Raw genomic sequence first — 72,089 nt, 5'->3', positions numbered from 1 at the left:
CTCATATATAGAGCTCCATCTCAGCTTGCTTAACCTTATCCTGAATATTACCAAACACATATGCATTCCACCATTTCAGGTGATCTTTCAGTCTTTGCAATTTAAACTGCAATCTCTTCAATCCTACACAGGAACATGGCAAAAACCAGTTCAATCTCACCGTGAGCTCAAAATTTGGATGATTTATCCACATCCTCTGGAATCTGAAAGAAGAAACTGATGGAGAAATACTAGGGAAAGAAATCAGCAGCGGGCAGTGGTCAGAAGTTGCTCTATTAAGATGTTCAATTCTAACACCATAATCTTTGACATTCCATGAAGAAGAAATGAGAACTCTGTCGAGCCTTTTCCAAATCCTAAGATTAGTCCAAGTAAATTTATCACCCACAAAACCTGTGTCTATTAAACCAGCCAACATTACAAAATCATTAAACTCCTTAACAGCCCCAGGGTTATTCAGTATCCCAGCAGAATGCTCATCAGAACTCAAAATCACATTAAAATCACCTCCTACCATCCAAACCTCCTCCATTACCGGTGTGACTTCCAACAGCTTCTCCCACAATGTCCTTCTTTCAATATAACTACATTTAGCATAAACAATCGTCACAAAGATATTAACAGGGAAGAGAAAAGAATTAAGATTTAGGTGTAAAAATTGTTCATTATCCTCCAAAATGGTACAACCAATACTATCATCATAAAAGAACCAGATCTTGCCATTGCAATTTGATAATCCAGAATTCATTCCAAGGTTTCTAACCATCAAACCTTCATCAAAAGAGATAAACGGTTCTAGAATACTAATGAAATTCAAATGATACAATTTCTTCAAATATTTCAGCCTATTCATAGATGTTAGATTACCAATCCCCCTTATGTTCCATATTAAACCTGACATCAATTAATAGAAGAAAATGAAGCTTTGTTGGATTTACTTCTCATAACCCTTTTACTAGGAATCTGTCCAGTATCAATACCGGTTTTCTTATTATGGTCACTGAGAACAAGATTCAGAGACGCCACCCTTTGCAACCCAGATGATTCAACGACCTCCATTTCCTCAATCTCCCTGAAAGATTTAGAAGCCCCACTCCCTTCTGATTGTTCCATCAAACCTGCCTCCAAAAGCATATCATGTCCTGTAACACATCCCCAAACCTTCTCCTCTGGGGGACAAATCCAACCACATTATCTTTGGCTCCACCCTGCACCATCTCAGAATTTAAAACCCCTTCTGACACTAGACTATCAGCGGAAATACCAACATCACACAAATTTCCATGACCATCCACTAAATCGGTAACCTCCCGATTTCCACCATCAACCAGTTCCTTGTCTTCCTGATCAGTTAATATCTGAAATCTATTTTTAGTAGAAAAACTCTTCATAACCTCTGAACCTTGATTAATGGATTTACCTTTTTTTTAACCCATTGTCTCTCTATCCTTTGATCTTGAGAATTCCCTTCATCTAAATTATTCCGGATGTCATCTGAAACCTCAACTCTCCCAGAGTTATCCTTTCTGGCCATCCTTGTCTTTAACCCAACATCACCCACAGAATTCACCTTTGAAGCAGATTTCCAATTTGGTTTAGCCTTATTCCCATTAACATAACAATCCTCCATACCATGACCCAGATGAAAACAATAAATACAATACTTGGGTTGCTTTTCAAAAACTACCTTTTGAATCCTTCTTGTTGTTCCAATCCCGATCCAAAATTCATCCACCTTAGGCTTAAGAAGATCTATCTCCACACAAACTCGTGCAACTGATAACCGCGAGCCATCCACAGTTGCTTCGTCTACCTTCAATGGTCTTCCAAAGACACTAGCCGCAACAAACAAACCACATTTGCTGAACATTTGTATAGGCAAGTCAGGAAACTGGATCCAAACCGGAACCACCGAAGATTCGACCTCATAAGAGAAATTTGGGGACCATTTGAATATACACAGAGGAACTCCACTGATGAACCAAATTCCCCTCATCCACACTCTAGCCATGTCCTCCCCGGAGGTTAGATGAATGAAGATATACCCAGATCGGAGAAAACAGATATTGTATAAACTCGCTAGAGCTAACTTAGAAAATGCCTGCAGAATCACCCCTTGTTGAGGACGTGCACTTGAAAATTTCCCAATCAAAGCAAACCGGTATGGGTTCGCCATCTCAGAAACTTCTTCCTCAGTATAGAAGATACCAGGTTTGTTGTTAAAAACCGTCGCCCTCTTAAAATTATCTCCGACCTCAGCGAAGGTCTTCTTCTCTGACCACAGAGACGACGGGATAAGAACTTCCGCAAATGTTCTTTTAACTGGGCCTATTTCTTTTAACTAATCTTTCTTGATTGTCTCTATCAGATTCATATTCATATTCAATAGTGAGCAGATATTGCTGCTAAGAATTGGGATCAAACTTTCTTCCACTCTTATCTGTGAACCTACAAGCTAATAATGTAGCTTCTGGTTAAATATATGAACAGAGACTATATATATGAAGCGCATGTGCATCTTCTTTTAAATTTTGATAAACTTAATCACTCCGGTTGATTTATCTTAGTACTAATTCGAACAAATCTATAAGGATTTCCAACAATGTATTTGCTCTTACAAACTTCTAAATTTTGTTCAATGCTAAACATTCAACTTGTGATGATTATTGAGATGATACATGCATATGATTTTTCTTGAGTACTTGTACTTTACCACATTTACAAGCTATTCAACTGCAGTGACAATTTCTATCGATTTTTTAGCATTTTTTTGAATTGTGTCTCATATCTACCCAATCATAGAATATAATCAGTGAAACTTCAGTAGTAATAAGTAGTGTTAACTATTGGTTTTTAATCATTTATAATAATGATACTAATTATGATGTGGGACCATTGTAGGGGCCGTTAATTTTATTATTTCAGTAGTAGTTTTTGCCACTTTGCTCTTGCTGAATCTTGCTCCATATGGCATGAGACTGTTGTAGGACCGATTCCATATTTTTTATAAAAGAAGAAGTTTATTTTGCTACCTCTTTACTTTCTCGGTTTGATTATTTTTACAGGTTAGTGTTCTTCCAACAAGACCAACATCAGTTGTTTCTTTTAATTTCAGCCAACAGCTGCCAATGACAGTAGCCTCATTTCGGTGCCACTAACCGCAGCTTCAGTTCCTTAGAAGATATATTTTATGTTAATTGATTTGTAGTTAGGATGCATAAATAATTAGATAGCAATGGGCCTCCTTTAGGAATGAGAAATACTAAGAAGCAGCGAGATAACTAAGAATAATAGCCCAAATTTTTTTGCATTTGAACCAAATATTAAATATTTTTCTTCTATAAATTATATTTGCATCTAAATCCAATATTGATTATTTAAAATAATTCGGTTCAATTTTAATTTTTAAATTTTAATTCGGTTAAATCGAATAAATCGTTCTTACACCAACAAGTTACACAGTCGTGTCATGTGGAGACAAGGTCGGGTGCATGATTAGCCATATAAAATTCGGTTAAAAATTCAATTGCAACCAAGTTCCCAAAGACATCCAGGAGAATCCACTCCATTGATGACGATTGTTCTATCTCCTCACACCACTTTGTCAGTTTGTCAGCTGTAAGAAATATCAACATACCCCCCTTAGCTTATTCAGCTCGAAGTAATGGAGTTAAGTCACTCCGAGAGTACATTCAACTCTTCACCTGGGCAGCATTATAAGTATCTTCAGTGATACTTGAGGTACTAATCAGTGCTTTCTACCAAAGTTTTCAAGATGAAGATTTCTTTTGATGTTTGATAAAGAAGCCCGATCGACTATGATAAGCTCCTTGGGACCAAAAAAATACATCAATGTGGGTCAGAAAAATATCTAATGAATTATGAGTTCAATAGATCATGTTTAAAAGAAAAATGAGTATTTCCTACTTATTATCAAACAATCACTTAATAGTTTTCATTTCCCATATTTCATGGAAGACCCTCCTCACTCCATGACTTTGAAGACATTGCATTTAGTTAGGTGTGGTGTTTAATTTGATGGCAAACAGTGTTAGAAGTTGAATTAAACCGGAATACATAAAACATAGTAAATGTTTAATGTACATGAACCAAGATGATATATAAATCCTAAATTCATTTCAACAAGGTCATACATTGACCCCGAATGCCCTACACAGTTGACTCCACAACCATCTGTAAACAGGTAAATTAGGAAATCGACCAAGCCATTGCATGGGAGGGAATTTTTCCTTGGCTTCGTCAAGAATCAACACTTACCGATTTATGCAAATCTACCATGTGATAACGAACTCAGCCATGCCCTGGAGGCATGAATCTTGAATTCATGTACCTACGTAGAATAAATGTATGTATCTAATTAATGAAGTATGAGCTAGAGATCTTTTTAGTTGGCCCCAGGTATTCAGCTTACGTCAACTAATCCTGGGATGACCAACTGGTCCCATAGAAGTTTTCCATTAGCCATTAAGGTAAATCGGAAAGTGTTTGCAACATACGACCCATCAACTAAACATTATTAAGCCAACCATCCATTAAAAAAAATCATCCATTAATTCACCGAAACTAATTGTGGTCTAGAGATTTTTATCGAGTAATATAAATAGTCATGTAATGTAAAGTTACAAGATAGGTCATTTTTTATAATACAAGTTTTTATAATACAACTCTTCTCTTCCTACAAAACTTTTGAGAGCCTACCACCTTTTAACAAAGTGGTATCAGAGTACATCAAAATCCTTTTCTTTCCAATAATTAATATTTTAAAAAATTAAATTAATTCAATTCTATCAATTATTTTAATTGATCTGAAATTTTGCTCCACTTAAGTGTTTCCATGAAAAGTATTATGGATATTCCAGTGTTAATGTCTTGGTAGATCAGTATATTTTGATGATTGATCAAATGAATCTAAGTTAGGTCTTGTTGATATTTATGACATGTGTATTTAAATTGGCAGGGACTCATCCCTACGGGATAGACATATGTTCATTGTATGGGGTGTCACCGCCAAGAGATCTGGAGATCAATTCCTAACAACGAAATGTTTGTCAGGTTCCTACCCTCCCCCATGCAATGGTCACTATTCAAAGGCAAAGTTAGCCATGATTTACCTTTTACAAATGAATATGGGACCGGTCGTATGGGGCGTCCAAAGTCAGCGTATGACCTTTTGCCACCAAGTGTGCAAAGACTTAGGAGAATACACATGTACTCGATAATTCAAGATTCGATGGAGAATGGAGAGTGGTATGAGACACCTGAGGGGCTAGAAAGGATAAGGAGTATTGGAGACAAAATACTTGGTGTGGATGACACAAACGAGCGAGAAGAATGGCACAAAAAGAAAGTCGAAGGGCTTGATATATTTGAGGTATGAGGAGCTTGGCAAAATAGAACTTCGGTGGAATGAGAAGGATACACGGGGAGTGAGAAGGACTCGGTACATCTAAGGGACGAGAAGTCGGGAAGAAGTCTATGTAAGGTAAGCTAGTGAGTTGAGCGAATTTTACTTAGAACGAGGGTAGACACTGAATGTAGGCGGACACGAGCACAATCAACTTGAGTAAAAGTTTCGGATGATCGAAACTGAGTTTCGAGTGACTAGAAGTCCGGAAATCCAATATGATCTAGTTGATCGTTGTACAGTAATATCCACTTATCTATTGAATAGGTTCTCATGGGATAAGACTCTTTTGAGGTGATCGAAAATCAAGATAAGGCAACTAGAAATCCATGTGGAGTGAGATCCAATGTGTACTGATTTGACTAAAATCGATCGAAAATCAAGATCAGAAGATCCAAAAGTCACATAGGATGTGTCCAAAGTAAAGATCTAAGTTGACCAGGTTCCAAGAGACCGGAAGGGTCATCGGCCGATCGGAAGGCATATTGCGTCAGCAACAACAATGAAATATGACCTATTCGTGGATGAGGCTGATATGTCATGTTGTTGTAGATTGAATATGAATTTTTGATCGACCGAACATGCCACTTCAGCACGTTGACCAGATCAAGATAAAAGTTATAAAAGGAGACCAGAACTCATGATTAAAGTACTACACTAGAAATTAATTGTGCTATGTTATTTTACTCTCCTCCTTGTGTTCTATTGACCTGTTTATAAGAGATTTCTTCGCCTGTCACCTTTATCAAAGTGGAGACAATTGTAGAAAATAAAAATATAAACTTAATAATGGAACAAGCACTTCCGAATCCTTGGGACACCTATGAACCCACCGGAGAACTCAAGGGGAAATTGATTCCAAGAGTTTTGGCGATCATGTTGCTCGTAGCAAGCACCCTGAGTAGGGGTGTCAAAAATGAATCCGATTCGATGACCTAATCTGAGTCGACCCGAAAAAAATCAGGTTCGGGTTGGACATTTTCGGGTTCGGGTCGTGTTCGGGTTGGAGGGTTGGAGAGTAAAAAAATTTCGGATTGGGTCGGGTTGGGTTCGGGTTGACCGGAGTTGACTTAAATATAGGGTTTTGTGGGTTTTTTTGGGGTTAAATCAAATTTTATTTTAAAAATTTAGATATTTTTATATATATTAATATCATTTTTGTATGATAATGATGGAGTATTGAGATAAAAATGAAGAATTATAGGGAAAATAGCCCAAAAAAGTCGTTTTGAATTGGATTTTCGAGTTATATGGATCGGGTTCGGATTGATCGGGTTGGTCGGGTTCGGGTTTAGGTTGAGGTGTTTTGGGTTGAACTCGGGTTCGGGTCAGGTTCGGGTTGGGTTAAAAAAAAAACTCAACCTGACTCAACCCGACCCGACCCGACCCGACCTACCCGAATTGATACCCCTACCCCTAATGCTGAGCTCGAGGAGAAGCTTAAAAAGTCTGAGAAAAAAGGCGCATCTTCATCAGCAAGAATTTTCATTCTTCGGCAAGTTTTAGACTTTCTTGTGAATCTATAATTTTCATCCTTTGGCGAGTTTCTGACTTTCTTATGCTCTTCTCCAAGTTCTTGTATTGTTCCATTGTTTGTGGAGACAATGACCGAGCTCCACAGACAGAAAGTGTGAACTTCCTCCTGGTTCGGTCCATATAGAACAACTCTCCATAAAGGCTGACAGGAAGTTCATGTACCTGCACTAAGCACAAAAGACATTTGGAACTAGTGAAGATATCACACATTTGAAGGGATGAAACACCTAAAAACAAATGCTGCTATACTTAATTACCATTTTACAGCAACTTAGCTTAAATTATCATATCTTGAGATTTGTTTTATTATCGGCATACACTGTTGGAATTAACATGATCACTTTGTTTACGTGTGATATTAGCATTGTCATTATCATATTGACGAAAGTATCAGCAGAGGAAGCAGGGTTCAGACCTGGAGCTGGTTTATAATGTATTCTTCGTGGGATTTAAGAAAGAAGATACCACGATTAACAAATTTCAATGTTGTCAAAAATAAATAATAATAAATCGATTTGCTATTTAATTAGTGCCTCTATTAAAAATTTAACAAATTTAATCAATTTATTATTCGCTATATTATTTTATTTTTAAAAGCCTAAGCAATTAACATTATATTCATGAATAAATTTAGTGTTTAATTTCAAGGCAATTGCCCAAAGGGCGCACCTAACATTATATGCAAAAATAAAGTAATTCAAACTCTAAGAAGTAAGAACTACTAATCCAGTGTACACATACTACACTAACAATTCACAAGAGACAACTTCGATTGCTCTGTCTTTTTTTTCTTTTGTTCTCATTCCTTTTAAGGATAAAGTAGACTTTATCGAACATCATCGATATTTTTAAACCTCAAATTCTATAGATCTTAAGGATAAAGGAAGATCCATGTTGCATAAAGACTGTCTGTGCAAAACAAATTTTCTGAGGAAAAGTTCTACGAGAAAATCTGTATTTAGTGCACTAGAGCAGAAAAGTTCTAAAAGTCCTCTAGCTGCCTTGTGCACTCTGCACATGATCAGCAATAAGGAGGAGAGTAGACGACGAGGTGGAGGGGCTATCATGGAAGTCATTTTCCCCGTAATACTCCCAATTGCCATCGTGCCAAGAGAACTTCACCGTTAGCAAACCGGCCCTAAACCTCCAAATCAGTAAGAACTAGATAATAATATAGAATTAAGTCCATATGAGTGGAATAAATCCAATTGAGTTTACATGGGTGGACTTAATCTTTACACTTGATTAAGACACACACAACTAATTACCATTAAAGTAACTAAACTTAATTAAGTGATTTAATGCTTCTATGCATATAAAAAGAGTTTGGATTAAATGGATATGAATTTAATGTGTAGATCCAATAAACCAGTTCATTAATATTGATAGGCTATTAATAATAGATGGACTTTTATGATGGATAGTCCCCATAGGTTTGGACCAAATATATAAAAGAAGAGATTGGTTCAATTAGGGTATACTAAACCTAAATCTCTTCCTCTTGCTTCTTCTCCCCCATTGAGAAGGAACATGGTGTGCGCCAACTGAATCCTGTGCAAATCATCCGCTGCATTCGCCGGATCTCCGGTGACAAGTCAGAAGCAATAGCTTTGCGATGGATTCAGGTCAGCTTGTGCTAGCTATTGTTTCAGTTTTCTATTGTGCTTTAGGAGATATATTGATAATAACTAAATCCTATTGTATATATATTCTTTAGTTCTTTCATGATGTATAGTAACTCTAACAATTGGTATCAGAATTTAGGATTAGCTTATCATCAGTTTTTAAGGCGTAAGGATTATTTTTAAACGTTTTGGCACATATACATCAACTTTTGCATTTGATTCCATATAGATGAGCGAAATTGATGTATATTCATTGAATGTAGTATTAATAGATTAAGATTTAACCTATGAATCAAGTTTTTGCATTATCCACGAAGGACACGATTGGCGGCGTGATTTTAGGGCTGAAAATTACGTTCAGAAATCATATTCGTCTGATATCAATTGATTGGGAAGTTTCTCAATCGATTGAGAGTTGCGAATTCGCGAATAGAGTCTTCCTGAATCAATCAGCCAATTGATTGGTGTTTACCAATCGATTGGCGTAAGGTTTAATCGATTGGGATGCTCAAGTTTACGAACAGAGGGGTCCGAAATCGATCAGTTGATCTATTGGTGTTTACCAATCGATCAACATGAGGAGTTAATCGATTGGGATTGCCTTATCGTGATAATAGTCCAATGGTAGACTCCCGAATTGATCAGCTGATCGATTGGTGTTCACCAATCGACCAGTCAATCGATTGCAGGTTGTAAAGAAGTCAATAGAGAGCTTTTGAATCGATTGGCTAATCGATTAGGGTTCACTAATCGATCGGCTAATCGATTGAAGTTCGTAAGGAAATCAACAAAGAGCTTTTGAATCGATCGGCTAATCGATTGGGGTTCACCAATCGATTGACATTCGCTGGGTTGTCCACAGAAGGTTACTGAATCGATTAACTAATCAATTGGCATTCATCAATTGATCAGCTGATCAATTGGGATGGATGAACGAGCGAACAGGGGCCTTCTGGATCGATCAACGGATCAATTCATGTGTGTTCAGTTGATTGGCACGTGTGTAAATTGATTCACATCCATTTTTGATCGATTAATAAGGGTGTCAACCGATTGATATCTAATACCAAGCGATTGCTATCTAATACCAATCGATTGATAACTGAATTTAGCTCAGTTTTCAGCAGTTTCTTCCTGGGTTCTTCTTCGCTCTTGCTACTTAGTCAAACCTATACTATCATCAAAGCGAGAACTATTGGGGAGGCTAGGAGTATAAGGGTAGAGGGATGTATGTCCATGCTAAGGGTGATCGACCAAAAAGAAAATCATTCTTATGTCAGATATATGTTTAAGGAAGCTCACAAATTAAGTTAAACTTCTTAATTATGCACACGGTGTGTCGGCCCAAAGGAAGGAACACTATGTGGCTAATTAAAAGTATTGTGAATAATGCTAGAAAACATAAGCTAACTAAGGATGTTTATGAATAAAGTAGCATGCACATAATGCATCAGCCCAAAGGAAGGCAAGTTATATAGCAAATGAAGGTGATCATGAGTTATTTAGAGATTACCAATGGCAAGTTACAATTTAGTCTAAGGACTTAATATAATGATTGCACTAGAAATCTCTATTAATGCTCATATAGTTGCATATTTTGTTTGTTGCATTTTTTTATTGCACAACTACAAATATACATGCCTTATTTGTTAAATTGAGCTATATTCTTTACTTTTATTTATGTAGTACTCTCAATGTCTATTAATTTGAACAACATCCCCATGCTTACTAGCATAAACTTTGGACAATGAAAAAGAGCATATTACAGTTTTATTATGTTGCATGTATCTAGACTTTGCATTTAAGCATGATTATCCTACACCTTTAATTGAATATTCCACTATGAATCAAAAGGTGACCTTTGACAAGTGGGAGCGATCAAACCGCATGAGTCTGATGATCATGAGAATGTCAATTCCAGAATCACTTAGGGAGTCAATAACTGAGAAGGAGGATACTAAAACCTTCCTTAAGGAATTAGCAGACCGATTCGTCTCAAATGAAAAGGTCAAGACTACTACATTTCTCACGAAATTAGTATATATGCAGTACACAAGGAAGGATAACATTAGGGAGTACATCAAGAAGATGTCCAATTTGGTTACAAGGCTTAAGACACTCAAGTTAGACATGTCTAAAAGTGTCCTTATGAATTTTATCTTAACCTCTCTACTTACACAGTTCACTCATTTTAAGATTAGCTATAATACTCAAAAGGAGAAATAGACTCTAAATGAGCTCATAGCTCAGTGTGTACATGAAGAAGAGAGATTGAGAGGTGATACATCTCAAAGTGCTCACTATGCATTCTAATCTCAGTATTCAAACAAGAAAAAGAAGAAGGGTAATTGTAGGAGTAAGGGTAAATAACTTGTAGTAACTGGGGCTTCAAAGCATAAAGTGCAAAAGCAATAAGATTTAGATCCAACTTATTTATTTTTTTTTTGTAAAAAGAAAGGTCATCTAAAAAAGGATTGCCTTAGATATGCCAACTAACGTGTCAAGAAAGATATAAGGATGTAAATGAACCAAACGGTTCGCGAGCTATTCGGAGTTTGATTCGGTAAAAAACTCGTTCGAGTTCGTTTGTTTACCTTATTAAGCCGAGCTCGAGCTCAATTTCAAGTTCAATAGTTTTATCGAGTCGAGCTCGAGCTTAAGGACATTCAGCTCGTGAGCTTGCGAACATATTCATTTATAGGCTCACGAGCTCAGGCTCGAGCTCAACTCATTTAAAGGGCTCAAGAACATGTTCGTTTACAGGCTCGTGAACTTGGGCTCGAGATTGGCTCGATTAAAGGGCTCACGAACATGTTCAATAATGTGTCGAGTTTGGAAGTTTAATGTAGTAGTTTGGGATGTTCAATTATGTGTCGAGTTTATATTATTTTAGTTGTTATATTTGTTGAATATTTATTCAAATGAGTTTTCGAGCTCACTTAACAAGCCTACAAAATGAGCTCTTAAATGAGCCTTAAAATGAGCCAAAAAATTGAGCTCTAAAACGAGCTTTAAAATGAGCCTTAAAACGAGCCAAAATGAGCCTGAGTTCGCTTAACGAGTTAGGCTTGTTAACTATGATAATTGAGCTAATAACGAACTGAACTCAAACTATTCGTGAGCTTGGTAACTTCAAAACGAGCCCAGCTCGAGCCTTGTGATAAAAGTTTGATTCAAGCTCAAGCCCGAATATGAATTAAACTAGCCAAACTCGAGCCTAATACTGTTTGGCTCGGTTCGACTCGTTTACATCCCTAAGGGTAAATAACTTGCAGTAACTGGGGCTTCAGGGCATAAGATGCAAAAGCAATAAGATTCAGATTCAACTTATTTTTTTAAAAAAGAAAGGTTATCTAAAGAAGGATTGCCCTAGATATACCAACTGGCGTGTCAAAAAAGATATACTTCTTAACTTTGTTAATTCAGAATTCAACCTAGATACTGTACCTAATAACACTGAGTGAATACATATTGGTGCAACTACTCACATAAGTGTAACTATGCAGGGTTGCCTCATGAGCCGAATGTCAATTAATGTCGAAAGATTCATCAATATGGGAATGAGCAAGAAGGCAAAAACAGAGGAAATTGGTGTCTTTAAAGTTTGTTTAAGGAATAGTGTACTTTTAAATTTGGAAAATACAATTGTAGTACTGTCTTTTAAGAAAAATTTAATTTCTATTTCATGTTTGAACAAATCTAGATACATTTGTTCATTTAGAAATAAAAAGTTTAGTATTTTTTGAGATTCCATCTTGTGTGGTACTAGTTCCTTGATTGATAAACTATATAGATTGGATACTAAAACTCATACGGATAATCTTGTGATGCATGATATAAGTGTGAAGCGTGGTGTGATAAATGAAAATTCATCCATATTGTGGCATATGCATTTAGGGCATATCTCTAAACAATACCTAGAAAGATTAATGTCATAAGGAATTCTTAATTCCCTTGAAATGTCAGATTTTGGAATCTGCATAAAGTGTATCAAGGGAAAAACAACTAACAAAAGTAATAAGGGTTCAAGGCGGAGTAATAGAGTCTTAGATCTTATACATACGGATATATGTGAATCATTTTCTAAGGCTTCTTGGAATAGTTAAACATACTTTATAAGTTTTATAAATGACTATTCCCGATATGGATACTTGTACCTTATTCACGAGAGGTCGTAATCCTTGGACATATTCAAAATCTTCAAAATCGAAGTTAAAAATCAACTTGGTAAGAACATTAAGGTCGTAAGATCAGACCATGGTGGTAAATACTATTGTAAAATACCGGAAATAGGCGAATATTAATAAGAGAATTTTTCAGAATTTTTGGAGATTTTTCGGGAATTTTTCGGAGACCGTATGGACGAGTTTACGGGGATAAAAATAGGGCACGGGAAGGCCTGTTTGGGCTACTCTATTTTAAAGAGGAAATGTTTATTTTCTTTAAATCATTTCCTTTTTCTTTTATATATCTTTTCTTTTTATTTTCTTCTCCTCTCCCACGCTGCTTCCCTCTCCCGATTTCCCCCGACCCTGTGCCCTAACCGGCGCTGTTCTTATCTCCTTCCTCTCGTCGCCGATCACCTCTTCGGCTACTCCACCCGACAGCGTCGCCCTCTTCGATCTTCACTGTGCTGCCACCAAGCTCCTTCTCAGCCCTAGCACCGGTTGCCAACACTGTGCCTTGCCGATGGCGTCGCCGTTCGCCGGGGAGATCCCAGCCACCAAACCTTCCTCCGATCACTGAGCAGAGCCCCTTCCCTCTACCCTAGCGTCGTCCGCCTACCTCTCATCATTGCCCGACGACGCCACATCGCCCTGCCGCACATCGCCGGCAGTAGCCTGCCCTTTTGCCCTAGCGGACGACCGCCTCTTTTGCTGCAATTTGGCAGCATTCTAGCCGAGCTCTAGTTCTCCTTTGGTTGCCATTACCGACTGCGAGTTTGCTTCTCCCCTTTGTTCTCAGCGTCACTCCACCTGATGCTATGCTGTTGTTGTCGGGAGTATTCGACTGTTGGTTACAAAATGGTAAAGGAGTTGCTTGATTCCATACGGTTAACTGGAATTCAGCATCGACGGATCTTGAGTCATCACCAGCGATTATAGAAGAGGTAAGGAGAGCAATTTGTATAGGAACTGAGTGGTTAACAGATGGTATTGTTGATTTCTGGTTCTTCTTTCTTAGCTGATCAAGGGTTGTTGTTTGATTCCGACCAGCAAGCATGTGGGAGGATTTGTTGTGGTTTCAGCCATGAGTTTCTAGCAGCATACAGTTGCAGCTTTTCAATTGTGGATCAACAGCAATTCATCTGTTGAGGTGAGTTTTATACTGAGAATTAGGATTAAATTGGGTCAGTTGCTATGATTGGTTATGCTTATTGCAAGTCCAAAATTTGAATGGATTAGTTTAAGTTGATTGAGGAGTTAGATGATCCAATTAGGGTTTATAATTGGATCTGGATTTATTATAGCTTCTCGAGGATTGATTTAGCTAATTTATTTATATGTAATTAGCTAAATCTGGATATCATATATTACAGGACTCTGATTTGCGACGAGTGGCCTTACGTGGGGTTTCCTTTGGCACGCGCGATATTTGAGGCGGGTACCTCTTGACTTATCTTTTATGATATTGTCTTTGGATATGCATAGTATTTTATAACTACAAGCAATGAATATGTTTGTCTTTGGTATGTCACTGTTTGATATCCATAGCATGTTAGGTTTATCGCATGTGACGTATCCGTTCTTATACCATGTGATTTATTACCATGAGTACTGTATTACCATGAGTATCTTAGTTTCTAGAATGAGTGTCATACCATGTTTTACTGAGGTTAGGACTAGGTTCTGGACTTTTGATTTCAGTCATGTGTATCGAGATTGTCTTATACTTAGGTTTTATGCCATGACTGGCTTGTGTACCTCTATTTGTATATCACATATGATTCGTGTACCTAGACTTTGATTCTTTGATCTGTGTATATTGTTGTTACATATGTTATGGAAGGGAGATATGTTTAGGATCTAGGTTGTTATACCATAGAGGACCTGTATACCCTAGATCTGTGGATTTGACTCACTGATATTATGGTACCCATATTATATATATGGATATGGTTATGTTGATCAGTTTATGACTATGCTTAGTGTCATGCATCATGATTGCATGCTGTGCGATTGTCGGTGTTAGGATCGTTCGTACTCAGCTAGAGAGGGGGGGGTGTGAATAGCCGCCCCAAATCGCTCGTTTCTTCCTACAAATTAGGTTAGCAGCGGAAATAACAAAAGGAAACGAAAACAAAATAAACCAAACCTCAACTCGTCGATGTAACGAGGTTCGGAGATGATACTCCTACTCCTCGGCGTGTCCGTAAGGTGGACGAGCCCTATCAATCCGTCGGTGGATGAGTCCCCGGAGAACCGGCTAACATCAACTCCTTGTGGGTGGAGAAACCTCGCCACAAACGTTTGCAACAGCAAACAAAGAGTACAAGTACAAAGAATAAGCAAGAAATACAGTAAGAATACACAAGCACTCTACCAATCTTGCTTTCTCATCGACTGGAGTCCGGATGAAGCAGCAGCTTCAAAAACCCTAACAGGAATCCAGCCGGAAGCTCACGCGAAGCTTGCGAGGAAGGAACTCAACAGAGCTCAACACCAGAATTTTGGTCAAGAGAAGAGGAAGAAGAGAGAATGCAGCAGCAGCCTCGACCCCTATATACCGCGAAGAAGACAAGAAGAAACTAGCCGCGTCAGCATCGCTAGAACCCCGATTGGTCCGTGGACCGATCGTGGAAGAAGCTTTTGTTTCGTCCCTCGATCGGTCCATGGACCGATCAACCTCCTGATCGGTCGTGGGGACCGATCAGTTCGGCCGATCGGTCCCGCATCGATCCGCCTCCCACTCTCCGTGAGAGACCGATCGATTGCCTCCGACGGTCGTGGAGACCGATCAGAGCTTCTTCTTCACTTCTAATCGTTGCCCGATCGGTGTGGACCGATCAAGAACCCACAAGATGCTATCGGTGGAATCTGATCGGTCACCACCGATCAGAAACATCGAGATCACCGGATCGGTCTGCACCGATCCAACTCCTAGGTTTAGATTGCCCTCTCTAACCTAGTTCTGAGAACGAGCTACCGAGCCCTCTCCGACTCCATATGCCAAGCTTTACTCACTTGACTTCTCAACACCGGATGTCCGATCACCCTTGATCTATCTGGATTTTCCTCTTGGCTTCACTCACCAGACTTTCCACCGCTTCACTCACCAGATTTCCACACCGCCTAACATCCCGCTTAGGACTTTCTCACCGCTCGCTTCACTTACCAGACTTTTCAACCGCCTAACATCCCGCTTAGGACTTTCCCATCGCCTAGCTTCACTCACCAGACTTTCCAACCGCCTAACATCCCAGTTAGGACTTTCCCACTGCCTGGCTTCACTCATCAGGACTTTCCAACTGCCTAACATCCCAGTTAGGACTTTCCCACTGCCTGGCTTTACTCACCAGGACTTTCCAGCTGCCTAACATCCCTGTTAGGACTTTCTCATGCCGCTTCACTCACTGGACTTTTCCTGCCAAGTCTCCATACTTGGACTTTTCGCCAAGCTCCCTGCTTGACTTTTCCGATGTCAAGTCTCCATACTTGACTTTTCCAATGCCAAGCTCCCCGCTTGACTTTTCGAAGCTCCCTGCTTGGACTTTTCCAGTGCCAAGTCTCCATAGTTGGACTTTTCCAATGCCAAGCTCCCTGCTTGGACTTTTCGCGTGCCAAGCTCCCTGCTTAGACTTTTCCCGAATCAGGTCAACCAGGTCAACCCTGACCTATGGTTGCACCAATAATCTCCCAAACATCTATTCTTGTCCCACATCAAGAATAGAACTCTCTCACGAGTGTCAAACATCAACATGCAACACAACTAGGTCAACCTTGACCTAAGGTTGCACCGACAATCTTCCCAAGTCAAACATCAAAATACAACTCGAGTCACGTCAACTCGAGTCGGGTCAACCAGGTCAACCTTGACCTAAGGTTGCACCAACAATCTCCCCCTTTTTGATGTTTGACAAAACCATAATCAAGTTAGGTTAACCCGATAACCTAACTTAGGTTTTCAATCATCTTCCAATGTCCAATGTTCTTTCCTTGAACATTCTCTGGACATTCTCCCCTTAGGTTAACCCGATAACCTAACTTGGGTTCTCCAATAATTCTCCCCCTTTTTGACACACATCAAAAAGACTTCCAATGTTCTTTTCTTGAACATTCCTTGACATTCTTTCCCTAGCTTAGGTTAACCCGATAACCTAACTTGGGTTCTCCAATAATTCTCCCCTTTTTGACACACATCAAAAAGAAATAGAAGGGTATTAAGGTCAAGAGTTTCTTCCTAATGAAAGTCTCATACCTTTCATTGAAACTCTTAATTTCCCCTTGATACTAAACTCAACAACCAACTTAGTGATAATCCCATATCACTAATCCTCAAGGAGTAAAAACTCCCCCTAAAAGGCAACTCCCCCTCGACCATTGCACCAACAATGTCTTGGAGAGTTTCAAACCTTTAGAAATCCACAAAACCCAACTTCCAGCTGAAATTTCAGACCAACAGCTGAAAAATCAGAAATTCGGCACGCCCTGATCGGTCCCCAGACCGATCAGTATCCCCCTGGATCGGTCCCTGGACCGATCCACGCTTCACTGATCGCACTGGATCGTCACTGATCGGTCACCAGACCGATCAGAACTTCCCTGGATCGGTCCGGTGACCGATCCACACTCTGAAATCAGAGATTTCTGATTTCCCTTCCCGGAAATTCAGAAACTCATAGAAAATTACAGAAAATTCCAAAAATTACGAAACTTTGAGGATACATTCCTCATGTCACACACTATCAAGGAAAAATAGTTTTCTATGAAAATAGTTTCCATTTTCAATCTTGATACAAAGTTCAAAAACTTTGAAATAGTTCAAAGTTAAGTCATCTTTGTATCATCTTGCTCAATGAAGAATGCTATCACTAGGAAAGCTTCATCAAGGTTTTTCAAATCAATTTTAAAATGTTTTTAAAACCATTTGAATTTAGGACCATAATCTTAGGGCTAGATGTACATGACTTGTACACAAGCTTTCCTATGATCCTTAATTTCTTGAATTAGGGTCATCTAGGTACAATGACTATGCACCTTGATCCTAACTCATGATCCTAATATCTCACACACATCTAAGGTGCATCAAACCACATTCAAGTCAATTTGATGTGAGATATGGGTTAAGGTCAACTTAGGCTAAGGTCTCATGCATTTTCTAAACACAAATTTGATCTCAATATCAAGATGTGTTCTTCATCCTTAAATCAATTCAATTGATTATTAATGCAAGAGATGATGGCATGGCATAAATGATATCATAAATGGAAAACATGTGCCAATGTCATGATGTCATGGCATAAAGTATGAAAACTTAAATAGAGCATGACATATAAACTAGCCTAAGCACTATCATGACATTTCAAATGATGATAAAACTAAACATGATGTCATGACATGTCATATGGCAAACAACCATGGTAAGTTAATACAAATAAAATACCTAGATTACCTATCTAAGTATCCTTAATCACTTAGTTAACTTAAATTCTAATCCTAGATTGCCCAAAGTGCTCCAAGAAAATGTCAAAACCCAAATTGGCATTTCTTGATCTCTTGTTTGATTTATACCATTTTAAAAATTTTACAAGAGTAGCACTTCTAAATTAAGGCCCGGATTGCCTTGATTACCTAAGAGAATATCAAAATCCCAATTTGATATTTCTCTAGGTTTTTCCACATTGTGTCAATTTAAAGTAAGATTAATATATTCTCACTTTGGCACACTTTACTCTTCCAAGGAGTGAATGATAAAGATTATTCCATTTCATTTTCAAAGGTTCCCAAAAACCTTGAAAATGCTCCTTGAGTGTCAATTTCCTCAAAGTTGGGTTAACTACCCTTCTTATTGGAGTTGACACTCTCTAACCCATCTATGGGGTAGAGAAAATGCTCCTAGGAACCCAATACCTACTTGAGCTCATTGGGTTCACTAAAAATTCACTAGGGATGACTTCCCTAGCAACCCTCCTAATGACCCTCTTAGGCTTTAAAGCCTTGGTCATTTGGGTCTCATCAAGGTCAACTATAGGGGTGACTCCCCTTGTGACCTTGGTAATGGTCTTCCTAGCCTTAGGTTTTGTTCCATAATCGAATGGAACATTATGATAGGTGGGCTTGACCATTTGGGACTTAGGTTTGTGACCCAAACCCTTTTTGTCCTTGGACATTGATTTTTGACCCTTAAACCCTAGAGATGACTTCTCCAAGTTTTTAAGAGCCTTTTCCAAAGTATCAAGTCTTGACCTCAAGACTTGATTCTCCTTCTCTAATGCCTCAATTTTTGATTTGTCATTCTTCTTTGAGGCATTCCTAGGCATGTGTCTAGTTGATTTGGGGTTTCTACCTAGGTTTTCCTTAACCTTAGAAGTGTTAATCCTAGGGTTAGCATTCCTAGTAGTATCCCTATCTAGGTTGACATGTTTAGCACCTAAGCACATGTATTGATTTCTAGTGTTAACATGCTTATCATTATTGACTAATGCAATAAAATTACTAGCATGTATCCTACTAGACTTGCACGAATGAGCCTTAAAAGATACCTTAGGGTTTGCCTTAGCTCCCCCTATCGATGTGCCCGGTCTCTTGCCCTTGTGAGGTTGCCTCCCCCTCGGACAATGGCTCCTATAGTGTCCCCTTTGCTTGCATTGAAAGCACACCACGTGCTTCTTGCCTTTGCGTGTTGGGACTCCGGCTACCTTGACCTTTGGCGCCGGTGGAGTCTTCCTAACTCTCTTTGGACATTTGCTCTTGTAATGTCCATACTCCCTACACTCAAAGCATAATATATGTAATTTATTTGAAACTAAAATGCTTGAGTTACCTAGGGTTTGGGATGGATGACTCTCTCCTTCATCCCTTCCGGAGGTAGAATCTTCTTCTTGCTCCGATCTTGAACAAGAGGAACTCTCCTCCTCTTCTTCCTTGGATGTTGAGTGGCCCTCAACTCCCAATTCGCTCCCTCCATGATGTGAGCTACTTGGCTCACTAGGCTCCTCTTCATGGCTTGAAGTGGAGCTCTCCTCATGGTACTTGGCCAAGTTATCCCATAATTCCTTGGCATTGTTGTAACCTATCTTACACAAGATGTTAGTAGGCAATGAAAATTCAATTATTCTCGTTACCTCTTCGTTGATTTCGGATTTGTGAATTTGTTCTCTTGTCCACTCCTCCTTCTCAAGTGGTTTTCCTTCCTTATCCACCGGAGGAGTAAAACCTTCTTGTACACAAAACCAATTCATTATGTTAGTCATAAGAAAGTACTTCATCCTTACCTTCCAATACGCGAAGTCGCCGCATTCGTAGAAGGGTGGAATGGTGATGTCTTCTCCATAGAGATCCATCTCTAGCCCGTGCTCCCCCGGGTGTTGATCCGTCGAAGAGCGGCCTCGCTCTGATACCACTTGTTAGGATCGTTCGTACTCGGCTAGAGAGGGGGGGTGTGAATAGCCGCCCCAAATCGCTCGTTTCTTCCTACAAATTAGGTTAGCAGCGGAAATAACAAAAGGAAACGAAAACAAAACAAACCAAACCTCAACTCGTCGATGTAACGAGGTTCGGAGATGATACTCCTACTCCTCGGCGTGTCCGTAAGGTGGACGAGCCCTATCAATCCGTCGGTGGATGAGTCCCCGGAGAACCGGCTAATATCAACTCCTTGTGGGTGGAGAAACCTCGCCACAAACGTTTGCAACAGCAAACAAAGAGTACAAGTACAAAGAATAAGCAAGAAATACAGTAAGAATACACAAGCACTCTACCAATCTTGCTTTCTCGTCGACTGGAGTCCGGATGAAGCAGCAGCTTCAAAAACCCTAACAGCAGCAGCTGTTCCAGTCGGGGAAGCTCACGCGAAGCTTGCGAGGAAGGAACTCAACAGAGCTCAACACCAGAAGCAGAAGAGAAGAGGAAGAAGAGAGAATGCAGCAGCCTCGGCCCTATATACTGCGAAGAAGACGAAACTAGCTGCGTCAGCTAGAACCCCGATCGTCCGGACCGATCGGAAGAAGCTCTTGTTTGTCACTGATCGGTCCATGGACCGATCAGAACTCCTGATCGGTCGTGGGGACCGATCAGGGCCGATCGGTCCCGGTCGATCCAGCTCTCCCAGCCTCCCACCTGAGAGACCGATCGCACTCGTCTCGATCGGTCAGGAGACCGATCAGAGCTTCTCTTCGCTTATCGTTGCCCGACGGTCCCGTGGACCGATCAGAACTCCACAAGATGCTATCGGTGGAACTGATCGGTCACCGCACCGATCAGAAACATCGAGATCACCGGATCGGTCTGCGGACCGATCCAACTCCTAGGTTTAGATTGCCCTCTCTAACCTAGTTCGAGAACGAGCCACCGAGCCCTCTCCGACTCCATATGCCAAGCTTTACTCACTTGGACTTCTCAACACCGGATGTCCGATCACCCTTGATCTATCTGGATTTTCCTTGCCCGGCTTCACTCACCAGAACTTTCCACCGGCTTCACTCACCGGATTTCCACACCGCCTAACATCCCAGTTAGGACTTTCTCACCTCGCTTCACTTACTGGACTTTTCAGCCTAACATCACTCAGAGGACTTTCCCACCGCCTAGCTTCACTCACCGGGACTTTCCAACCGCCTAACATCCCGCTTAGGACTTTCCCACCGCTCGCTTCACTCACCAGGGACTTTCCAACCGCCTAACATCCCGCTTAGGACTTTCCCCTCGCTTTACTCACGACTTTCCAACCGCCTAACATCCCGGTTAGGACTTTCTCATTCAGGCCTGCTTGGACTTTTCCGTGCAAGTCTCCATACTTGGACTTTTCACGTGCCAAGCTCCTTGCTTGGTCCTTTGCAAGTCTCCATACTTGGACTTTTCCAATGCCAAGCTCCCTGCTTGGACTTTTCGCTTGGACTTTTCCGTGAAGTCTCAAGTCTCCATACTTGGACTTTTCCAATGCCAAGCTCCCTGCTTGGACTTTTCGCGTGCCAAGCTCCCTGCTTGGACTTTTCCCGAATCAGGTCAACCAGGTCAACCCTGACCTATGGTTGCACCAATAATCTCCCAAACATCTATTCTTGTCCCACATCAAGAATAGAACTCTCTCACGAGTGTCAAACATCAACATGCAACACAACTAGGTCAACCTTGACCTAAGGTTGCACCGACAATCTTCCCAAGTCAAACATCAAAATACAACTCGAGTCACGTCAACTCGAGTCGGGTCAACCAGGTCAACCTTGACCTAAGGTTGCACCAACAGTCGGCTCCACTATGGTTGAGCCCATCGCCAGTTACATGTACTGCGCACACCCCCACTCATGGTTTAGTGGTATATCAGGCAGGTGTGTGGCGGTTCTGCTGTTTGGCTCCGTTGGTCATATGACCCAGCGTGGTAGCCAGCCGGGCCTGCGATTCTTGGCTCGGCATTTAGTGTAGCAACAGTAGCCGGACGGTGGACTCGCTTGCTCCGCTGGTCGTGACTCGTGGTGCCGCAGAGATACCTCCCGTCATCGTGTACCGTGAGTTGAGAGCATTGAGCTCCCCATTTATGATTTGGGGTCACAGGACAGGATACTCCAACAACATCCCGTCCACTCGGTCACTCATTAGGAGTAGTGACGACAGAGTGCACGGTTGTCACCCTACCCACTCGGTCTCACCATTTGTGTGAGATGATTGACTGGGGGGTGACTAGGACGCATCATTAGCATCATATGCAGTGATGCATTTATATTCTTATGATTGTGTTTGCTACATTTGTTATCGCATTTTGGTTGATGCATACTTTGACTGCATACGTGGATTATTGACACTTCGGTTTACGACCCTTTGTCGGATAGAGTTCTGGTGAGTACTTCCTCGCCACCTTCGCTTTGCATATTCCTATATATGATTAGGAAGTTGTATTCCATGTTTGTTGTTGTTAGATATACCTTACTACTCATGTCCATTGGTATTCACGAGTTGTTGAACTCACCCCGCTGACACTATCTTTTCGTGTACCGTGTTATTTATGGTGTCGCTTGGAGCATCCTGTCTGCGGGTCCCCACGTCACATCAGAAGACTTATCGGTTTCACGTATGTTTTGTTTATTTTATGTATCAGTTTGTTTAGCTCTGTACTCTGGTTTTATTTTTGGAGGGTTGACGTCGTTATATGGTGTTTTGTATTTGTTATTGGTTGTGTAAGCCTAGCCGGCTAGCAGTTTTGTGTTTTGGTTTTGGTATAATTTTCTTTTATTGTTATTATTCCAGCTGCATGTGGCTGAGGTATATAGTGTTTGTAGAAAAGTTTCAGATTGTCCACCGTACAGGGGAGATGCTGTCGAAATTTCTTCGGACAGAGACTTCTCTGGGGCGTGACAATTTAGTGGTATCAGAGCAGGTATACGATACTTGCTATGTGTTCTGGATTTTCGAGATTTATCTGATATCAATTTATTTGGTATCAGAGATCGACTTACGAGTTTTATTTCTCGTGTTTCGGATTTCATATTTTAGTCTTCTCGATGTGACTTTTTGGATTTTGGGACTTGGCAGAAGAAGGACATCTCCAAGCTATAGGAGGTATGTTTGTATATGTTATCCTACCTTTTTGATTAGTTTATGCCCTGTTCATTATTACAGTCTATGACATGGATTAGCACTCTTTACTAGTACCTGTCTAGTTGAGATAGTAGATATTTTATGTATTAGGTAAAACCCTGATGATGATCGACCTTGATAGAGATTAAGGGTTACAGTTTCTGGTGATTTATCATATCATACACTAGTAGTTTTTAGCTTATGTTATTACTAGTTGGTTAGAAGATTGAGGCACATACCAGCCTCTACTTTTAATAGCTGGGTAGTGGATAGTATTTATATCTTTATGTTGACCTGGCCAGTAGTATACCATGTTATCTTAGTTAATTTCATTAGTAGATAATTGATCTACTCTTGTTAGATCGGTCAGTAGAAGTTGATTTACCATAGTTGCTTGAAGGGGATTAAGGTAATCTTGATTAGTTGGTAGATGACCGATTTAGTTTTGTTGGACCGATCAGTAGAGGACCATCATACCTTATTTTTATGGAGATGCTGATCTTTGGGTTGTTTGTGCTTAGTTTGGTATCTAGAGCACATTTGAGTACATGTATTGTACTGACGTGGAAAAGACTGAGTTGATGGTATATCATTGTCGATTTTGGTCAGTCTTTAGAGGATTGATTTATCCTATTCCGTGGGTACCTTAAATTTAGACTGTTTGTATCTTGTAGGATAACTTAGAAGGGGGCGTAGGGTTTGTGTGGTAGATTGGATTTAAAATATGCTGATTATGCATATATATGAAGTGTACATATGATTGTTATGAGTTGAAGGAGTTCTATGATGGATAGTTTATTTGTAAATAGTGTGGGTATTCCCATCTAGATATGGTTATTGTTGGTTCCTTGTGGATTAAAGCTATTTAGTTAGCTGTACGTTCCTGATTGACATATTGGAGGATTCTTATCGATTTAAATCTGTGTCGTGGTATGTGCACATGGGTGTAAGTGTCATGTTGGAAGTATCTTGTCGACTACATCAGTGTTGTGATATATACATATGAGTTTGGTGTGGTATCTGAGGTATATTGTTGATTATGTGTAATTTGTGAGTGCACCTGGGTTTAGTATGCTTTATTGGAAGTATTAAGTGATTATACTCATTTGGTATTTGTTGTGAGTATTATTTGAGGTGTATTGCCGATTATACCTACGTTGATTTTTGCACACGTGTTCGGTATGTATTGTTGGAGGTATCATACTGAATATACCTGAGTTGTGTGTGTGTTTGATGTATAATAATTGAAGAATTATGTTGATCATACCTATGTTGTGTGTGCACGTGTGTCAGGTCTATGATTGGTAGCATCATGATGATTCTACCTATGTTGAATGTAGAATGTTGAGGGTCTACATTATGACATTTGTGGTATTACCCTGTCAAATAATTATCCTATAAGTGGGTGATCAACCCACTAGGATGATGATAAAGTTGACTATGGAATTGATTTGCGTACTAGGTTGTTATACCCTAGGCTACCCACATTGATCTGTGGTAGAGAGATCTTGTGCAGTCTCTAGCTAGATAGTTAGGTGCTTTGGGCACTTATGTATTGTTGTGGTAGAGCGCAGCTCCCACATGTTATGGATCGTTTGTGGTAGAGCGTAGCTTCCACATATTCTGGATTCCCACCTAATTAGGGATTGTTTTGTAGTGGAGCGTTGCTCCTACATATTGCGGATTGTTTGTAGCGGAGCATTGCTCCCATATTTATTGTGGATACATATTTTGGATTATTTGTGGTGGAGCGTTGCTCCCACATATGGAGGATTTCTTGTGGTAGAGCGTTGCTCCCACATATGTGGTATTTCGTGTGATAGAGCATTGCTCTCACACTGGAGGTTCTATTCTTTGGTGATTATATATCGTTGGTGATCAGATTCCTGATTTGTTGTTGAGGATCTTATGGTTAGGAATGTCTGTGATACGGACATTATGTGTCTTGGTTTACCATTAGTGCTTGCGGTGCCCTAGATATTATCATGGACTCGATGATTTGGGTATCCCTAGGATGTTTGGATTGGTTTCCATTGTCTTTGTTGACGATGTTGTGATCTATTTCGGATCCGAGGTGAGTCACGCATACTATTTTGCATAGTTCTAAAGATGTTTCGACGAGAACATGTATATGTGATTATCAGTAGTGCTGATTTAGTTGTCTTCTGTGAGATGTTTGAGACACACGGTCACCAGTAGGAGTATACCGTGGTTCCACAGGAGATCGAGGTTATTACCGTTGGGAGTAGACGGAGTCTATAGAAGAGGCTCGCAACTTCCTTTGTTTGGCTCGTTATTTCCGGAGATACGTTGAGGGTTTCTCACGGATTACTATGTTATTTACACGCATGATCATGAAAGGCGTGAAGTTTACTTGGACTGTGGAATGCAAGACCAGCTTCTAGGAGCTGAAGTGGAGACTAGTGTCGGCTTCGATTTTTGGTTTTACCTTCTGGAGAGGACGGATATGTCCTCTACATCGACACAACTATTCAGGGTTTGAGCACTGTTCTGATGCAGCATGATAGAGTAGTCTCCTATGCTTCTCGACAGTTGTAGGAGCATGAGTGGAACTACCCAGTATATGACTTGTGGTTGGTCATTATTTTGTGCCTTGAAGATTTGGCGCCTTATCTATATGGTGTTACATTTGAGATTCTCACGGACCATAAGAGTCTCAAATATTTGTTCACTTAGAAAGGAATCTAATCTTGACGGTGGAGATGGATGGAGTTCCTGAAGGATTTTGATTGTACCATTAGCTATCATTTGGGGAAAAGCTAATGTGGTTGTCGTTGTACTTAGACGGAAGTCTAAAGGGACTTTAGCTTGCCACCGAGTTGTGGTCACAGACTTGATTCAAGGTTTCTCCGATTTGGGCCTTGAGGGTAAGGACAGACAGAGCAGGGTACTCTTGTTACCATGGTTGCTCAGTCGTCGATCAGGACGAGGATCCGAGAGCCCTAGGCTGTTGATCAGTACTTGCAGTTTATTTGCAGTCAGATAACTTCCGGGCAGTAGACCGAGTTCACACGAGACGAGGAGGGTATTATATACTTCCGAGGCAGTTTATGCATACCTCAGTCTCATCCGGTCTTACAGGAGCTACTTCAGGAGGCTCATCGCTATCGATTTGTGGTCCACCCAGGCGGGACCCGCATGCATCGAGATTTGAGACGTTCCTACTGGCGGAACGGTATGAAGAAGGACATCACGGAATTTGTAGCTGGATGTCTTGATTGTTAGCAGGTGAAGTATGAGCACCAGAGACCTGCCGGTTTAATTCAGCAGATTCCTATTCCTGAGTGGAAATGGGAACTTATTACCATGGACTTTGTGGTGGGTTTGCCGAGGACACGACGAGGGCATGACGCGATTTGGGTAGTCGTTAATCGATTAACCAAATCTACACACTTTTTAGCGATCCGGAAGACTGATTCTCTGGATCGATTGACAGATCTGCATTTGCCGAGAGATCATCGGATTACATGGTGTTCCTTTGAGTATTATTTCGGATAGAGACCCCCAGTTCACGACTCGTTTCTATCAGAGTCTGCAGCCGGTGGTAGGTTTTGTCGGACACCCACCCTCTGGGATGAGGTTGGGAAGGCCCAGTTGTTGGGACCTCATAGAGCCCAGCATGAGGCAGAGTTGGTCCGTACTATTAGATGGAGGATGGCAGAGGCGTAGGACTGCCAGAAGGGTTATGCAGACCGGAGTCGGAGACTCTTAGAGTTCTCTGCAAGTGACCATGTATTTCTGCGAGTTTCACCCACGAAAGGGGTGAAGAGATTGACCTCAGAGGTAAGCTAGCCTGTGATACATTGGACCTTTCCAGATCTTGGAAAGGGTTGGAGCGGTAACTTATCGTTTAGCGCTACCACCAGCTTTGGCAGGCGTTCACGATATATTTCACGTATCTATGCTGAGGAGATACGTACCTGATCCGATGCATGTGCTGACAGGTGTCTCAGTTCCAGTTCAGCCTGACGTCACTTATGAGGAGATTCCGGTACGGATTCCCGACCGAAAAGAGAGTCAGTTGAGGAAAAAGACTGTTCGGCTGGCTAAAGTCGGATGGCAGCATCATTCAGACGAGGAGGCTACTTGGGAGCTTGAGGATACGATCCGAGCTCGATATCCCCAACTCTTCACTTGAGGTATGTGATTTATTTACCGTTCAGCATATATACTCTGTATCTGTTGTTAGTACTTGCTGATGGTAGATAACGAAATTTGGGGACCAAATTTTTATTAGTGGGGGAGAATATAAAATACCGGAAATAGGCGACTATTAATAAGAGAATTTTTCGGAATTTTTGGAGATTTTTCGGAAATTTTTCGGAGACCGTATGGACGAGTTTACGGGGATAAAAATAGGGCACGGGAAGGCCTGTTTGGGCTACTCTATTTTAAAGAGGAAATGTTTATTTTCTTTAAATCATTTCCTTTTTCTTTTATATATCTTTTCTTTTTATTTTCTTCTCCTCTCCCACGCTGCTTCCCTCTCCCGATTTCCCCCGGCCCTGTGCCCTAACCGGCGCTGTTCTTATCTCCTTCCTCTCATCGCCGATCACCTCTTCGGCTACTCCACCCGACGGCGCCGCCCTCTTCGATCTTCACTGTGCTGCCACCAAGCTCCTTCTCAGCCCTAGCACCGGTTGCCAACACTGTGCCTTGCCGATGGCGTCGCCGTTCGCCGGGGAGATCCCAGCCACCAAACCTTCCTCCGATCACTGAGCAGAGCCCCTTCCCTCTACCCTAGCGTCGTCCGCCTACCTCTCATCATTGCCCGACGACGCCACATCGCCCTGCCGCACATCGCCGGCAGTAGCCTGCCCTTTTGCCCTAGCGGATGACCGCCTCTTTTGCTGCAATTTGGCAGCATTCTAGCCGAGCTCTAGTTCTCCTTTGGTTGCCATTGTCGACTGCGAGTTTGCTTCTCCCCTTTGTTCTCAGCGTCACTCCACCTGATGCTATGCTGCTGTTGTCGGGAGTATTCGACTGTTGGTTACAAAATGGTAAAGGAGTTGCTTGATTCCATACGGTTAACTGGAATTCAGCATCGACGGATCTTGAGTCATCACCAGCGATTGTAGAAGAGGTAAGGAGAGCAATTTGTATAGGAACTGAGTGGTTAACAGATGGTATTGTTGATTTCTGGTTCTTCTCTCTTAGCTGATCAAGGGTTGTTGTTTGATTCCGACCAGCAAGCATGTGGGAGGATTTGTTGTGGTTTCAGCCATGAGTTTCTAGCAGCATACAGTTGCAGCTTTTCAATTGTGGATCAACAGCAATTCATCTGTTGAGGTGAGTTTTATACTGAGAATTAGGGTTAAATTGGGTCAGTTGTTATGATTGGTTATGCTTATTGCAAGTCCAAAATTTGAATGGATTAGTTTAAGTTGATTGAGGAGTTAGATGATCCAATTAGGGTTTATAATTGGATCTGGATTTATTATAGCTTCTCGAGGATTGATTTAGCTAATTTATTTATATGTAATTAGCTAAATCTGGATATCATATATTACAGGACTCTGATTTGCGACGAGTGGCCTTACGTGGGGTTTCCTTTCTATTGGAGGCGGGTACCTCTTGACTTATCTTTTATGATATTGTCTTTGGATATGCATAGTATTTTATAACTACAAGCAATGAATATGTTTGTCTTTGGTATGTCACTGTTTGATATCCATAGCATGTTAGGTTTATCGCATGTGACGTATCCGTTCTTATATCATGTGATTTATTGCCATGAGTACTGTATTACCATGAGTATCTTAGTTTCTAGAATGAGTGTCATATCATGTTTTACTGAGGTTAGGACTAGGTTCTGGACTTTTGGTTTCAGTCATGTGTATCGAGATTGTCTGATACTTAGGTTTTATGCCATGACTGGCTTGTGTACCTCTATTTGTATATCACATATGATTCGTGTACCTAGACTTTGATTCTTTGATCTGTGTATATTGTTGGTACATATGTTATGGAAGGGAGATATGTTTAGGATCTAGGTTGTTATACCATAGAGGACCTGTATACCCTAGATCTGTGGATTTGACTCACTGATATTATGGTACCCATATTATATATATGGATATGGTTATGTTGATCAGTTTATGACTATGCTTAGTGTCATGCATCATGATTGCATGCTGTGCGATTGTCGGCTCCACTATGGTTGAGCCCATCGCCAGTTACATGTACTGCGCACACCCCCACTCATGGTTTAGTGGTATATCAGGGGTGTGTGGCGGTTCTGCTGTTTGGCTCCGTTGGTCATATGACCCAGTGGTAGCCGTGGCCGCCTGCTCGTTGGCTCACCGGCATTTAGTGTAGCAACAGAGTAGCCGTGAGACGGTGGACTCTGTTTGGCTCCGTGGTCGTGTGACTCGGTAGCTGGCAGAGATACCTCCCGTCATCGTGTAACGGGAGTTGAGAGCATTGAGCTCCCCATTTATGATTTGGGGTCACGGGACAGGAGTACTCAAAGCATCCGTCCACTCGGTCACTCACGAGTAGTGACGACAGAGTGCAGTTGTCACAACCCTACCCACTCGGTCTCACCATTTGTGTGTGAGATGACTGACGGGGGTGACCAGGACGCATCATTAGTATCATATGCATTGATGCATTTATATTCTTATGATTGTGTTTGCTGCATTTGGTTGCTGCATTTTGGTTGGATGCATACTTTGACCTGCATACAGGATTATTGACACTTTTGGTTTTTTGTCTGGATAGGAGTTCCTGGTGAGTACAGCTTCCTCAGTTACCTTTCAGTTTTGCATATTCCCTATATATGATTAGGAAGCTGTATTCCATGTTTGTTGCTGTTAGATATACCTTACTACTCATGTCCATTGGTATTCGCTGAGTTGTTGAACTCACCCCCGTTGACACTATCTTTTTCAGGTACCAGGTTATTTATGGTGTCGCTTGGAGCATCCTGTATGCTGGTCCCCACGTCACATCAGAAGACTTATCGGTTTCACGTATGTTTTGTTTGTTTTATGTATCAGTTTGTTTAGCTCTGTACTCTGGTTTTATTTTTGGAGGGTTGACGTCGTTATGTGGTGTTTTGTATTTGTTATTGGTTGTGTAAGCCTAGCCGACTAGCAGTTTTGTGTTTTAGTTTTGGTACAGCCGAGTGGGCTGCTTTATTATTAACTGCGTGGTGTTTGTTTTCTTTTATTGTATTATTCCAGCCGCATGTGGCTGAGGTATATAGTGCTTGTAGAAAAGTTTCAGATTGTCCGCCGTACAGGGGAGATGTTGTCGAAATTTCTTCGGACAGAGACTCCTCCGGGGCGTGACAACTATAGTAGATCTAATGGATCAAGTGAATAACATCTTGGGTCATTCGCAGATTACCTTGTTGAGTGCAGTATCGTGGCACAATACAACATGCCAGGGACACCTCAGATGAATGGTGTAGTAAAGCGACAAAATAGGACCCTTAAGGGCATGGTGAGAAGTATGATTATATTTTCTTCTCTACTAGAGTCCTTGTGGGATGTGACACTCAAGACTGCAGTTTACTTACTCAACAGAGTTCCTAATAAGATAGTAACAAAAATCACATATAAGTTGTAGACAGTGTTAGACCCCGTGGTAGTTTTGATGTGATCAACCAAGTTGGTTAGGTCCTGCGTTGTGTTTAATCCCTGTGTCTGAGTGTGCAGGAGCTTAAGAGCACAGGAAGTCGAGCGGAAGACGCAGCTAGCGAGAAGGACGACACGAGAAGGGAGCCGATGGGCTCGGTGCGTCCGAAGGACGAGAGAGCTGCGGAAGAGTACTCCGGTGGGTGTGAAGAGCGTGCGCGGCGTTCGAGGGACGTTAAGCCGGAACGGAAGGCTGCTCGAGGAGAAGGCCGAGAATTGGGTTCGAGTGAGCCCTATTCCGGTTGGCCGCAATCACCCAAAAGTTCAGAGCATCGGAAGCCAAAGCCAGAAAGAAGCAGTGCTGGAATCACTACTCAAGGCGCCTTCAACAAGGTTGAAGGCGCCTCCAGCTTGAAGGCGCCTTCAATCTGGTTGAAGGCGCCTTCAGCCTTGTTTAAGGCGCCTTCAACCTGGTCAAACAGATCCTTCGTGCGCGGATAAAGTTTTATCCACTGACCCAGCTTAGAGGCGCCTTGGAGCTTCGGGATAGAATTTCCAGGGACTATAAAAGGACCCCTGGAGCTAGGAATTCACAACAACTCAGGCAATCAACTGTGTACTCTTTCCTAGCAATAGTTCTAAGCTTCCAAAGTGTAAAAGGCTTCTCCGCCTTCAGCAAAGGAGATTTTTCTACTGAGCTTTTTCTACTGCCCTGGATTAACAACCTCCTTGGTTGTAACCAGGTTAAATCCTGTCTACTACTTAATTTTTGTTTCCTTGCTTGTTTTAATTTTACTATTGCTTTTCTGAGTTGAAATCCGAGGAGGGTAGTTTTGTTTTTGTTTTCAGCAATTCACCCCCCTCTTGCCGGCCTCCACTGCACCTACAGACAGGTAGAGGGCCTAGTCTAAGGCATCTATATGTTTAGGGTTGTCTAGCTGAAGATAGGCCCTATAGGTCTAACGAAAGGAACTTGGACTCAAGAATTGTTAGTTTCCACTTTGTAGGATAATTTGAAAATCAAGAGGTTTCAAGTTCTATAACTCCTTAAGTAGATCTTTTTTCAAGACGAATAATGCCAAATTCATTGAGGATGGTGGGAGTGATAAAACTAGGGAAATATCATTTGTGGAGAATATTAGTAGTTCTAATATGGTAATTGTTGGTGCGGTTAGCACTAACGATCTAACTCGGGTTTTGATGAATGACAAATTAGGTTAAGTTAGGTTTGTCGTTGTCTAACACTCTGATCGAGTGTGCAGGCTAAGTCTAGACAGGTCGACGGGCTGACCGGATGTCTGGCACGAAGTCCAAGCGGGTCGACGGGCTGACCGGACGCTTGGCGAGAAGTCCAGCTAGGTCGACCGGCTGACTGGATAGCTAGCGAGAAGTCCAAGCGGGTCGACGGGCTGACCGGACGCTTGGCGAGAAGTCCAGCTAGGTTGACGGGCTGACCGGATAGCTAGCAAGAAGTCCAGACGGGTCGAAGGGTTGACCAGACGTCTGGCAGGTGAGTAAAGGTAAGTCACTGGAAGGGAGTGACTGTGAGGACGCGTTCCCGGGAAGAGAACATTAGGCATCGATCCGGCTTAGATCCATTTCGGATATCTAAGTCGAGATCGTGACTAGATTCCGATCTCGGAAAGACGGAATCTAAGTCATACTTTTTATACTGAACTTATAAACTGTGTTAACACTTTGTTTTGCAGGATATACACTATCTATTTGCCTCGGACTAACCTTGTTTTGCAGGAAAGGTGTTCCCTGGAAAAAGGTGGTCCGGGCGCCCGGAGGTCCGAGCGCCCGGAAGGGATCTGGGCGCCCGGTAGGCAACTTTTATCCCGATCGCGCATCGCCACATGGAGCTCGTTGGATGGACCTGCCACGTCTCCCCAGGGCGCCCGGAAGGGATCCGGGGCGCCCCGAGCCTCATATAAAAGGAGGGTTAGAGGTGGAGCACAAAGACAACAACTGACAAGAAGATTTCCTACTGCTTGCTCTGCTGCTCTACGCTCCTGCGACGCTAACGAAGCTCCGACAAAGCACGCTCTCCTTTTGATTTTATTCCTTTGTCGGTATTTCTTTAAGTTTCATTAGCATTTCTTGTACATAGCTTGTAATAAATTTCGAATTGCTAGTGATTGCCCACCGAAAGCGGTCAACGACCGCGGGCCTTGGTGTAGGAGTCGACACAGGCTCCGAACCAAGTAAAATCGGTTTGTGTTAGCATTGCATTGCTTTAATTTCTCCACTGCGTTTAACTCTTTTCGGACTAATTTCTTCTTATCGATATTCACCTCTATCAAATCTCACGGCCCAACAAGTGGTTTCAGAGCAGGTACCTCTCTGATTTGGTGCAACCACCAATCAGATAAGGGGGAGATTTGTTTTTAAATTTTTTATTTTTCTTCGGATTTCAGTGTTTCGTAAAATTCCAAACTAATATAATTACCTTTTTGGAAATCTCCTTCCGTCGTAATTACATCTAAATTGGTGCAACACCAATTTAGCTATTTTTATTTAATTCTTCCCGCACTACTAATCCAAGACCAAGTCTTGGAACATCTCTATTTGTTTTTTTGTTGTGCAGATTAAAAATGTCTCAATTGGAAGGCTTCAGCACAGTACGTCCTCCCCTATTCAACGGGGATGACTTCTCGTACTGGAAGAAAAGAATGGAAGTTTACCTGAAGACGGACTATGATCAATGGTTCAGCGTCATAAAACCCTATCGAGCACCAGTCGACAACTCCAGAAATCTACTAGACCCGGAACAGTGGACTCCGGACATGAGGAAGAAGTCATCAATGGAGAACAAGGCGAATAACACACTACACTACGGATTGACAAGGAAAGAGTTGAATCGGGTCGGACCACATCAGAATGCAAAAGAACTGTGGGACAAATTGATCGAGTTGCATGAAGGAACAAGCGACGCTAAGGTAACAAAATGAGACTTGCTTTTAAATAGAATTTTTAACATAAAAATGCAGGAAGGAGAAACGGCAAGTCAGCTACACGCGAGGATCAAGGACATCCTCAACGGGCTCCACGCGATAGGCCACTAGATGGAAAACAGGGATTTGATAAGGTATGCCCTAAATGCCTTTCTGCGTAATTCCTTGTGGGGGATCCATCGTGGATGCCTACAAAATTTCTAAAAATTTGTCAAAACTAAAATTAGACGAATTATTTTGTGAATTAGAACTGCATGAGCAAACTAACGCCGGGGTCGAGAAAGGTGTAGCTTTAGTTACAGGTTCCTTAAAAGAAAAGAAGAACAAGTCTGAACCTGAAGAAGACTCTGATCAAAACTCTGAAGACGAAGAACACTTGGTGAACCTAGTAAGGAAGATGTTCACCAGGAGGAAAAGAAGCTTCAGCAAGAAGGACCTTTAGAAGATCAATTCTCCAATCGATTCGAGGAGTGTGACGTGCTTCGGATGCAACAAGAAGGGTCACTACAAGAATGAGTGCCCGAGATTGAAGATCGACAAATCGAAGCCAACCAAAAAGAAGGTCCTCAAAGCAACGTCGGACGACTTCTCCTCGGAAGAATCGGAAGCAGAAGATCAGAAGCACTAGAGCCACCTCGCGCTCATGGCCCGTGAAGCAGAGTCGAAAGACGAATCGGAAGACGGGTCCGAACCCGAATCGAGCGACGAGTCCGTACTCGTTTCCGAAGGTTCTGAAGAGGTAGTTCTAACCCTAAACCGAAAGTTTTTCAAAATTATTTTGTGCTTAAATAATAAGTTAGTTAAATTAGAAAATGAAAACAAATTGCTCCTCGAGGAAAATCAAATCCTCAAGGAACAAGTTATAAATAATAAACCGACTCAAGATCTAACACTTGAGGAGGAGAACTCATCATTAAAATTAGAAATTAAGAATTTAAAAAATATGTTAGAAAAATTTACTACTATATCCAAAAATTTAGACTTAATTCTAAATAATCAAAAGGCATGTTATAATAAAATCAGACTCGGATACAAGTCAAACTCGAATAAAACCTTTAAATCATTAATAACCCAATACAAACCAACAAATAAAGTCTGGGTTCCGAAAGCGTGTTTAACCACGCAAATAGGACCTAACCAATATTATATCCCTAAGGATAAAATATATTACATAAAGTCAAATAAACCAAATCAAAAACCAGAACACAAACCTAAACCAAAAAAATCAAAATCTAAACATATCAGAACTCAACAAAATTTAAACTATCACCAAGTAAAATACAATTATAAAAGAAATAGACATAAACCAAGAACAAAAAATTAAATTAATGGCCATCAATTCAGGGGGAGGCTCCAGAATAGCTGGCACCTCCAAAACTAACCTACCCGGTAGGGTAACCCTAACCAACCTACTCGACAGAGTAATTAGGACTAGTTAAAGAGGGCTCAAGTTTAACTTGAAAAATGGTACTGGTGAAATTTTGGATGATAGTACGTTAGGGAAGCTTAGTCTATGCATGTCTAGGAAGATATGGCTTCGACCTGGTGCATTTGGCTAAGTGGAACTGGCCGAAGCTACCCTTTATGGATCCTAACCAATTAGACCAAGGTTTTGTACTAAGTCCAGTGGATAGGACTATTTGGAAAACCTCGAAGGCATGGTTACTCTAATGATGTCCAAGTGACTCACCATAGCCTAGAAGTTTATCCAGAAAACGCCTATTTGTTGAACCCAAAGCTAAACCTGAATCTAACACAAGTTAAAAACACACCCTAAAATTGAACCTAATTCAACTCACAAAATTATAGGATTCCCTGATTGAAAACATAGATCGGAGGAGATGACTAAGAAATTAAAATTAAATTAAAATTAAATTAAAATTAAATTAAATTAAAATTAAATTATATTAAATTAAATTAATATTAAAATTAAAATTAAATTAAACCAAAATTAAAACTAAAATTAAAACTGAATTAAATCTTTTTAAACTTAATTAAACTTAATTTTTTTTTACTTAAAATTTTATTTTAAAATTAAAACCAAATTTTTTTCAACTTAAAAATTTATTTTTTAAAAAAAATTAAAACTTAAATTTTTTAAATTTAAAAATTTATTAAAACTTATTTTTTTTAACTTAAAAAATTTATTTAAAAAAAAATTAAAACTTTAATTTTTTAAACTCAAAAATTTATTAAAATTTTTTTTTAACTTAAAATTTTATTTTAAAAAATTAAAACTTAAGTTTTTTAAACTTAAAATTTTTTTTAACTTAAAAATTTATTTTAAAAATTAAAACTTAAGTTTTTTAAACTTAAAAATTCTTTTTAACTTAAAAGTTTATTCTAAAAATTAAAACTTAATTTTTTTTTAAACTTAAATTTTTTTTTAACTTAAAAATTTATTTTAAAAATTAAAACTTTTTTAAACTTAAAAATTTATTAAAACATAGTTTTTTTAACTTAAAAATTTTATTTTAAAAATTAAAACTTAAATTTCTTAAAAAACTTAAAAAATTTTATTTTAACTTAAAAAATTTATTTTAAAAATTAAAACTTAATTTTTTAAAACTTAAATATTTATTAGAACTTAAATTTTTTAAACTTAAAAATTTATTAAAACTTATTTTTTTAACTTAAAAAAAAATTAAAAAGTAGAACTTAATTTCTTTTAACTCAAAAAAATTATTTTAATTCAACTCACTTTTATCAAAAATGACCATAAATCCAATAGTTAGACTAACCCCAATTCCTACCTATTGTAGGAAACTAAGTGGATTTTGGATAGTGGTTGCTTCAAACATATGACTGGAGATCACACAAAATTTACTCAACTCACCTACAAAATCCTAGGAATAGTTGCCTTTGGGAATAACGGCAAACTCAAGGTAATTGGTATAGGTAATATCGAACTGAAAATTGACTTTATTATTACAAATGTTCTACTTGTTGAAAATTTCAAGTATAATCTTTTAAGTATAAGTCAACTGTGTGATACTAGGTATAAGGTTAGGTTTTTATCTACAGAATGCTTAATCAAACACCTAGACAACCCTAACATAAGCCTAAAAGGGTTTAGAAAAGACAACATCTATGCAATCAACTTAACCACTTCTTCAATTGAGTGTCATTTAACACAAAAAGAAGAAACCTGGTTATGGCATAGAAGGATGTCACACACAAATTTTAGAAATATAAGTAAACTAAATGGATTAGTTAGAAGTCTACCAAAATTACCTAACTTAGATTCAACCATATGTAATGCTTGTCAACAAGGTAAACATACAAAATCCACCCACAAACCAACCAATCAATCACAAACCAACTCAATACTAGAACTATTACACTTAGACCTATTTGACTCCCATGGAGTCAAATTAATAAATGGAAGTCTATACTGTCTAGTGATAATAGATGACTACTCTAGGTTCACCTGGGTAAAATTCTTAAAAAATAAGGATGAAACTTTTGAAATTTTTACAAACTTTTGTAAACAAGTTGAAAATGAAAAGGACCTTAAAATTAAAAGAATTAGAAGTGATAATGGGGGAGAATTCAAAAATCATAACTTTAACAAATTCTGTCTTGAAAATGGCTACCATCACGAATTTTCGTGTCCTAAAACCCCCCCAACAAAATGGGATTGTAGAAAGAAAAAATAGAACCTACATGAAGTCTCTAGAATAATGTTAAATGAATACAACTTACCTAAATACTTTTGGGCAGAAGCTGTTAGTACAGCTTGCTATGTACAAAACAGAACAACACTAAATAAAACCCATAACAAAACATCTTTTGAAGTTTATCATAATAAACAACCCAATATAAAATACTTTAGAGTATTTGGGTATCCCGTTTTTATCCTAAACACAAGAGAACACTTAGGAAAATTCACCTCCAAAGTTGAAAATGGAATCTTTCTAGGCTACTCCTTAAATAGTAGAGGCTACAGGGTTTACAATAAGGTTATCTTAAGAATTGAAGAAATACTAATGTGAAATTTGAAGAATCCAAACAAAACCCAAAACAAACACAACTTCAACCAATTGAATTTGTTCAAGAAAATAATAATTCTGAAGGAACCAACCAAACTCTAAGTCCTGAAGAAGAAGAACAACCTCAGGAGAGTCAATCCCCTAGAACTATAAGAGTCAACCCAAATCACTCAACTGATCAAATAATTGGTGACCCAGATCTTAGGGTTCAAACTAGATCATCCTTTAGAAATCTAAGTCAAATATCTTTAATCTCAAAAATTGAACCCAAAATCATAGCTGAATCCCTACTTGACCCAGACTGGGTCATAGTTATGCAAGAAGAATTAGCTCAATTTGAGCGTAATGAAGTTTGGGACTTAGTACCACCTCCCAAAAATAAGAAAATAATAGAAACAAAATGAGTATTTAGAAACAAATTAAGTGAAACTGGAGAAATTACTCGAAATAAAGCCAGGCTAGTTGCTAAGGGGTTCAGTCAAGTAGAAGGACTTGACTATGATGAAACATATGCCCCAGTAGCTAGACTGGAATCCATTAGGAAGCTACTAAGTTATGCAGCATGCAAAGGGTTTAGACTATACCAAATGGATGTTAAGTCAGCATTCTTAAATGAACTAATAAAAGAAGAAGTCTACGTAGGACAACCACCTGGATTTGAGAGTCTAGAACACCCTGATTATGTCTATAAATTGAATATGGACTTAAACAAGCACCTAGGGCATGGTATGAAAGACTAACTTCTTACCTAATCTCTAAAGGGTTTAACCAAGGTCAAATTGACCCAACCTTATTTGTCAAGTTAATAAAAGAAGTTATTTTTATAGCACAAATTTACGTAGATGATATAATCTTTGGTTCAACAAACTCAGAATTTTTAGATGAATTTACAAGCTTAATGGAACACGAGTTTGAAATGAGCCTGGTAGGTAAATTAACTTATTTTTAGGATTACAAATCAAACAGACAAATGAAGGAAACTACATTTATCAACAAAAATATACTAAGGAGTTACTCAAAAAATTCGGAATGGAAAACACCAAAGAAATAAAACACCTATGGCAGTAAACACAATCCTAAATGATGACCCCAATGGAAAATCAGTTGATTTAAAATACTATAGGAGTGTCATAGGTAGCCTACTATACTTAACAGCAAGTCGACCAGATATCTTATTTGCAGTTAGTATGTGTACAAGATACCAAACCTGTGCTAAAGAATCTCATTTGACTCAAGTGAAAAGAATCTTTAGATACCTCAAAGGAACAACAAATGTAGGTATTTGGTATCCCAGGACTAATAATTTTGAATTAATAGGGTACTCTAACTCAGACTATGCTGGATGCAAGCTAGACTGCAAAAGCACAAGTGGTGGATGTTGTTAGGATCCTTTGTACGAGGCTAGAGAGGGGGGTGTGAATAGCCGACCCCAATTTCTCGTTTTTCTTCCTACAATTCGTTAGCGCAGCGGAAAAACAAACAAGGAAAAGAAAACAAGAAGATCAAACCTCAACGCGTCGATGTAACGAGGTTCGGAGATTAGGGCTCCTACTCCTCGGCGTGTCCGTAAGGTGGACGAGTCCAGTCAATCCGTCGGTGGATGAGTCCCCGGAGAACCGGCTAATACAATATACTCCTTGTGGGTGGAGAAACCTCGCCACAATATTCTTGCAACAGCAAGAAAGGAATACAACAAGAAATACAAGAAGACAAGAACAATGAATGTAAAAACACAGGTTTTCTTGCCTCCTCGCCGACTGGATTTCGTTGAAGCAGCAGCTCCTCAGAACACCTACAACAGCAGGATATCCCAGTCGAGACGCGAAGCTTGCGAAGAAGAGCTCAACAAAGCTCAAGCACCGTAACAGCAGCTCCAGAAGAGAAGAGGAAGAAGTAACAGTGCAGCAGCAGCCCTCGACCCCTTTATACCGCGAAGAAGGTGAAGAAACTAGCCGCTTGCGTCAGCGGCTAGAACTCGATCGGTCTAGGGACCGATCAGTTCGCCTCGATCGGTCCCCGCATCGACCGATCGGTACGTAACCTTCGTGCGTACTACGTCGATGCGTGGACCGATCAGCACCGGATCGGTCCACGATCGATCCCTACTCTTGGCTTTCATTCGACATCGCCTCGATCGATCCCGCCGATCAGATACGGCCCGACGGCCTGCGTACCGATCACCGCATTTTTCGCCTGTTGCTGGCGATCGGTCACACCGATCGACAAGAATCAACGTAGAGCTTGAGATCGATCGGTCACCGCCGATCGAGCAAACAGTATCACCGGATCGGTCCGGTGATCGATCCGAGCTTGGTTTTGCCCAAACCAAGTCCCAAGACTTCAACCAATATCCGGTCAACCTTGACCTATTGGTACTTCATCCCTAGCATCCGGTCACTCCCTTGACTGCTAGAACTCCTGCCAAGTGTCCGGTCAATCCTTTGACCTACTTGGACTTTCCAACACCGTTCCGATCATCCCCGATCCATCCGGATTTTCCTTGCAGCTTCACCAGGATTTCCCCGCCTAACATCCCAGTTAGGACTTTCACCTGCTTCACTCACTCACGGACTTTCCCTTCCTGACTTCACTCACCAGGGACTTTCCACACCGCCTAACATCCCAGTTAGGACTTTCCACCGCGGCTTCACTCACGGGACTTTCCACACTGCCTAACATCCAGTTAGGACTTTCCTGCTTCACTCACCAGACTTTCCAACCGCCTAACATCCCAGTTAGGACTTTCCTGCCAAGTCTCCATACTTGGACTTTTCCAGCCAAGTCTCCATACTTGGACTTTTCGCGCGCCAAGCTCCCTGCTTGGACTTTTCCGTGCCAAGTCTCCATACTTGGACTTTTCCAGTGCCAAGCTCCCTGCTTGGACTTTTCCGTGCCAAGTCTCCATACTTGGACTTTTCCCGAATCAGGTCAACCAGGTCAACCTTGACCTACGGTTGCACCAATAATCTCCCAAACATCTATTCTTGTCCCACATCAAGAATAGAACTCTCTCACGAGTGTCAAACCTCAACATGCAACACAACTAGGTCAACCTTGACCTAAGGTTGCACCGACAATCTTCCCAAGTCAAACATCAAAATACAACTCGAGTCACGTCAACTCGAGTCGGGTCAACCAGGTCAACCTTGACCTAAGGTTGCACCAACAGATGTCAATTACTGGGTCCATCACTTGTCAGCTGGTTTAGTAGAAAGCAACATTGTATTGCCCTATCCACAACTGAGTCAGAATATATAGCTATAGGAGAGTGCGTTGCACAATTATTATGGATGACGCACACCCTAAAAGACTTTAACTTGAACCTTACAAATGTAAAAGTCCTAATTGATAACATTAGCTCAATTAACCTAACAAAAAATCCAGTGCATCATTCCAGAACTAAACACATTGAAATTAAGCATCACTTTATCAGGGATCATGTCACTAAAGGCGATATTGAAGTCAAATACATTGAGTCCAAGTCCAATTTAGCTGACATATTCACAAAACCACTCCCTGAAAGTGAATTTAGTAATCTGCACAGAAAATTAGGGATGTGTCTAATAGACTAGGGTTTTCAAGATTCAAAATTGTTTTCAAAAATGATTGTCTCAAAATTCTAGGTTAAAACTGTTTTAGTTTTCAAAACTTTTCTATTTGTAGAATTTCAAAACAATTTTAGCCTTAGACTAGAAAAATTCCCTTAGAAATCATGTTCCCTAGGACTAGTATTTGAGCATCTCACCAACACTCTAGGTTTATCTTGCTTGTGATTGACGAACAATAGAAAGGGGTGAGATGCATAGGCCAGTTGTCTGGACTTAAGATGCTTATATCAGTGCATCAATATGAGTATGAGCGTTAAATACAAAACATACATTGATCAAGCTAAGTTATTCAGTTTAGTCAAATACTAACTGAGTACAATGAACTTAACATGACTAACCAAGTGAAAGCTGCTATCATTTGATAATCAGTTAGTACCTAATTAGTTAGACAGCTATTTTAGATGTCAGGTTTAGGGGGAGGATTAAATCAACACTTAACACCAAAATTATTTTCTCCACCTTAAACATAATACCTTTTCTAAAATTATTTTCAAATTTTTTTTCAGTTTTGTAATTAAATTTCAGTTTTCAAATTTGAAGTTTTTACAAACTTAGTCAGTATTGAAAAATAGATCTTTCAAACTTAATTTTGAAATCCTTAATTTGAAAAACTTATGTTTCAAATTGTCTTAAACTTATTTTTGAAAACCAGCTTTTACAAAACTAAGCTGTTAAATTGGATTTTTTTTAAAACTAATTCTTAATTAGTTTGAAAAGTAAATTTTTTTTAACTTAATTTTGAAATTCTGATTCTAAAAACTCATTGTTTCAAAGTAGAAACTGATTTTGAAAAATCTACACCTTGATCTTGAAACTTGATTTTGAAAACCTATGTTTGAAAAATATTTCAAAATTTAAACGTACTTTGCAAATTTAAAACTTGATCTTAAAATTTGAAACTTATACACTTATACTTGAAAATTAGCTTTTAAATTCTCTTTTGCAAAGTCAATTAATTTTGGCAAAAATTATCTTTCAAAATTTCTCAAAATGTACTAAATACTATGTTATGTTGCTAAACTAGCTATTTTCAAAACTTATGTATTTTACAAAAGTTAAGAAACAAAAGCTAAATTACTAATTAAACTCCCCCAAGTTAACTTGACATCAGTTCTTAAAACCCTTCTTTACTTTGCTTGTACTCTATATTGTTGATCATGTCCTTATTTGATGAATGTCAAAGGGAGAGGGATAGGTGGTTAAGTTAGAGCAACTAAATGTAAATTTGAAAAACTAACTTAAACCTTAAAAACCTCAAAAATCATGCTTAGTTTTTGCATATGTTTTAACTAACTTAACCAGGTTGTCATTCCATCATAAAGGGGAGATTGTTGGTGCGGTTAACACTAACGATCTAACTCAGGTTTTGATGAATGACAAATTAGGTTAAGATAGGTTTGTCGTTGTCTAACACTCTGATCGAGTGTGCAGACTAAGTCCAGACAGGTCGATGGGCTGACCAGATGTCTGGCACGAAGTCCAAGCGGGTCGACGGGCTGACCGGACACTTGGCGAGAAGTCCAGCTAGGTCGACGGGCTGACCGGATAGCTGGCGAGAAGTCCAAGCGGGTCGACGACGGGCTGACCAGACGCTTAGCGAGAAGTCCAGCTAGTCGACGGGCTGACCGGATAGCTAGCAAGAAGTCCAGACGGGTCGAAGGGCTGACCGGACGTCTGGCAGGTGAGTAACGGTAAGTCACTGGAAGGGAGTGATTGTGAGGACGTGTTCCCGGGAAGGGAACATTAGGCGTCGATCCGGCTTAGATCCATTTCAAATATCTAAGTCGAGATCGTGACTAGATTCCGGTCTCGGAAAAACGGAATCTAAGTCATACTTTTTATACTGAACTTATAAACTGTGCTAACACTTTGTTTTGCAGGATATACACTATCTATTTGCCTCGGACTAACCTTGTTTTGCAAGAAAGGTGTTCCCTGGAAAAAGGTGGTCCGGGCGCCCGGAGGTCCGAGCGCCCGGAAGGGATCCGGGCGCCCGAGAGGCAACTTTTATCCCGATCGCGCGTCGCCACGTGGAGCTCACTGGTTGGACATGCCACGTCTCACCAGGGCACCCCGAAGGGATCCGGGGCACCCCGAGCCTCATATAAAAGGAGGGTTAGAGGTGGAGCACAAAGACAACAACTGACAAGAAGATTTCCTACTGCTTGCTCTGCTGCTCTGCGCTCCTGCGACGCTAACGAAGCTCCAACAAAGCACGCTCTCCTTTTGATTTTATTCCTTTGTCGGTATTTCTTTAAGTTTCATTAGCATTTCTTGTACGTAGCTTGTAATAAATTTCGAATTGCTAATGATTGCCCACCGAAAGCGGTCAACGACCGCGGGCCTCGGAGTAGGAGTCGACACAGGCTCCGAACCAAGTAAAATCAATTTGTGTTAGCATTGCATTGCTTTAAATCCTCCGATGTGTTTAACTTTTTTCGGACGAATTTATTCTTATCGATATTCACCCCCCCCCCCTCTATCGAATCTCACGGTCCAGTAGTAACTACTAATACAGTTGATAGTGAAATAGTTATCATTCCATATATAATTGAAGCTACACAATTGGAAGGGGTAGTTGGTCATGATATTTCCATGTCACCTCCAATTCATTTGGAAGCACTACAACAAAAACCCTCATAGACATCGATTTTCCACCGGTGTCTATTACATTTTCGATCGACGTCTATGAAGGCGATGTAAAAGGTCTGTCATTTTAGACATCGGGTGAAAACCGGTATAGTATCACTTAACGACACCGGTGTTCGAATCGGTTATTAGCCGGTGTAGTATCACTTAACGACACCGTTTCATCAACGGTGTAAAATCGATATAATATTATATGTTAATAACACTAGTTTTGGCAGCGGTATACGACCGATGTAATATTAGTTAATGACACCGATTTTGCAGCGGTGGAAAACCGATGTAATATCAGTATTTTTTAACAGCACAAATTTGATTTCCGAAACAGTGAAAAACCGACAGTAACCAAAAAAATACACAAATATTCACAAATTACACAAATATTCTTCATTCAACAATATCCATAAAATACAAAAATCTTCACAAATTACATAAATATTCTTCTTACAACAGTATCCATAAAATACACAAACATTCTTTTTACATCAAAAGCTAATAGATATCAGAATCAAGGTAGAACATTCTTTTAACAACACATCAAGGTAGAACATCTTGAGTAAAAAATCAAGCTGAGGCTACATTAAATTATGAGAATCAGAATCTGTTCAACTTGCTATACTACTCCATTCTTCTTGCGCCTTTCATTTCCCTAATCTCATCGCTTTTCACCTTCAAATGCCTAGTTTTCTGAGTTAAAACATCCACTGTTCTAATCTGTCAAACAAAAGTATCATTTGGTCTACTTAACTACAGCAAAGAACAAAAACAGAAGAATTATACATGCTGCAGAAGTCCTAGAATATCACCATTAGAAAGAAATTGACATGGGACAATATACACAATTTACATTCCATGCAAATGCATGCATCATCCAAAGTTTTCAAAAATCAAATACCTTTCCTACTCAAATGTAATTTAGCATGCATTCAACCCACTCGAACCGCACTTCATCAATTTCAACTCTGGAGTACTTGAGATTTGTAAACTGTAAAAACACATAAATAATATATTAGTAAACCAAGACCAAAAATCATAGTTGAAAATGCAATAAGAGAACCAGGTAACAAGATGACTAATTGGAATGCTTAAAAAGATAAATATTCATCAATTATCTCAACCACATCATATAGTGATAGATCTATGAATAGCAGGTTCACATCTAACTTGTATCCTTTTGGGAGGCAATCTAATTTGATAAACGAGCAAAAAGTGATACTATAGTCAGATTGAATGCAAAGGCAAATAACACTATTAATACATACTGCATGTAAGCTTCTCTAGGTTAAGCAGAAAGTGATCGAGTTCAGATGTGCTCCTAGAGGACCAACAAAGCTATATAATGTCAAGAGAGTTACCATAAACAATCTCCATCTCTTTTCTACAAGAGGAAAAATCATATAGAGATCAATTGTTATAACAATCTTAGTTTCCTGAGAAGCTAAGATAAAAGTGCTTTTAGATTGCGATTGGCTGCTTCTCGTATACTATACAATCGTTTCGATTAGCAAAAAATAGCAAATATGCATAGAAGATAAGGAAATCAACGTGTTTTGCAGTATAATCACTAGTTGTCTCTGGTATTTTCTTCATGTTACAAGCAAACATGAGTAAGGTTAATAATATACCAGAAGTAAACGACAAGAAGATTGGAATTGCTTTTATTTATTACAAGAAGTAAACCAAGCCTCCATAAATACTACATAACAACAAATAACTATGATAATTAACAACAACAAGCTTCTTCAACAAATATTGTTTTATCAAGGGCTTAACATTTCCTTTGTAGGAAAAATAATAATATTTAACAGGAAATATCCCCTATTAATATTAGCTTGCTGCTCTGGATGGTCGACAATATACATATCAAACTTTGTCCTCACAGTAGTTCATTCATAGTAAAATGAGGAACCAACAAGAGGCAAGGGCAGTCGCTAGTACACGATGACACTAGAAGGGTCGGTGTTAATAGTACTACTACTGTCAGGGACTTTTGTCAGTTTTTGTAAGTTTAGACGAGTCGGCATCGATTGAATGTCAGCTTCAACATCATCCATCTAGCACTAACCCAATCCTAACTCGGCCAAAGAGCAACGCCCCTCAACCAAACTCAGCAGACTCATAAGGCACCTCGACTCGACTGCGATCGCCTTAGGCAAACTAAACATGTCAAAACTCAGTTTTGAATGAACTCAAACCTCTTGTACTCATCCAATCCAAATAAGAGCTCACATTGTCATCAAATCCTACAGGTAGGATTTTGTATAGGTAGCACAACAAGCACTATTACTCAACATTAAATCATGTATAGGTATGTGATCAAATACTCAGCAATAACAATTGAGCTCAAATACTCAGCATTAAATCCATAAAACCACCACATTTTAAAGCAGTAAACTTATGTTTACAGAGTGCTATTACAACTTGCTAAGTTGTTAGTAACGAGGCCAGCAACAGCATACGTATTCTATATTGTCCACCATTATTCCTTTAACCTCAGTTATATGAGCTATTAGCTTTGAAAGTTTGCTCATTTTCTCTGGATGATTTATACAATACTCCATATGCTCCTTCAGCCTTGGACTGTAAAAAGCAATCACATGTTAAAGTATGACCAAACAACTACAACTAAACTAACAAACTGTAAAATCCCACTATTTCTAGTTGCAAATGTTTTTAACTGAAAATTCCAATCAACCCTGTGAAGATCATCTCATGTTATACCAAGGGCAAAGAAATTGATAAACTGGAAGCTTAAGTGCAACAATGTGTACATACCCAAATTCCCTATCAAGACTGTAAGCAGTGCTAAATCTGTCCCCAAACATATCAGCATCTTCCTCATCAATGAGTGGATGGGAGTTGTTAACACTGATACTTTGTCCATAGCGGTGCATGAAATCATCCTTGACACGTTCTAGAAACACAAATGGAACACTTCTTCCAGCTGCTTCATCAGCTACCATGAGGAACACTACACAAAAGAAAAGCAGGTATATGAAAAAAAATATCCAACACGGTACAGAAGTAAAATTTCATTTACTGTACCAAATTCTTTGTCAACCAGGAAATTGAATGTGCGGCAATCAGATGAGAAGGTGAATTTCTTATTATTTTGAGGCAAATTCTGTAAGCATTGGACAGTAATAGTGCTGAAATTCCTCGAAAAGGGAGTGTATTCAGCAAGCACAACACTCCCTTTAGCCACAAAACTATAAATTAACGGTGGCTGGCTCATGTTTCTTGAAAAATTATCCAATTAATCAGCAAAAAAAATCTATCTTCGCACCTGTAGATGAGAAACAAAAGACAAGATCTCAACTTTCACAAGCAATAAAACCAACAATTAGGGAGCAGCAATTGTGAATTCTCAAGAACTCGTGGCATACAGATCTGCGCACTGTCAACGGAAATCAACAGAAGATGGCAACATCACAGCAGAAATAGGAACGAAGAAAATACATTAATAATAATAATTTTGCTAAAATCGCCCAAAACAGTCTTCCAGGGCAAAAATTCCAAGGAAGTACAACCCAACACCTAGCCAAAGGCTTAGACAATCACCATTAAAATAATATTACAATAGAGGAGAATATTAAATTAAGAATTACTCATATCAATACGTATATATAACAATTGTACCCTTAATCAATTAAAACAAGTTCACAATCATAAACAAACAAATCATAAAGCACAAAACACAACAACAATAGAATACGACGACCAACAAAAATAGTCAATCTAGATGAGAAAAGAGCTAAAAAAAATTAATTGGACCACTTGTTTCATCTTGGACAAATTATTCTTCATAGAAGATGGAGGAAAAAAAAATCTTTGTATCAATGTGGTGAGGAAATTTATAGATTGGTATACTCCCACCCATAATTTGTAAACAAGCATTCAGAACTTCAAACAATAAGCGAATCGTGAAGGTTGTTAAGTTTTCTTTGCTGCTGGTATGATGACACAAGGAGTCCGATCTGAAATTATTAAGAAAAAACTATAAAAAAATTAAGAGAATTAAATTTTTGTTCTGATTCTCGTGTTGTATGAAAAAATAAGGGGAAGTATCAACTCACGGAGGAGCAAAATAGGATCCATCACTGTCATAACCATCCCCATTTACGTTGGCAGCAGAGACATGCAAAGGTGTCATATTTTCACTGCTGGAGCTAAAGGACGATTGGCTTGGTCTAGTAACTTGTATTGTTGCAGAGGGATTATCAATAGCCATTTCCGCGGATATCAACAGCCTTTCCTCCTTGCGCACCACCTGCCGTTGATTCAGCTCGCTAATTTTCTGCCTTCCAACAGAAGCGGAGATGATTCTAAAGAACAACAAACTTCATTTTCTACTATTGAGAATGGTTTGTATCTCCTCCTTCGATGATTGCACCACTTAGTATCAGAAAAGAAGTGAAATCATCCCACAAAGAGTTCTTCCCTTCCTTAAAAACTCCAGACCTGGAAGAAGCTAAAACTGTTCCCCAACTTTGCATATCTGATATGGTCGAATGAGTAAAATTGGTGTCACACAAATGGCTAAATTTCATGTGCCAACATTGAAGAGAGACAGCAACACCGGCCAGGTTAATGCTGTTATGCAATGCTGTACAAACTTCACTTGCTAGTCTTTTAGGATCCTGAAACCTCCTTGCAAATACATCTGCAACTCGCGACAGCTTACTCAGGCTGACGACACGCCCTCCGGATGGCACATAGCCAACATGGCACTTGATACTAAATGGAAGCAAGCAAGACTCACAGTAGGAAAACAGGTTGATGTCGCGAACAACCACTAGCCCACCAACCCCTCCTGCATGGCTGACTCCCGGATTCAGTCCAGCTTCTGGAAACAAGGCACCCTGCACAATGTCTTTCGCCTTTTGTTTGTACCCTATTACAGAAAGATTGGCTCAAATGAAGAAATTGATTGAACTATGCCATACACCAATACAAGCCACCAGTTCCTTACAGATCTTTTTGTGCATTAGTAATTCAGTAATTTGTAACACAAGTAACAGAGCAAATTGTAGGATAAGAATGCTGATAAAATGGATTTTATTCTCGGGTATGAATTGAAGTTTTTGATTCGGATAGTGAATCCAAATAACACAAGTTCTGAAGATTTCTTTACCAAGCAGAGAGAAGCAGAACATTCCTTATCTAAAGCGGAATAGAAAAACTACTCAGCTTTGTCTTTATGATGTCAACATAGCATACTACTAACTACTTATCCTTGTAAAGAAAGCATTTTGGTTGCTAACAACTACACAGCAATCTACTCACCAAATAAAGGATATTGGGAAAGCGATGGCAGATATCTAAAGCGAGTGGTTATGTTTTCTAAACTAAAGAAACGGAAGATGACCGACAGATCGTGTGAAATGCAAAAGGATGGAAAAAAAAAGAGGGGGGACCAACGGAGTAGCAGCAGATTTACAATAAAACGATCGCAAACCTCTGGTTCCTCCGCGGAAGGCCTCGACCATGCGATGCGGCGTCCTCCGGAGGCCTTCTAGCTCGTGATCCTCCCCGAGGCCCGCCAGCAGCGCCTTGACTACCTCCTCGATTGAGAGCGCGCGCTCGGCCTCCGACGCCAGCGAATCCGTCGCCTCCTCCTCCTCCCCCCACTCGCACAATGAGCGGGCGAGCGAGCAAATAAAGAAATCAAACCCTATTCACTGACAGCAATGAACAACACAATCTGCTCTCCTTCTTCCTCATCGGCTGCTGCCTTCGCCTCCGCCGCCGCTGCCAGCGTTGGGCTCCACTTTTCTGGTCTCCTCCGTGACGAGATGTCGAGATCCTCGAAAAAAAGAAATTGAAAACTTGGAATTTGATGGAGAGGGAGAGAGAGGAAAGAGGGCAGCGGTGAAGTTACTGCAAACTTAGAATTTAGAAATAAAAGACACGATTTGATGTCTTCATCGGATCGGTGGAACTTAGTATCACCTTTCCTCTTAGTCGTCTTCATCTTGCCTCCCTCCGTCGCTACTATTCTGAAACCCTAGAAAACAAGACCAACTCGTCACCTCTCCTTTCTCAAAATACGAAGAAGGGTTCCTCTTCTTACCCAAAGGGAGGAGGTGGAGGAGATGCGTCGTGAGTCAATCCTGATCGGGAGAGGAAGAGGCGTCGATCTAAGAAGGGGAAGAGGAAGATGAAGCTGAGAGAGATATGGTTGGACGGCCTGCGGCGAGGAGGAAAGTGGTGGCTTTGCGACGGTATACGGCGCGATATAGGTTTAGATTTGGAGTATTGGGGGGGGGGGGGGGGGAATAAATTATTTTATTTTATCATAGACACCGGGTTTTAAAAACCGCTGTTAAAATCGATGTCTATTAACGAAAAATGGTGCTCATAGACATCGGCTTAAAAAACCGATGTCTATGAGCGAAAATCTACGCTCATAGACACCGATTTTTGGAAAAATCGGTGTAAAATACTCAAAGACATCGGTTTTTGTTTAAAACCGTTGTTGTTCCACCGATGTCTATGAGGGTTTTTGTTATAGTGAAGGTACATCATCTCAAATAGAGGTATTCCCTCTTTTGGTTGAGAATGAACTCCCAACCTTCTCAAGATCAAGTGTCATCAAGAAGATCCATTAGAGAGAGGAGATCGACAATGTCTTGTGATTATGTACATCTCCAAGAGCATGAATTTGACATTGGGTTGGAAGATGATCCCACATCATTCCAAGAACTCAAACAATGCTCTCATCTAGAAAAATGGATCAATGCCATGAAGGAAGAGATGAAGTCCATGGCAGACAACGACGTTTGTGAACTTGTAGAATTATTTGAAGGTGTGAAACCTGTTAGTTGTAAATGGATATTTAAAATCAAATGAGATTCATATGGAAATGTTGAAAAATATAAGGCACGCCTAGTCGCCAAGGGATTCACTCAAAAGGAGGACATCGATTACAAGGTGACCTTTTCACCGGTCTCAATGAAAGACTTCCTTAGGATAATCATGGCACTTATAGCTTATTATGACCTAAAGCTGCAGTAAATGGACGTTAAGTTTGCGTTTCTCAATGAAAACATTGAAAAAACTATATACATGGTGCAACTATAGAACTCTGAGTTGAATGATTCAAAGCACCTAGTATGTAAACTAAGGAAGTTCATTTATGGTTTAAAGTAGACATCTTGTCAATGGTATCGGAAGTTTGATCAAGTGGTTTCTTAATATGGTTCTAAGGAGAATCCAGTTAATCAATGTTTATATATCAAGTTCAGTGGGAGCAAGTTTATCATACGTGTTCTCTACATGGATGATATATTACTTGTAAGCAATAATAAGAGTTTGCTGCAAGAAACTAAGTCATTTCTATCCAGTGAATTTGAAATGAAGGATCTTGGGGAAATATCTTTTGCCTTAGGTATACAGATTATTCGTAATCATTCAAGGTACACACTTAGACTATCACAAAATGCCTATATAGAAAAGGTGCTCATTCAGTATAGCATGCTAAATTATGCTCCCAGCGACACTCTAGTGGCAAAGGGTGATAGACTTAGCTTGCAACAATGTCCATGTCATGGACTTAAGATCAAGGAAATGCAGCAATTTCCCTATACATCAATAGTAGGGAGTTTAATGTATGTTCAGGTATGTACTTGTCTGGATCTTGCATACATTATGGGGATGTTGGACAAATATTTAAATAACTCTAGACCAGAGCATTGGAAAGTTGTAAAGAGGGTCTTATGGTATTTGCAAAGAACAAAGGATTACATGCACATATATCAGAGATCAGGCCATTTAAGGATCATTTGATACTCAGACTCCGATTTTCTTGGATGCTTAGATAGTAAGAGGTCCACCTCAGGTTATGTTTTCATGTTGGAGGATTGGGCTATATCATGGAAAAGTGTCAAACAAATGCTAATAGGTGCTTCTACTATGAATACAAAGTTTATAGCCTACTATGAAACTTCCAACAATAGGATATAGATGCGGAACCTTATTACAGGGTTACAAATCATTGGGGGCATTGATAGACCATTGAGGATTAACTGTGATAACAATATTATAGAATTGTATTCCAAGAACAACGTGCAGCTCATCGAAGTCTAAACACATCGACATAAAGTTTTGGCGATTAAAGAAAGAGTTCAGATAGTCAAATAATGATAGAGCATATAAAGACATATTCTATATTAGTGGATACATTCACCAAGGGTTTGTCACCCAAGGTGTTTATTAGCATGTGCTGAATATGGGGGGTTTTCCTTTTGTTGATGTACTCATTATGTAGGAATCTGTATTTTGTGTGATGATGCTCTATGTTCATGAACACATATTTTTGGCTCATTGTATATGCTATAGTTTTTCTATATGTGTGTATGATTTTGACTTTCTTTGACATATGGTTATCATATTTACTGTTGTAGTTTTGCATTTGTTTGCTATAAATATGATGTAGATTCTATTGATTTGCCACTGCAGTTTAGCATAAGGTTTTGGTAAATATGATTTTGACCCAGTTTGGACCATAAAGAAGACTTATTGAGAATGAGCACTAGTAGATGACATTTTATATCATTCATATATTACACATCTATATTTGATTTATATTATTAATGATATTAATACTATAATTATTGCTAAGTTTCGTTACAATTATAATAGCTATGACTTCTTTAGTCCTATACTAATTGATTTAATGGGCGGGATTGTTTAAAGGGTATTTAACCCATAAAATTTGGCATGTTGAGCTCAACTATGTGGTGTATAAGAAATCAAGTATAGCCCAAGTGGAAGATTGTAAGATTAAGTCCACATGAGTGGACTAAATCTAAGTGAGTCCACATGGGTGGACTAAATTAAATCTTCATAGGGTGGGCTTACACTTGATTAAGACACACATATAACTAATTGTCATTAAAGTAACTAAACTCAATTAAGTGATCTAATGCTTCTATGCATATAAAGAGGGTTTGGATTAAATGGATATGAATTTAATGTGTAGATTCAATAACCCGGTTCATTGAATTGATGGGCTAATAATGAGAGATGTGCTTTTATAGTGGATAGTCCCCCATAGGTTGGGCCAGGTATATAAAGGAAGAGATTGGTTCAATTATGGTATGTTGAACCTAGATCTCTTCCTCTTGCTTCTTCTCCCTCATTGAGAAGGAACGTGGTGCTCGCCGGCTCAATCCTGTGGAAGACATCCACTGCATTCGCGGGATCTCCAGTGACAAGTAAGAAGCAATAGTTTTGCAACGGATTCAGGTCAGTTTGTGCTAGCTATTGTTTCAATTTTCTATTGTGCTTTAAGAGATTGATAATAAGTAGATCATGTTGTAGATGCATTAGTTCATTCATGATGTATTGCAACTGTAACAAATAAAATTATACATATTCAATCACTTCACCACATCAATCAAGTAGAAATCAACTAATTATAAAATTCGCAATGTAGAACTAAGAGCACAAAGCAAAAAATCACCAAAAATCAGAGTGATCACAGTGATATATAACCCTAAAATTCCTAGAACAATAAGATTCATGAAAGAGAGGAAGCAGGGTTCGGACCTGGAGCGGGTTTGCTTTGATGTGCTCTTAGATCTTTTTGACTACACCCACCGGTGCAATTTTGGGACGCCGAGGAATTTGCTCATCATTGGGGGCAAAGGTAGTGGGCGATGAAAGGCCCCCTTGGGCTTCGTTGCTACCGCCAATTTCACCTCTCAAAGATTTCTTTTAAATTATATATATATATATATATATATATATATATATATATATATATGAATTATGTATCATCATGATTTTCTTTAGTCCCACATATTAGAATTAGCAACACTATGAGTAAATAATATTTTATAAATACCTTGGGCCAACAACGTTATAAAGTATAATTTTTTCGACCTTTTAACTAAGATCAAATACAGTTCTTATCAATTTAATATATGATATTTATGTATTACATTACACAACATGTTGCGCGATAACTAGTATACTTAAAACCTCTCACACCACACCACATATGTCTCCCCAATAATTAAAAAACCTCTCATTATAAAATTTAAATTAAAAAAATATTTTAATTAATAAAACAAGGAGCGGCTCCTACCTCTATGCTACGTCCATCTTTCAAGCTACTTCTGAGCACCTGGATGCTCTAGCACCCCGTCACTCCCTCAAACCTAGTGTTCTTAGGGCATCCACAATCGTGGATACTCTTAGAGAGCTCCTTCGTTGGCACATACGCGCCACATCAAAAGTAAAAGCCCCATATATCATTCCAGTATTAAAAAACCTCTTAACAACTCCTTCATATGTCCTACACTTATTTATTGTATATATATTTCTTATATCTCCTTCATATTTTACCTTATATATTATTAAATTTGTATAAAATTTAAATTCATTAATTACTAATATGGAATAATATTAATAATTAAAAAAATATATAAATATGATGGTACATAGAAATTATTATAAAAGACATAAATTATAATAATATATAAAAATAAATTTAAACACATTTATACCAGACCACGTCTCTCTTTAATTTTTTCAATCATTTTCTCATGTATATGAAGTTGTCTTGGTATTACCTCACTAGTATCCTTTATAAGAATTTCATAATTCTTATGAAAGATTTTAGTTTCCCGCAAAGCCATTTTTTGTTTGATATTCTTTAATATTTTATCATTCTTTATCGATGCTTTGTTTCATTGTGTCTCCATCTCTAACTTTGGATTTGCCCTTCCTCTTCACCGCCTTTTTCCCTATCGGACGAATGCGGACTTCAGAGTCATCTACATCAACATTCTTATCTGGATTTGATGTTGAAGTATTCCCTCCTGATTCGGATGTCCTTGACTTCTTGCTAGAGTAATGAGTAACTGATTGTGGAGCATATATATATTTCTCATACTCTCTGAGAACCCTCCACACATACATATACTTAAAATCCTTGTTATTGTTGTTGGCTTTTCACATGTTCAGTGTGTTCTCCAACACATTCTCGTTACCCCAATCATTTTGACGATGAGTATAAAAATTATTATAAGTTGCAGAAAATTCATTTATTATCGGTGCAAACTTATAGTAATGTGATTTTAGCTGCTGATAGCTAGCTTCTCGTCAAAGTTCCAGTAGGCTGATGCTTATTATAGTAATCAGCTATACGTTTCAAAAAAGCCTAATCCTCTGGTCATTACTAATGATTGCATTGGTGTTGATAGTTGCCCATGACTTTGCAAGGACCACGCCTTCATCAAGAGACGAAAATCTTCATTTCGAATCATCTTTCTCTGGTTCAACTTCACGCTCTTCTTATAATGAGTGTCGTGGCCACTGAGTTGCTGGAACAGATGATGGTGTTTGAGATTCTTTGTCGATGATAGATGCTCTTATTAATTCATTCGAAAGCATAACTGATGGTTGAGAAGGAGAAAATACATAAGGCAGAGAAGGTATCCGAAATTGATTGCTCATAACTAACCAATCTTGGGATAGATACATACCAAATGGAGCCGGGACGATGTTACTTGGATTCATCAAAAATTTTTAAGAACTTTGAAAATTTGGAAAATTTGGAGGATATTGTGAAACATATGAAATATTTTAAAAAATTGGAAGGTATTGTGAGTGAGAGAAAAAAATAGGATATTAGACATTTGGCGGAATATGAGTATTTTGAGAAGATATATTTTCTTCCCCATTTGAAGAATTCAACTAATTTATAAAATAAGGACTGAAATTTTCATTCATCTCAAATATAAATAGAGAATGAAAGGAATGAAAGGAAGTAAGAAGAAGTGGAGAGTAAGAGAATGATATGAAAAAAAAATGAAAAATTAAAGATGTATCTATAGATTATTTTTTAATTAAAAAATTAATTTTTTAATATGAAAAATGGCTAACAAATTAGCGGACGTGCAACGACATTTTTATTTTACCTTATTTTTATTTTTATTTTCCTTATAAAATAAAATCATTTTAATAATAAAAAATAAAAATAAATAAAAGTTGAAGAAGCAGCTCTGTTCGTTGATAAGCCGATGGGAGGGAGCTCCTTCGATGGAGCCACATCACTCCAACTGTGGATGCTCTTAATGTGTCTGGGTCTAAGAAAGAAAATACCACGATTAACATTTTAATCATTTTATTATTTACTAATGCCGCTATTAGTCAATTTAACCAATTTAATTATTCTATTATTCGTTATATTAAAAGCCTAAGCAATTAATATTGTATTCATAAACAAATTTAGTGTTTAATTTAATAAATATTTATTAAAAATATATGTGTAAAGTAAAAAATATCCGATGGCAAAAGGTGAAGTCGTCATCTTAATGGTTTGTTCAGGACAACCGCACTCATTCTGGAATGTGGTAAATTACGAGGGCTTATTCAAACTTAGTCGAACGATCGCACTCAGTATCGTCAGCTTCTCAGCTAATTACATAGACATATAAATCACGGAGGACATATTTATCATAACACAACGCCTTTCTTCAGGGGATGTCAGACATCTAATAAAATATTTTCTAATTAGAAATTAACCCTAAGATTTGTTAAAGTATCTACTAATATAGTCATTAACTGCGCCAACTCAATGAATTATACACTTATCACAATGATAATATTAGAGTGCTAAAGTAATTAAAACATGTCCAAGGCACGACACAGCAGCAAGTCCCAAACAATCACCCACGCACTCAGGATTTACGTGAGCATAGTCACTCTTTGCCATCAGGATTTGAATCTAAGGATTGTCAAGAAATTTTTCATCGTGGTCAAAAGCTGAGTATGTGAGATACTAGGCTACCAAGTCACTCACACTACCAGCTTTAGCCAGTAGGTGAACTAGGGAAAAGTCACTCATCCCAAGATTTAGTTGGGTCGTAAGACATGTATACTTAGATTATAAATAATAATAATAATTAAAACATTATAAATATTTTCTTTCATTTATCCTCAATTAGTTAGCTTTCTATTTGCTATTGTATGGGTGATTAGGGGCATAATTTATAATATCACGTAGAATCAATTAGGGTCGAAATTGGATCAGTTAAAATTGAATCATAGAATCATATCATCCTATCAAAAATCTTTAAAAATTAATTTAGTATTTGATAAAAAAATCAAATTGATCTAGACTAAATCAATTTCATATTTTATTAAAATTCTCTTTTGCATAATTTAAATCAAATTAATAATATTAATATTAATGACAATAATAAGTTATATTATATTAATGATGTTAAATCACATTTTTATACGATAATAATAAATTCTAAATCAAATTAATGATAATAATATTAATGATATTTTTTATAATATACTAGTGATCGGTACACACGTCATGCAATAGTGCAAGGGTAACGCTAGAGAATCCCGACAATAAACTATTGTAACGGATTTTCCTATGCAAAAAATTAATTTAATTTAATATTATACTTATTTTAGTAAAAAAAAAACTAAAAAAATATATTTTTTAACATCGTCAGCCTAAAATATTTATAGAAGTTTCTTTGATCATAGTGTTGTCAATTCTAAGATGTGGGATTAAAGAGAATTATATTTTTTTTATTTTAAACAATCAGAGAAAATTAATGATGAGAAAAATTTATAATAATACGCTGTAGCTGAGTCTCGAACTCTAGATCATTGATTGTTTCGCATGTGAAATTACTAATAAACCTTGGAATTATTTTTAGTACATGTGAATAGAAAAAAGGACATTAACGTAAATTTATTTTAGGCTTCACCAAAGTTAGTTAGTAAAAGGGGGAACTTTTTAATAAAATAGTAAGATATAATAGGATAATTTGATTAGAATTTAAGAAAATCTATTTAAATTATGTCAGAGTTGATTGAATTCATTAATTAAGTTTTTATTAAAAACTTGATGTTTTTTACTCATGTGGAACCGTTATATTAGCGGCCCCGTAGAACTGGTTCTATGGATATGGAAGGAAGTAAATACAGGTACATAACTGAAAGCGCATGGTCGGGAAGTTAACTCCAGATAATGACACTCCAAGGATCGAACTTTGGGCCTTTCGGTCACGAAATAATGTGCCCAAGGTGTACTATAGACGAGATCCTCTGGTCCGTAATTTATGGATCAGAGGATGATCCACTGATTGTGATTCATAAATTATGATAGACCTCATCTATTTAAGTGATGGAGTCCATCAAAATAGACCAATCCATATGATAGATCATTTTTTAATCCGTAAATTATGGACCAGAGAATCTGACGCCCTCGGGACTTAATGTTTTTTACTCATGTGCCGTGACCTAATTGATATCCAGATCCTTATTGGCACATAGACCCAATTTTATTCTAGAAGAGAGAAAAATTAACCAGTCTCGATGGCTCCTGTGCGAATCTAACTGAATACTCTGTTCAACATCAATTATTGGAAAACTCCAAGGGCAATAAGTCTAAAGCTGGGGCCGATGGTTTAGCTGGATACCATTGAACTCTGTTCAACTCCAAGGAAAATAAGTGTAAAGTCTAGCTGGATACCATTAAGCTCTGTTCAACTTCAACTCTGCAAGGACAATAATTGTAAAGCTGGGGCCATCGATGACATACCATTCAGCTCTGTTCAACTTCAATCATAGGAAAACTCCAAGAGTAAAAATTAATGATCTTGACGTCCATGTTGGAACACAGATCTAACATTCATTCAACAACTGCAAAGACAAATTAACTGGTCTTCTTGGTTCTTCACATCTATCAGGATATCACATCTCTCAGGATAGCATTCCAGCTCTGTTCAGCTTACATCTATCTATCAGGATAGCATTCCAGCTCTGTTCAGCTTCAACTAGGTAATTAAACCATCTTTCTTCTTGATTTATTATTCTATGGCAAAACAGATGTGATATATTACTCTTTGTTGCTCTTTTTTTGATTTCTATTACAGATTAATTTGCTTCTGAGATCTCTGGTATACTATATGCTTTTGTTTCTATTACATATTTGTTTGTGAGATCCCAGCTACTATGTGCTTTTTAATAGACGAAAGATTATTATGAATACTTACCATTAAGCTCTGTTCAACTTCAATCATAGGAAAACTCCAAGAGTAAAAATTAGTGATCTTGACGTCCATGTTGGAACACAGATCTAGCATTCATTCAACAACTGCAAAGACAGATTAACTGGTCTTCTTGGTTCTTCACATCTATCAGGATATCACATCTATCAGGATAGCATTCCAGCTCTGTTCAGCTTCAACAAGGTAATTAAACCATCTTTCTTCTTGATTTATTATTCTTTGGCAAAACATATGTGATGATATATTCCTCTTTGTTGCTCTTTTGTTGCTATTACAGACTTGTTTGTGAGATCCCAGCTACTTTGTGTTTTTTAATAGACAAAAGATGATTATGAATACTGTCATCTAATTTATCTAAAATCGTTGATCAGTAACAGCAGCTATGGACGTAGTCTCGCCAATATTGGATGGTGCTCGTGCGAAAGTCATCGATAAATTAATTGATAAAGTCAGTACGTATGTGCAAGATCAGTACTACTGGAAAGCTAACTTGCAAGAAGAATTGCAAAATCTCAAACGCTTACTTCCTCGGATCCAAGCAGTTGTTGGCTATGCTGAAGATAAATTAACTATGTATGAATCTCATAATCCAGCTTTAATCAAGTGGTTGTGGCAGTTGAGGGATGACATCGACGAGGCTGAGGAAGTGCTGGATGAGTTGGAATATCGTGAACTGGAGAAGAAATCTGATGGTGACAAAAGTAGGCTTTCTACAATTATTGACCCTTATTTTAGAGCTGCAAAATGATTTCTGAAAAGTGATGATGATGTTCTTGAGAGATTAAGGACATGCGTGGAGAATTTGAAAACCTCTGCTTCAGATGTCGAGACATTTCGGGCATTGGTGACGCCAACAAGTGGCGTCGGCACTGGACAAATGCAGCAGGAGCAGGAGAGTCTAACATTGTCTAATCAGAGTAGGATCACCTCTTCTTTGCCTGGATTATCATTCAAAGGACGTGAGGAGGAAAAAGGGAAAATCATTCAGTATTTGCTGGGAGAAGAATCTGAAATTCAGACCAGTCAAAATGTGCATTGCCTTCCTTTGGTAGTCATGGGTGGTATGGGGAAGACTGCGCTTGCTCAACAAGTCTTTGATCATTTTGAAAACGAGAAGAAGGAACACTTCGACATCAAAATCTGGGTATGTGACTCCTTACCTGATCTCAATGCATCAAATCTAATGAAGAAAATTCTGGAGTATTTAACTGGCCTATCCGAATCTGAGCCATTGGAACTGATACCAGTTAAGCTCAAGGAGAAATTACATTCCAAAAGATTTCTACTTGTCCTAGATGATGCTTGGGATGACAAAAATCATATAGAGTGGGAGAAACTATGTATTCCATTGCTACATGGCCAAAAAGGTAGCTGGATACTATTAACAACTAGATTGGAATCAGTCGCGAAGATGGTCTCAAAGGTAATCAAAGGGGGCACAATGAAGCCAATGACATTGCAGGGCTTACCAAAGGATGAATGTCGTTCACTGCTCTACGAGCATGCATTTGTTGATCAAGACCCAAATGAATTCCCACTGCTTAAAAAAATTGGTGAAGAAATAGTGGAGAAATTGCATGGCGTACCTCTTCTTGCAAAGTCAATTGGAGGAGCATTGAATAATAAACTGGAAGCAGATCACTGGACAAGCATTTCGAGAAGTGAATTATGGAAAATGCCACAAGATTTAAACAACTGCGAATTCATTCCGGCTCTAACACTAAGTTATAAGATGCTTTCACCACGCTTGAAGCAGTGTTTTTCTTATTGCAGCATATTTCCTCAAGATTACAAATTCAATAAGCAAAAGCTAATGTGTATGCGGATCGCAGCAGGCTTAATGTACTCAGATGGATTAAAGGAGGGTTCAAATGAGGACATAGCTAACTATTGTTTTGATATGCTGTGCAACAAATCTTTCTTTGATGTTCATACAAACAATTGGAGTGCATTTCGGAAGGGCATTGCACCTTATGATTTAGAAGTCATCTATTACACCATGCATGATATGTTGAATGGTCTTTCTCGCCATGTCTCGCGCTATGAATGTTGTCGAATTGTGCATGACACTCCCAGTTACATTTGTGATTATAATGCCATCCGACATATATCTATATCTATTACCAGTATAGATGCTCAACTCGGTGATCTAGCTAACATGGTGTGCAAATTCAAGAACTTGCGAACTCTTCGGATAGAACAATATTATGGAGATTCTCAAAAATTGGATGATTTTATTCGAGATGCATGTAAATCACCGAGAAGAATTCGAGTATTGATTATTCAGCCTTATAAGTGTTTGAAAAGCATCAGTGACTTTGTAAAACTACGATTTCTTGAAATTACAGCTCTACCACTATCAGTATCAATCTCTAAGTTCTACTTCTTACAAGTTCTAACTGGATACCGTGGCATTCTGGCAAAAGACACAAGCAAGTTGAGAAACTTAAGACATCTATACGAAGTACCGGAGAATGCACTTTTCTCAATGGCTGAAGTAGGAAAGTTAACATGCCTCCAAGAATTATGTTTCACTGTGGGCACAAAACCCGGATATAGAATTGATGAGTTGATGAATATGGATAATCTCCGCCAATTATCTATTGCAAAACTTTCCAATGTGCACAGTCTTGAAGAGACCAATAACGTCAACTTGGTCAGTAAAAGTTATCTCACAAGCTTGGAACTGAATTGGTATAAGCCAGACTTGGATGAAGCAAGTAGTAATCTTGGCCATGATCAACAGAAGGTTCTGGCGGCTCTACACCCCCCTCCCACAATTAGAAAACTCATCATTAGAGAGTATAAAGGTGGTAGGCCTGCATCGTGGATGAATACTAAATCTCTTTCTCGGCTTGAATCTCTTGAATTATATAATTGTACAAATTTGGAAGAGCTGCCCCCTCTATGGAAGTTGTCCTGCCTTAAGTTTATAAAATTGAGTGACATGAAAGCTATAAGAAGTTTGGGTTGTCGCTCCTCAGATCCGATGGACAGACAATTTTCGGTTTTAGAGGAACTTGAGTTTTGGGATCTTCCCCTCTTGGAGGAATGGAATGGTGCGGATGACTATCAATGGTTCCCTCGTCTCAAAAGGTTTGAAATTGGAAACTGTACCAAACTAAAAAAAATTCCGGACCTTCCGTTGTCTATAGAGAATCTTTGCATGAAAAAGTTGGGGTTAGAAGTTCTTCCACGGTTCTACAAGTGTTCTAATGGTTCTACGACATTTGGAGGATTTCAGCAGCTGATGTCCCTCGAGTCCCTTGAAATGGATGACTACTCTGAGATTGTAGATATTGGATCAATTGGTGAAGAGGATGGTAATTTCCTTCCGCCGGCACTGAAAAAACTCAAACTTAAAATTCTTAACAAACACGAAGATTTGGCAAGTTATCTACGAGGTCTTACTTCGCTCACTAAATTGTCATTAAGTTGTTTACAGGGCATGACATCACTTCCATTAACAAATGAGTTGGAACATCTCACTACACTTCGAAGTTTGTATATTTGTGATTGTGAAGACTTGACTTCGCCTGGAGGCTTATATATTATAAAATCTCTTGAACAGCTACATATGTATAATTGTCCAAAATTCCTCACTGCTGAGGTTGAGTCACAGCAACTTTTAAAAGAGAAGACAAGATCCGCGAGTGATAAAGCTGCTAGCATCCTTCCATCCTCACTTGAATTCCTAAGATTTTCAACGTCTAAGATTTCACAAGAGTCGTTGGGTTGCTGCCTTCAAGGGCTTACCTCCCTCAAAAGATTGGATATATCAAATTGCAATCATTTGGTGTCTCTTCCCAACATAGAGTATCTGCATAATTTGACAGCATTGCAGACATTGTGGATTTCTGATTGTGAAGAATTATGTAAATTGGAGTCATTGACGGCACTTATCTCCCTCATACAATTGTCTATTTTCAACTGCCCCAAATTAATCGCTACAACATTGTCCACTGTACAAAATCCTGCAGCAACAACAGAACAAAGTGCAACAAAGATAAAGAAGGGAACATTACTTTCACTTGAAGAAATTCAGATTGACAACATCTTCTATCTACCCATTTTGCCGATCCCAGAAAAGCTAAAGACCCTTTATATCAAAAAGGAAATCACTTGTTTTCCTTCTGAGATAGAGGAGTGGTTGTCGCAATGTCGGGAGTCTCTGAAAATTTTAATATTGCAACAGATGACTCATCTGCAATCTTTACCAACAATTTTAGAGAGTTTTTCATCGCTCAAGGTTCTTGGTATAAATTCTGCTCCAGAACTCAAGTCACTACCCAGGATGCATGCCTCACTGGAGCTTCTGGTGATTAATGGATGCAGTGCAAAACTTGAGAAGCGTTGCCAAAAGAACATCGGCCTGGACTGGCCTAACATCAAGCACATCCCTGACATTTATATTACAGCGGTCAAAGAGGACAAGGCCAAGGTGCGTTAATACTAACAAGGAATATCACCACTTTGTTCATACTGCATTTTGTGTTTGCTTATTTAATTACCTCATTAACACTTACCACGCCATAGACTAATTTTTCTCAAATTGCTCGTCTCCATTTTTCTGAGCTATTTAATAATCTTTATTTATGTTGCTTATTTTGTGTTCTACACGTATCACCTCAAGCTCGAGTTAATTGCAACTGTGTCGGTAGCAAGCTTTGGAGTTCCACATGATCATATATATATATAATACCAACTACAGGACCTGACCATTTATCCAAAGGGCAAGCTATCAATTTGGATCCAATCGCTTTGTGTTTTAAGTTTTTGTTTTCATTCATTTTGAAAATAAACTCACCTTGGGTGTTGTTTTCGTTCGACACTTTTAAAACACAATTGAGTTCCAAAGAGATTGATGCTTCTGTTGAAGTTGCAAAAGAATTACTGAAATTTCATGATGTTCTTGGGAAATTAAGGGCATGTGTGAACAATTTGAATACCACTGCTTCAAAACTGTCCAAGTATATTTATCTATTTCAGCTTTATATTATTTGTTTTAATGGCAAATTAATCTTCTTGTCCATTTTCGAACTCTTGAAATGTTTGCAGAAAGTCTTATAGTCTTGAACAGAACAACACCATATGCACCATCATTCCTAGAGGTAATATATATCTTCTCATACTGATTAAGCAAAAACATTCAATTGCTAATCTTTCTTGACTATATCAGATCAAAATTCAATAGTGAGCAAATATGGCTGCCATGAACTAGAAGACGGTCGAACTTTTCTTCCACTCATGTCACCGAGCCTACAAGCATTGTAGTTTGTGATGAAATATATGAACAAAGACTATGTATCTTAAGCGCATCTACAGCTTCCTCAAGCTTTCTTCCCTCTCCTCATGTTGAGAAACTTAATAACTCCAATTTGTTTGTCTAAGTAGTAATTGGAGCTAATCTATAAGAATTTCCAATATTTGACCTTAGGAGCTGTTATAATTTTTGTTGAACAATTGTGTGGTTGAACATTCATCTTGAGTGGTTGAACATTTTTCTATTTCGAACTTTTTATTATTTGTTTTCATGGTAAATTAATTTTCTTGTGCATTTTGGAACTCTTGAAATATTTGCAGAGTGACATATAGTCCTGAAAATGCCATCAATCCCAGAAGTAATATACATCTTTTCATGCTGATTAAGCCAAATCATTCAATTACTAATCTTTCTTGATTGTCTCTATCAGATTCATATTCATATTCAATAGTGAGCAGATATTGCTGCTAAGAATTAGGATCAAACTTTCTTCCACTCTTATCTCTGAACCTACAAGCTAATAATGTAGCTTCTGGTTAAATATATGAACAGAGACTATATATATGAAGTGCATCTGCATCTTATTCAAGTTTTCTCCTCCTCTCTTGTTGATAAACTTAATCACTCTGTTGATTTATCTTAGTACTAATTCGAACAAATCTATAAGGATTTATCTTACAAACTTTTAAATTAACATTCAACTTGTGATGATTATTGAAATGATACATGTATATGCTTTTATTTGATTGCTTGTACTTTATCCACGTTCACGAGCTATTCAACTGCAGTAACAATTTCTATCGATTTTTTTGCATTTTTTTTTGTCTTGTATCATGCCCAAGTTGGGATTTAATGTCAATTTTTTCAATAGCATTTTAACACCTCCGGAGAAGTCGAAATAAGGAATGGAGGGCATTGTTGGACTCCTTAAAATTTCAGAAATCCACAGGACCTGAAATGAGTCAAATCGGACTAGTCTATAGGTACATCAGTGAATTTCGATTGAAATCCATTGATGGACTTAAATTGGTCTGATTGGACACATTTCAGGCCTTATGATTTTTGTGGCTTCAAGAAGTCTAACGATGCTCTCCATTACTTATTTAGGATTCTCCGGATGTGTTAAAATGCTATTGAAAAAATCGGCATTAAATCCAAACATGGGTTTGATATGATTTCATATCAGGCTCATGTTGGACCTAATATGAAATTAAACCGTAGTGTTGATTTTTAAAAATCAGTACCACAATAGTTATGTGGCAAAAGGCGATCGCTCGCCCCCAGTACCTCCACCAACCCGTCCCTAAGCCAACACAGAGGAGGTAAATCATGGATGACTACTAGCCATTAGTACAGGTGACTAAGATATGGGGGAAGGCATGCTCGGACGCACCAAGTTTCGATCCAAAGATCTTATGTGACAACACTCCATACCTCAATCACTGTACCACCCGAGAGGATGGTACAACAATAGTTATTATGGCAAAGGCGAATACGCTCGCCTCCAGTGCCCCGCTAACCCGTCCCAGGGCCAACACGGAGGAGGTAAATCACGGGCGGCTATTAGTCTTTGGAATAGTGACTAGCACATAAGGGAGGTATTTATCTCGGCTTTGTCGAGATTCGAACCCTGACCTCATTATGACAATACTTCATGCACTGACCACTAGACCCATACAATAATAATTATGCATGCATGCATACACGAGAGAGGAAAAAGAAAAGAAAAGAAGAAAGAAAAGATTAGAGTGAAGAGAAGTATGCACATGAGAGAGAAAAATATGGGTAAAATTGAAAGGATATGCGTCCTTTGTTAATTATCAAATTATAGTATACCAAAAATTGAGTAGTATAAATAGTCATTATCATACTTACCCCGTTGGGCACAACACACGTTTGAAAGGATGAACCAACTAAATAGAGCTCAAAGTAAGGTGTATGAAGCTACTCTCTTTACACCTGAAAATATACTTCTACATCTACTGGCGCTGGGAAAACAAATGTTGCTATGCTTTCCATTTTACGATATCTTGGCTTAAATATGAAGGATGGGATCTTAGACACCAGCAAGTTCAAGATTGTTTATGTTGCCCTAGTGAAAGTTTTGGTGGCCAAAGTTGTTGGTACTTTGTCACACCCATGGTTTGTACGATTGTGGTATGTAGAATCGATTTGGGGTCAAGATCAGATCAATATGAACAGTAGGGTTAGATCGGTTAGAATCAGATCGAATTGGATGGATAGGAATATCCAGTTTAAAGTTGGTCCAATTTAAAGGCCAACTGACGTATTGAAAACTATTGATTTCATTATTTAAACATGAATATCTAAAACAATCTTTTAAAGACTCATCAATTCAGCATAATATAAGAAAATAGACATCTAAAACTTATAATTTTAGGGAAAGGAACAAAAAAAATCTTGATAATCAAAATTATCAGACATCAACTAAACAAATGTTTTAAATAGTCTTAAAACTTTAACATAGTAAAAGATGAAACCTTAACTCTACAAAAGATGAAAATAATCTCAAATAAAAAGTATGAGCCTTTGAAAAGGTTTTAAATGTCGTTTTTGGACTCTAAAACTTGGTTGTTATAGATTTTATCGGATAACAAATATAAATCTCTAAAAGAACTTTAATTTAACATATTATGAGCTCTATGATTCAACTCAAGTCAAAAGTTATGATCTCTCAATGTGTGGAATAGTTGGAACATACCGATCGTATCAATCCTACTCTCACTCTATTAAAAAATTGATTCCAAATGCTTCTGGATCGTATTGGTACTTTTGGATTGTAGGAGCGTACAATTGTATTATCCAAACCATAGGATCATACAATCGTACAATCGAGATCGTACGATCATACGATCCAAATTGCAAGGTCATACGATCCTACGATTCATATCGCGATTGATCCGGTAGTAAGGACGGGGGACCCTCGTTGGCGGGAGGTCAATGGTCAAGAGGGTCAACCCCAAGGTCGTGCCGAGCGGACAAAGGTCATGCCGACCGAGCATCCGGTCGACCGAACATCCGACCAGGGGTCTCCCCGGCCGGACGAAAGACAGTCTGACCAGGGGTCGGGTTTCCGATGCTCAAGGTGAAAGAGTCTCTGGGCCGAGCGGACCGGCCGCTTGGCCGAGCCACAGGATAATAAGGCGCAATCCCATCCGAGCACATGAGCAGGGCTTCCTCGCCCGGTCTGAGGTATGCGCATTCCCGGAGGCCATGAGCGCCGAGCGGCCGGTCCGCTCGACCCGGGAACAGGCAAGAGGCGCAAACGGACAAAAGGGGCAGCTGGTAACATCATCCTCGAGACACCTGCCGCTGACAAACAGCATGGTCGGTGGCCGGAGCGGACAGAGTATCGTACGGTGGAAGTTTCCACCGTCACGTCAGGGATATGCTCGGACGATTGCGGAATACCGTCAGCCATGCTTTTCTGACACAACCCTACCGAGGTATGTTTGGGGAAGCATGCACACATCGAGAAGCGTTCCCGCACCTCCCCGGGGTCCTATATAAGGACCCCCAGACTTCGACGGAGGTATGCGATTCTGATCACTGTAGCCACAGTAGCGTTACTTTTCTCTTCTTCTTCTTCACTGCCTGACTTGAGCGCCGGAGGGTCGTCGCCAGGAAACCCCTCCCGGCTCGACTTCTTTGCAGGTTCGCCGGAGGTCTACACCACCATCAGAGGATAGCGGAGAGCGCCACGTCCCTAGCGTCCATCGATTCAGTGCTCGGACATGATCAAATTGGCGCCGTCTATGGCATCGCATGAACGACCCCGACCATCCGCTCGGGAGGAGGAGAATAGAGGCAATGCGTCGAGGGGTGAAATCAACATCATCGCCGGAGGGCCGACCGGAGGTGACTCCAACAGGGCAAGGAAGGCGCATGCAAGGCAGCTTACGATCCATACGGTGGGCTACAGTCAGGAGCGGGCGAACGGGCCCAAGATCAGCTTTGGGCCTAGGGACCTCGAGGGAGTCGAAGTCCCACATGATGACGCCCTCATCATCCAAGCTGTAATAGCTAACTACACTATTCACTGCATCTTTATTGATACAGGCAGCTCGGTCAACATAATCTTCCGGAAGGCATTCGACCAATTGCAAATCGACCGAGCCGAGTTGCTGCCGATGACAACCCCCCTCTACGGGTTCACCGGTAATGAATTTTTGTCGGTCGGACAGGTTCGACTGGCTATCTCGCTGGGAGAGGAGCCGCTCAGAAGAACGCGGACTACTAACTTCATTGTAGTCGACGCTCCCTCCGCGTACAATGTGATCTTGGGGCGACCGGCTCTCAACGAGTTCCGAGCGGTCGTCTCCACCTTTTGCCAAAAGGTAAAATTCCCCGTGGAAGATCAGGCGGGAGAAGTCCGAGGTGATCAGCTAGCAGCCCGGCGCTGTTATGTAGAGATGGTCCGATCCGAAGCCAAGGCCGCCCGGAAAGCACCACGCGTCGAGGTAAATGCTATAACCGAAAAGCCACCTTCTTTAGTTTACGAAGAATAAGAGGAAGTAAAGATCCACCCTGTCCGACCGGATGCCACTACGTTCATCGCATCCGACCTGGAGCCAAGCCAGAAGGAGAAGCTGATCAGATGTCTCCAGCAAAACTGCGACGTCTTCGCCTGGTCGACCCACGAGCTGCCAGGGGTCTCGCCGAGTGTAGCGTAGCACGAACTCCACGTTCGACCGGACGCTCGACTGGTGAAGCAGAGGAAGAGGGACTTCAACGCCGAACAGAATGTCATCATCCGAGCTGAAGTTAAGAAACTTCTGGAGGTCGGCCACATACGGGAGGTGCAATTCCCGAGCTGGCTCGCCAATATGGTGCTGGTCTCCAAGTCAGGCAACAAATGGAGAGTCTGCATTGATTTCCGGGATCTAAATAAGGCATGCCCGAAGGATTTTTACTCTCTACCCCGGATCGACCAACTGGTAGACTCTACTGTTGGATGCATATTAGGGCTACCACCAAGTGCCACTCGCCTGGGAAGATCAAGACAAAGTGAGCTTCGTTACTCGGACGACACTTACTGTTACAACGTGATGTCGTTCAGACAAAAAAACGCCGGAGCCACATACTAGCGGCTAATGAACAAAGTGTTCCGGGAGCAGATCGGCGCAACCTGGAAGTCTACATGGATGATATACTAATCAAGTCACTCCGAGCAGCGGATCTTTGTATAGACATAGAGGAGACCTTCCGAATACTGAGGAGGTATGGAGTCAAGCTGAACCCCCAAAATTGTCTGTTCGGAGCAAAAGGCGGGCGCTTCTTGAGATATATCGTGACCAAGCGGGGCATAGAGGCGAACCCTAGCAAGGTGAAAGCACTGCAAGACATGCCGCCTCCCAGGAATATGAGGGAAGTGCAATGCCTCACCGGCTGGATAACGGCATTGTCGAGATTCATCTCTAAGACAGCCAACCGGAGCTTGCCATTTTTCAAGATCTTGAGCCGAGCAACCAAATTCCAATGGGATCAGGAGTGCGACCGGGCGTTCGAGGAGCTGAAAACCTATCTGAATTCATTGCCCGTACTGGCTAAACCGAATGTAGACGAGCCGCTCCGTATATACCTGTCATCAACCGAGCATGCTGTCGGCTCGGCGCTAGTGAGGGGAGGCGGAGAAGAGCAGCCTGTGTATTTCTTGAGCCACATCTTAAAAGATGCTGAGTCCCGCTATACTGGTCTCGAGAAGCTCGCGTTCGCCCTAGTCCTGGCCGCACGGAGGCTCCGTCCTTATTTCTTGGTGCATACTATCATCGTTATGACAAACAACCCGCTGGGAAGAGTACTCCTAAATCCTGAGGCGTCCGGGTGGCTCATTAAGTGGACAACGGAGCTCAGTGAATTCGACATCCAGTATCAACCCCGCTCGGTGATCAAGGCACAGTCCTTGACGGATTTCATAACAGAGGTACAAAATCCTGAACCCGAAGCTTTATGGAAGGTATTTGTGGACGGGTCGTCCACTCGGCTCGGGAGTGGGATCGACATCTTGCTGCTCTCTCCTCAAGAAGAACGGATGTCTCTGTCCGTCCGGTTGGATTACCGGGCAACAAATAACGAGGCGGAATATGAGGCCCTTATAGCCGGCCTACAGGCCGCTCGGCATGTGGGAGCCCACCGGGTGATACTGTACTCTGACTCCCAATTGGCCGCTCAGCAACTCTCAGGGTCCTTCGAGATAAACAGCGCACGGCTCCGACTCTACGCGGAGGCCTTTGAAAAGCTCAGAAATAACTTCATCAAAGTTGTCATACAAAAGATCACCCGAGCCGAGAACCAGTCAGCGAATGAATTAGCCAAGCTCGCTAGCTCAATATCGCCGATCGTCATCCAACAGCCAATTGAGCAGGTGTCCTTGGTGGCGCACATCGACCGGATGGAAGGCCTGACATTCCCGAGCGATTGGAGAACAACCATAATAGAATTTTTGCGTTCGGAGGCCACGCCGTCCGATCGGGAGGAAGCCCAACTACTGAGGAGGAGAGCCGACCGGTTCATGCTCATTGGGGACCAGCTTTACAAGAAGGCGTTCTCCCGCCCGCTGCTGAAGTGTGTCAGCTCGGAAGACACAGAATATATTCTCCAGGAAGTACATCAAGGATCTTACGGAGGTCATCCGGGCGGGCGATCGTTGGCTAGGAAGATCCTGCTAGCCGGATACTTCTGGCCAACCCTACAGGAAGACGCCGCTCGGACTGTCGCTGCCTGCCTTTCCTGTCAGAAGTTCCACAGCTTCTCCCATAGGCCAACGGAGAAGATGAAGGCGTCTACTGTGTCCTGCCCGTTCGACCAGTGGGGTATGGATATAGTGGGACCTTTCCCTATGGCGACCGGGCAGCGGAGGTTTTTACTGGTGGCGGTTGACTATTTCTCCAAGTGGGTCGAAGCCGAACCACTGGCCAAGATAACCGAGCAGATGGTCAAGAAATTCATCTGGCAACATATAATCTGTCGGTTTGGCATTCCTCGTCGGCTCATTTCGGGTAATGGGCGGTAGTTCGTCGGTCAGCAGCTCGGAGAATGGTGCAAGGGATACGGCATCGAACAACACTTCAATTCCGCGGCGTACCCTCAGAGCAATGGTCAAGCCGAAGTAGCCAATCGGGAAATCCTGTGAATGCTTCGGGTTCGGCTCGATCACATGGGAGGAAGTTGGGTGGACAAGTTGCCCGACATGCTATGAGTCATTCGCACAACCCCAAAGGAGGGAACGGGGGTAACATCATTCCACTTGGTATATGGGGGCGAAGCAGTCGTCCCAGTTGAGATCGAAGTCGAGCCCGATCGAATCCAGAACTACAATGGGGACAACGCCGAACAGAGACAGCTGGAGTTGGACCTAGTTGACGAAGCACGAGCTAAAGCAGTCGTCCGGCTGATGGCGTACCGGTAAAGAATGAAGTAGAATTACAACAGACATGTAATTCCCAGAGCATTCCAGGTCGGCGACCTAATATAGAAGAAGGTGAAGCTGGTCGGCGATGTGAGTAAGATGACAGCTCCCTAGGCGGGGCCCTTCAGAGTGGTCAGAAGCTCTGATCGGGTGCATACTACCTGGAAGATGAGGATGGATGGCCGCTAGATCGACCATGGAGTGCAAACCATCTCCAGCTGTACC

The 72,089-nt window shown here is 39.8% G+C and overlaps 4 protein-coding genes across 9 annotated transcripts; 1 reads left to right on the top strand and 3 right to left on the bottom strand.

The window, feature by feature from the left end:
* Position 1: 1 nt before the first annotated feature.
* On the bottom strand, positions 2 to 2,176 carry LOC122035343. The gene is made up of 4 exons (XM_042594752.1): positions 1,421 to 2,176; positions 1,162 to 1,343; positions 939 to 1,072; positions 2 to 771 (listed from the first exon to the last, which is right to left on the bottom strand). Exons 1-4 carry the CDS (start codon positions 2,174 to 2,176, stop codon positions 2 to 4), a joined length of 1,842 nt encoding a protein of 613 aa, XP_042450686.1.
* A 44,282-nt stretch (positions 2,177 to 46,458) lies between these two features.
* Positions 46,459 to 48,331, bottom strand: LOC122033425 (vesicle-associated membrane protein 727-like). The gene is made up of 4 exons (XM_042592443.1): positions 48,199 to 48,331; positions 47,168 to 47,408; positions 46,898 to 47,093; positions 46,459 to 46,702 (listed from the first exon to the last, which is right to left on the bottom strand). Exons 2-4 carry the CDS (start codon positions 47,355 to 47,357, stop codon positions 46,555 to 46,557), a joined length of 534 nt encoding a protein of 177 aa, XP_042448377.1. The 5' UTR covers positions 47,358 to 47,408; positions 48,199 to 48,331; the 3' UTR covers positions 46,459 to 46,554.
* A 132-nt stretch (positions 48,332 to 48,463) lies between these two features.
* Positions 48,464 to 49,800, bottom strand: LOC122035342 (GTP cyclohydrolase 1-like; the record flags this gene model as incomplete). The annotated part of the gene is made up of 2 exons (XM_042594751.1): positions 48,464 to 49,016; positions 49,581 to 49,800. Coding segments are annotated over 2 exons (762 nt in total), but the record flags the coding sequence as incomplete, so codon positions are not given.
* Positions 49,801 to 58,695: 8,895 nt separating this feature from the next.
* On the top strand, positions 58,696 to 64,693 carry LOC122034501 (putative disease resistance protein RGA3). Of its 6 annotated transcripts, XM_042593782.1 has the most exons (6): positions 58,696 to 58,942; positions 59,038 to 59,061; positions 59,187 to 59,355; positions 59,544 to 63,613; positions 64,231 to 64,283; positions 64,352 to 64,693. In XM_042593782.1, the coding sequence occupies exons 4-5, from the start codon at positions 60,050 to 60,052 to the stop codon at positions 64,240 to 64,242; spliced, it is 3,576 nt and encodes a 1,191-aa protein (XP_042449716.1). In that variant the 5' UTR covers positions 58,696 to 58,942; positions 59,038 to 59,061; positions 59,187 to 59,355; positions 59,544 to 60,049; the 3' UTR covers positions 64,243 to 64,283; positions 64,352 to 64,693. The 6 variants fall into 6 exon arrangements, with proteins under 6 accessions (XP_042449716.1, XP_042449717.1, XP_042449718.1 ...); XM_042593783.1 differs by lacking the exon at positions 59,038 to 59,061 and having other exon boundaries at positions 59,239 to 59,355; XM_042593784.1 differs by lacking the exon at positions 59,038 to 59,061 and having other exon boundaries at positions 59,239 to 59,355; positions 59,450 to 63,613.
* The last annotated feature ends 7,396 nt before the right edge of the window (positions 64,694 to 72,089 follow it).

This window comes from Zingiber officinale, chromosome 11B (genome assembly GCF_018446385.1).
Source record: "Zingiber officinale cultivar Zhangliang chromosome 11B, Zo_v1.1, whole genome shotgun sequence".
Taxonomy (NCBI): Eukaryota; Viridiplantae; Streptophyta; class Magnoliopsida; order Zingiberales; family Zingiberaceae; genus Zingiber; species Zingiber officinale.
The sequence above is the reverse complement of the archived record's forward strand: the minus strand, read 5'-3'. Positions and strand labels throughout refer to the sequence as shown.

Excerpts from the sequence above, each read along its gene's own strand:
- LOC122035343 (XM_042594752.1), bottom strand. The coding sequence starts at position 2,176 with ATGGCGAACCCATACCGGTTTGCTTTGATTGGGAAATTTTCAAGTGCA. Across the intron at positions 1,344-1,420 it reads GACAATGGGTTAAAAAAAAG|GAAGACAAGGAACTGGTTGA; the intron begins GTAAATCCATTA and ends TTAACTGATCAG. Across the intron at positions 1,073-1,161 it reads TTTGTCCCCCAGAGGAGAAG|GGAGATTGAGGAAATGGAGG; the intron begins GTTTGGGGATGT and ends TAAATCTTTCAG.
- LOC122033425 (XM_042592443.1), bottom strand. The coding sequence starts at position 47,357 with ATGAGCCAGCCACCGTTAATTTATAGTTTTGTGGCTAAAGGGAGTGTT. Across the intron at positions 47,094-47,167 it reads CCTGGTTGACAAAGAATTTG|TGTTCCTCATGGTAGCTGAT; the intron begins GTACAGTAAATG and ends TCTTTTGTGTAG. Across the intron at positions 46,703-46,897 it reads AGTCTTGATAGGGAATTTGG|TCCAAGGCTGAAGGAGCATA; the intron begins GTATGTACACAT and ends TGCTTTTTACAG.
- LOC122034501 (XM_042593786.1), top strand. The coding sequence starts at position 60,050 with ATGCAGCAGGAGCAGGAGAGTCTAACATTGTCTAATCAGAGTAGGATC.